The following is a 72,089-nucleotide window of genomic DNA, read 5'->3' as shown; positions in this document are numbered from 1 at the left end:
TCTCTCTCTCTCTCTCTCTCTCCTATTCTCTTTCTTTTTAAGGTAAAATGATTGCACTAAAAACCTTAGTTTCACTCTCTGCAGTCTTAGATAAATGGAAGACCTCCAGGGACAGAACTTAGCCCTGAAAATAATAAGTGACATAATCAGTTATGAGAACTGTACTGGTCAAGGTTCTGCGGAGAAACATTTTCACAAATAGGAGATACACACACACACACACACACACACAGGAAGAGAAAGAAAATGAGAGAGAGAGATTTAAAGAATTGGCTCATGTGATGATTGCAGAGGCTTTGTGCGTCCAAAATCAGAAGGCAGAGAAAATTTGGCTGGCTGGAGACCCAGGAAAAATGATAGGGCCTATCTACAGTCCGCCAGGAAGAACCGATGTTGCAGCGGAAGCCCAAAAGCTGGCTGCTCCCTGCTGGCTGCATTCCCTCAAGGGCAAGAGAGGTCAGCCTTTTGTTCTATTTAGGCCATCAACTGATTGGAGGCCTAAACTCTGCCTTAAGGACAATCTGCTTTACTCAAAGTTCACCATTTAAATGTAAACCTCATCTAAAAACAGCCTCCCCAAGACATGCAGCAAAACAGTCGGCCAAATGTCTGTGCACCGTGGCCCAGACAGATTGGCCCACGAAATTAACAATCACAGCGGCACCTTTTACTTTTGGAAGAATGATAATTTTCATAAGACGTTACCTCTGCCATTATTCACTTTTGGAAAAAGTGAACCTTTAGAAAAGTTTATGGGAGTCATTTGAGAAACACTGTGCCTCTAGAGAAGAAGTCTGACATCATAGTTTTCTTTATTTCCCTGCCATCCTTCCAGCTCCACTAAAAATCTGAAATCTAAAGATATTTAAATACATAAATGTAATTATTATAAAATTAGTAAAGTGACACAGACATTTTTGAACATTTTCCGTGTCTTACTCTTCTATACTAAGACGTCAGTGACAATTTTTTTAATTCAAAATAAAATACAATGAGGAAAACACCTCGAGTAAAAAATATACAGATGAATAACGAGGTGATAGAAAGATATTAAAATGGAACTTTACAGGAAGAGAGGTGCTATTTTGGGTTTTTATTATTCTAAATCACAAGGTGGTATTCGTGGTGCCTCCTCCCTAATTTATATCTTCAGGAGAAACATTTTCTGTTGCAATATTGTGATATTTCACCAGTGGTTTCCAAAGGCTTTTCTTGATACTCTTTTGAGAAAGCAATTCATAATATTCATAGGAAACTTTACTAATGAATAGCAGTGGGCTATGATTTTTTAAAAATGTGAAAAGCCTTTTCAACTTATTCTAGACTAATTCTTTCACTTAATACACATTCAGTGATAGTGGGAAATCTTGTTATTTTCTACTTTTAAATGTAATTTATGTGAAATGTATTTCCTTTTTCACAATTTGAAAGGAAATGTCCTTTTGATGGCAGACTGAGCTGATATGAGATGTTATCCTTTCAATTTTAAACATGTAAGAATTCATACAGTGTAATATTTCATATTGTGTAGGTGACAGCTTTAAATACAAAGCAAACTAAAGGTAATACATAGATGTCAGAATTAAGAACCCTCTAAATGAAAGGCATGAAGGACACAAAAACTCTTAACTTTGGGATTTTCAAACTGGATTTTGACCTTGAGCCTGGGGGGCAGGGATGTTAATGTCCACCCAGCAGTGAAAATGGTATCACACCCAGGCCTATTGGACAACTGTATTTCCTTGGCAAATCTATGAAATGAGTCCTGTCTGTGACATGGAGATTCGAATACCTTGCTCATGAGCTCAGGGAATCATCGTATAAGTTGACCATCTACTTGAGAGAGTTAGTAGAAAGGGAATTATCCATTAAAGTAAAAACTTTATGTTCATAGTGGGTGTCAGGTAAAAATTTTTGTTACCTGTCAGGTTGATCAGTCCTTAGCTGAGAAGTTAACATGCTGCTCTGTAATTACAACAACATGTAGGTTTCCTACAGCCCCCAACAAGTATTATTCCATAAGTACGCCATCCCAACTTGGGTAGCTATGGAGTGTATAGAAGAACAATGCCCTGTAAAGAAAAGTTCACAGTGAAAACTATGCACACACACATACATATGTAGATAAACAGAAGGAACGCAATCACTATGAGAACCATAGATGTCACAAACGGCAGAATGCACACCTCAAGAACTAATAATAGACCAATATAAAGGGTAATTTAAAATGTGTGTCTCAAGTGCTCAAAATGATGGAGAAAAACATGCAATTCACAGAGCAAAAACAATGTTATTAAAAAAGAAGATAAACTTGAAAAAAAAAAAAAACCAACCAGTGTAGTAATTCTTGCATGACAAAATATAACCATTAAAATAAAAATCTTAAGAGGACAAGTTTAATCAGTATATAGGTTATACCAAAAGAGAAAATCAGTCAGTCAGAAGGAAATATAAGCAAACCCTAGAGAATCCATTATAGAGAAATAATACATGAAATATAAATGTGAGACAAATTAAGATCCATGCAGAATAGGATAACAAAGATAATGTGAATCTAACAAGAGTACTGCACTTGGAAGCATCTTAATAAAGCTATTGAAAAACTTTAGCATAAAATTTACTATGTTAGTAAATACATAGTACCACAGGCTGGGTGGCTTAAACAATAAAAAAATTATTTTCTCACAGTTCTAGAAGCCAGAATTCCAAGATCAAGGTCGTGGCAGAGTCGATTTCATTCTGAGGTCTCTCTCCTAGGACAGTGGATGGCCACCTTCTCACTCTGTCTTTACATGACCATTTCTCTATGTGCATGCACCCTGGGCATTTCTTTATGTGTCAAAATTTCCTCTTATAGGGACAGATTAGATTAGGGCCCACATCGATGCATTCAAAATCAATGGATTTTGAAGTTCTCTTCTTTAAAGGCCTTATCTCTAAATACAGTCACGTGCTGAGGTAGGAGGTGTCAAGGCTTCAACATAGGAAGTTTTTTTTGTTTTTTGGTTTTTTTTTTGGAGGTGAGAGAGTTGGATGTAATTTAGACCATAACACTTATCAAAGAACAAAAATGGAATTTTTTAAAAAGAACTGACAATCAAAATTGTTATAGAATAGATGCTGGGGCACCTGGGTGGCTCAGTTAGCTAAGCATCTGACGGATGCTGTTCATCGGATCATGTTCTCCTGGTCATAAGATCAAGCCCTGAATAAGGCTCCACGCTGGGCGTGAAGTCTGCTTAAGAGTCTCTCTCTCCCTCTCCCTCTGCCCCTCCCTCCCTTAACAAAATGCCAGGAGGAAATAGAATAACACCTCTCAAATACTGATGGAGAATAATGTCAATCTTGAAATCCATAGTCAGAGACATTATTTCCAAGGAAAAGAATAGGCCTACTCAGAGATAAAAATAGTTACTACTCACATACTTTTCTTAAAAAACTTACTGGTGGCTGAGTTTTAGAAACAAAGTCACTAAATTTTGAGGAAAGAATTGCATACAAATATTAATGTTTAACAAATGATTTCAAACATTTTGGTATGTCTAAGTAGCTATTTATTATAAAAACATATGATGGTCCGATGTAGGCAAATTATTTTGGAGGTTGTTAAAACAAGGTGGGAAAATTGTAGAGTGTATAAAATGAATGGTGGGCATTCTTTTCCTTCATTTAATACACTCTCAGATATTTTCATTTTTTTCTTCTATTGTTAAGAAGCAAGATAGAGGTAGTGAACACATTAGATTTTAGGTAAAACAAAAGGCTTTAAAAATTATATCCATGTAAAAGAGTGCATAATTTCCAAACTAGCAGAAAATGAAAAGAAGTTACAAAAACTTAATAAATTGTGTAAATGTAAGTAAGGAAGAAGACAAACAAACAAAAGAAAGAAGGTAATAAAGCTTGAAGTAAGACCTTAGCGGGAAAAGAGAAAACACCACTGTGTATAAATATCATAAATATGAAGTTGAATGAATAAAAATGTATCCAATAGTTATATAAGTTTCAAAATTCTCATAGAAGTACACTATATTTTGTTTCTTGTTATGTGTGAGTATATATAAAAATAATATATAGTGTATATAATATATATTATGTAAATTACATATTAACATGTATATTAGAAATAAACAAGTAGGAGAAATAATTCATAAACATTAAATTCGAGAGAAAAGAGAATTAAAAAAGAAAGACCTTATGGAGGAATTAAAGAGGTCCCTAATTCTATCCATTGTTTTGTATGGTTATTTTTTAAATCTATAGTATTAAGAAATAAAATAAAATGAAAGGCTGAGTTAAAGTATTTCTAAACTTTTAATTCCTATAATAGTTTGATGCTTTCATATTTCAAATGAATCAGATGTTAAACTCTGATTTTATCGTTGACTGATGAACACCTGTTCCTTGTGTGCAGTCACTGGTCTATAATGCTTTATTTATTTTTTTTATTTTTTTTAATTTTTTTTCAACGTTTATTTATTTTTGGGACAGAGAGAGACAGAGCATGAACGGGGGAGGGGCAGAGAGAGAGGGAGACACAGAATCAGAAACAGGCTCCAGGCTCTGAGCCATCAGCCCAGAGCCTGACGCGGGCCTCGAACTCACGGACCGCGAGAAGTCGGACGCTTAACCGACTGCGCCACCCAGGCGCCCCTGGTCTATAATGCTTTATATGTATTAATGGATTTAATTCTCATAACCCCTAGAACAGGAGGTTGCTATTGCTAAAGCCCTTATAGACTCGTGAGTTTAAATAACTTGGGTAAGGTGATATGTGACAAAACTCAAGTTCCAGTTCTGTCAATCTGGCACACCAGAGCCAATGTCCTTACCTATGGCTCTGTTGTATATTTTAAATATTTTAAAATTGTACTCCAATATTTATGGGAATCAATTTTCACCTCAAAGTAATCGTATCTGGATATTTAAAATGCTTTCTGGGGATGCCTGGGTGGCTCAGTCAGCTAAGAGTCCTACTTTCTTTTGCTCAGGTCATGATCTCCCGGTTGATGAGTTCGAGCCCCGTGTCAGGCTCTGTACTCACAGCTCAGAGCCTGGAGTCTGCTTTGGATTCTGTGTCTCCTCTTCTTTCTCTGCTCCTCCCCTGCTCATTCTCTGTCTCTGTCTCTGTCTCTCTCTCTCTGTCTCTCAAAAATAAATAAACATTACAAAATTAAAAAATAAAATATTTTTTCTGTAATTTCCCCAGTTTTAAGAGCATAGATATAAATGTGTCTTTTCTTTATTACCTAAGAGAAACAACAGCGTTGAATGTAGTGACAAAAGAGAATGAAAAGAGAAAGATGTGAGATTAAACTTTATTAAATCTAAAACAGATTTCAGGCAAAAAGGCTGTCTACTGAATGAGGTGACTATTCAAACCAGGAACAGTAGGACAAAAATGAGCATTTTAAAATAATAGTTTACTGACCAATAATTGCAATAGTTTCTTAACTCCTCAAAGCTTAAGAACCAAAGGTATCAGGTCTTTAATATATTTTGAAAATGCAGAAAGTGTAAAAGACTGACAAAGTACATCGTTAGTAATTAAGATTTACTTTCTTATTTATTGTTTTTATTAATTGTTTTTATTATCATTTTGTTTAAAGTCTATTCAGTAACCAACATGTCCATCCATAGATGAATGGATAAATAATCTGTAGTACATCCAAACAATGAAGTATTATTCAGTGCTAAAAAGAAATGGGACATAAAAAAAGTCTATTCTGTTCACACCTACAATTCCTTTAAGTCAGTTTCTGCTTTACATCACTATTTTTTTTGATAGCATTAATTATCTTTCCCTATCTTTACATTTTCAAACAAATGTTTATGTGTTCCATAAGCAAGGCTATCGTTAAGCTTGCAGATCAAGATTTCAGACAAAAGTAAAATGACTTAATGCAAAATATTTCGATATGGCAAGGCTAAGAGCATCTTTATTTTGCACATGATACACAGGTCAGGCAAATTATGGATTGCTTCTTCTTTTTTTTTTCATTTTCCATTTTCTCAGTGAAAATCTCTTTTATAGTTAAAATGACAATAACGACACAATTACTACTTCAAAACTTTATATTTTAACAAGTGCCACTTTTGAAATGGATGTCTAATAGAACCACTCACACTTGATTTTCATTGCCGTTTTTGAACCATGACATTGCATTATTTAAGTCTTATTGTTTGCTTTCTCAAACTCATTGTTTGCTACTTGGGTAACACTCTCTCAGTGTCAATAATTTTTTTTTTAAACAACATAACTTGTAAATTCAGTTCTGCCCATTAAATTAGATGGGGAGTTGTTAGCATCATTTTGAAGAAAAGATGCATCAGCTTTTTCCTACCATTTTAATTAGGGGATTATATAACATGACTACAAAATCAAGCTGGTGGAATCCATATAAACTCATACACACAGTGTTTATGTACCTGTGTAAGCTGTTCTAATAGCAGCTTTAACTGAGAGGGCCAAAGTTAGATGTGAGGGAAGAAAAAGTCTGAAAAACTCAGTCACACTTGGTAAATAAGAATCCAAGAATCCACACTTGGTAAATACACATCACAGATGTGTAGAAGGAAATGCTGAGAGTTTCACCCCAACCACTATCCAGATACTTGAATGAAAATGCAATGGCCGAGTCCAATGTAACAATAGGTACATCCAAACACATAGAACCTTAAAAATTACTGTATTATGTATTTATTTTTTATGCTTAGTGATAATAAAGACAGGAGTTTTAGTCCAGTTTGTTCACTGTTATGAGTTCCTAGAAGAAGATCTGTCATGTAGTAGGCATGCAAATCCATTTCTTGAATGATAGATTGATGAATTAATATTATGATATAAATATTGGATGAAGTTATACACTATGGTAATTGAAGTATGTGATTCTTGGGAAACAGCTGATAATCAGGAAATCTGATTTTGTTCTTTGTTCTGTCATTACTTGGTTGTGTTAATTAGCCTTGGAGAGGTCACTTAGTATTTGTATCAGTGACACACATTATCAGTTTAAAAAACAATCACAATAAAAAAGAACTTTGGACTAGACTATTTCCAATTTCACACTCTATTATCCATGAGTATTCTATGATTTTCTCATGCAAACAATTAGAGGTAGATATGTCCTAAATGTTAAACACCCGAGATATAAAGAAATATTTGGAATGTATAACAAATTGTAAAAATTGGAAGAATAATTATTGATGTAATGAATTTGTAACTTAATTTTTTTTAATATGCAGGTTGTAGGTTTATGATTAAATTGTAGAATATAATTCTAGGAGTAAAAAGAGAAATGTGCTTCACTGACACTTCCCCACTGTAGAAATACAATAAGGGTAGCAATAAAAACACAAAGTCCAATAATGGGTCACATTATGTTAAGTGCAATGAGGAATTAATCCTTGTGGGACCATGGAAAGGCCAGATCAGGAAGTAGGCCATCGGAGCAAACTTTATTTTTACTCTTGTTAGTTTGCCAAATGCATCTGTAGTTGGAATGGATATTTACTTTCAGAGAATGAAGAATGACCTAAATAGAATTTTTCTTTTTCTTTTTCTGTAAGTTCTTTTATTTATTTTGTGAGAGAGGCACAGAGCTTGATGCGAGACTTGATCTCACAAACCATGAGACCATGACCTGAGTTGAAATCAAGAGTCAGATGTTTAACCTACTAAGCACCCTTCACAGTCACACCTCACAGAATTTTTCTGATGAGGATAAGATGCTGATCCAACAATAAGGCTGTCAATAGTCAATTTCTAGTAGTGATGAAAATGTTACCTTCTGTATATGCATGGAAAGTAGAAGAGGAATGGTTGTACATTAATTTATATTTTACTACCAAGTTAAAAAAAGTCCACCTTTTTAATTCAGAAAGGCCTTAAAGACTGAGAGGAGGATTATATTAGTCATATGGCTAAATTCTCACAATGAGAAAAAATTGGGGGTTTTGATTTAATATCAATATTCATGTACAGCTGAAGGAAACCAATATGATAAAAATGAACATGTATAAAGAAGTATGTAGCGTGTATTAAAATGTATTCACATAAGTGATATGTAGTATAAAGTTAATCTAAAAGACTTAAAAATTTTTTTTAATGTTTATTAAGTTTTGAGAGACTGAGATAGAGCGTGAGCAGGAGAAGGAAACACAGAAATTGAAGCAGGGTCCAGGCTCTGAGATGTCAGCACAGAGCCTGACATGGGACTAGAACTCACAAACCATGAGATCATGACCTGACATGAAGCTTGAAGCTTAAGTGACTGAGCCACCCAGGCGCCCCTAAAAGATGTTCCTAAAGAACAGTTTTCTCATCCGTGTATCAAGTGGTTGACAGTATACGTCTGCCTTTTTCCTCTATATCAGGATAAACCTGGAGGAAGCTTTAGCCACAAGTACGCCATTAAGTTAGGAGGATGCTGAGTGCTTAAATCAAAATGATAGAAAGATGCAGGAAACCAGGAAAATGAATAGAAGTGCAGACATTATAGAACGGTTCTGAGTGAAAAGCCAGAGGGATTTCAGTGCAAACTGTTCACAAATGGTTGTGGGAATACTGGAGCCCAAGCATGAGTTGAACAAGCACCCTTATTGATGCCTGTTTCAGATGGGACATTGTAAATGTGCACAGACAGTTCACTACAGCTGGATTTGGGCCAACGGGAGGTAACATGAGTCACATACCCAAAAACTGCTATGTTACTCAAATGCAGAGTATTATATTTGTTCAATAGGACATGTCCCAGCTCATATTAAATAAACTATAATCTTAGTACATTCAGTGTTCAAAGAGCATTTATGAAACACCAATGTACCATGTTTATAGAAGATGATATTTTTAAATGGTTTTTCTAGGTGTTCTTTCATTGGCCTCATACGACTTTCAGTAGATACACTCATTAGTTCAACAGATATATATCGAGGGTATGGTCTGGCATTCTTCTTCCATGGGAAAGCACTAATGAATGACACAGATGAGGATACAGCTTGCGTGGAGCTTAAATTTCAGTAGAGAAGATGAGTGGTTTATATAGTGCCAGAACTGGTGAAAGTTGGGCTCCTACCATTAATATAAGTTGATTAATATTCACAGACTGATCAATCCTCAAGAAATTTATATTTTCTACATGAAAGATAATGTATCAAATGTTAACAATTGTTCATGTTACTTATAAATAAACTTGATTTATTACTTTTATATGTATTTATAATACTAGACATATATATGATCTACTACTCAGTTTGAGTTTTATGCAAATAAAGATAAAGACTTGGCTGAAACACATATTAGCCCACTAACACTTGTGCGATTGCTTGAATGCTGTTTGAACAATGCTCGAGAATTAGTTGAGTTGGTAGTAAATTAAGGCTAAGGAAATTCTCAGTTTTTATTCTTTGAATAAATCCTCTTATAAACACTTTATAATAGATCAAATGTGCTTTTTATGTTATTCAGGATGTTCTATTTACATATTAAGTTTTAGCAATACATTTTTAGCTTAAAACAGCTTGCATGCATTTTAAAATTGAAAATACCACTCATATATTTCTTATTATTTAAGATTATGCATCAAACATTAGAGAAGGCAGGGTCAGAAAATGCACATGCAGGTTATAGTTGGCATGGCTTCTGATAAAATATGTTTATCTGTTCAGAACGTTGATTCATGTATCATAAGGTAAATTAATAATAGAATATGAAACATCAACATATTTATTTTAATATGTTCATTAATATTTGCATTAATAATTTAAGTAACTGTTAATAGCCATGAAGAAAGATATGCTTATGTTAGTTCATATGCAGTCTATCATGACAAACAAAATATGTTTAGAAGATTGCTGCACATAATCTGATTTTTTTCTGAGGCTTTCATATTTCTTTCCTCTGGTGGAATAGTTTTAGTTATTAATTTCCATAATGAATTGTCCTGCATCCATGTTTGAACCATTAAGAGATGATTAAGGGATGTGACTGTATCGTAGCTATAAACCTATGTTTCTCTGTTCTGGGCTGCTGGGCTGAGACTTGGATCCTGTAAATGACATTCCTCTGTTAATAGTGAGTTCCTAGTAGGTACTGCATTGGGAACACAGGAGGGAAATCAAAAGGTAGGAGTAGGCAGAAGAATGTACCCCTTTATGCATGCATGAAGTTTCTTTTAGCTTTGCCTTAGCAATGCCTTCCTTAGCAGCAACAGAGTGGCAGTTGGTTTCATTATCCAATTTTTCTAGTGTTTCCAAGATTAGTCTAATTATACCAGTAACAGCCAGCCAGAACCTGCTCCTGAGAAATCTGAGTCCTAAACCATGGACTTCTCCCACAATTTTAGGTTATTAAACCCCAGACTCTTCCCATTGTTCACCCTCTTCTAGCGATAGCAGATACTTTGTTAACTTAATGTCTTTCTGACAGTTCAGTTTTCCCTATTTCTTTGCATCCATGCAAAACTTGTGTAACCAATTTCCTATATTTAAAAGCTTGTGTGGTTTCTGTTTTCTTCATGGAAACTTGAATGATATAAAGATGTTTTTTTAATGAGTTTTCTAGAGAAATTTTCTCTTCAAGCACTAAGTATGAGAAAACTGAAGAGTTTTCTAATATTAAGTGTTAACACAAAAAAGGCTGACTTCTGGTCTAGACAAGATGGTGGAGATTTGTTTCCCTGCTCCTCTCTACTAAGTGCAACCGTAAGTCCAAAGGAAACTCTGAAATAAAGAAAGAAAAGACGAACCAGTAGGTACTCCAGGACTAGAGAGAAAGTATATTGGCAGGGAATCTTACCCACTCAACAGAAGACCCAGGTTGATGTTTCCTTAAACCCAACGAAACAACAGAAGTGGCCAAGGTAGGGTTCATTATACCACATATCAAACATATTCAGAGGTGCCTGGCCAAGAAGATGCTCTTCATTCCCACAGAATGGGAAATATCTTTTGCCATCGAGAGCCCCTTGGAAGACTTTCTACTCCCTCAGACATGACTAGTGTGCTTTAGTGGGTGCCTTAGTAGCAGCAGATAAACAAGCAGAGCAAATGAAACAAAACAAAGTTCTAAAAATTAAATTGTCATTTGAGCTGTCATTAAGCAAAGACTTGTGTGCTAAACATAAGCAGAATGACAGACTGCTACAATAATTTATTTATTTATTTATTTATTTATTTATTTATTTATTCTTAATTTTTTTTTTACCATTTATTTATTTTTGAGAGACAAAGAGAGACACAGAGCATAAGCAGGGGAGGGGCAGAGAGAGAAGGAGACACAGAATCTGAAGCAGGCTCCAGACCCTGAGATATCAGCACAGAGTCCAGTGTGGGGCTCGAACCCACAAACCATGAGGTCATGACCTGAGCCAAAGTCAGTTGCTTAACCGACTGAGCTACCCAGACTGTCCAAAAAATTATTTAAACAGGGCTCAAAGTGTGCTAACAGACAAAATTTTAAATGCACATTTGAAAATCACCTATCATGTCAAGAACAAGGAAACTCACGATTAGGTTGAGAAAATACAATGAATTAATGCAAATACTGAAATGAATCAGACATTGGAATTCTCTGACAAGATTTTAAAACAGCTGATAGAAAATTTCTTTTTATTAAGTGTATTTTTAAAAATCTATTTATTTATTTTGAAAGAGAGAGAGAAAGAGAGAGAGCAGGGGAGGGATGGAGAGAGAATTATAAGCAATCAAGCCAGAGGCTGATGCAGGGCTTGAACTCACGAACTGCGAGATCATGACCTGAGCTGATATCAAGAGTTGGACGCTTAACTGACTGAGCCACCCAGGAATCCTGTTATAAAAAATCTTAAACAATAAACTATAAAATCTTGAAGCAAATGAAAACAGAAAATTTGAGCAAAGAAATAAAAGTATAAAAATAAGCAAACAAATTTTAAAACAAACAACATAGCAGAAAGAACAAAACTTGCTATATAAGCTTAGTAGTAGAAAGGATTTGACAGGAGATATAATCAATGAACTTGAAGACAGAGCAATAGAGTTTTTCCAATCTGAACAATAGAGGGAAAATATAGACAGGAAAAAAAAAAGAACAAATCCTCACAAACCTGTGGGATATTAACAAAGTACCCAATATTTGTATCATCAGAATTCCTGCCCCCACCCCTCAAAAAAAAAAAAAGAAAAGAAAAGGAGAATGGAATGGAAAAAGTATTTTTCAAAGTGGCTGAAAACTTCCAAAATTTGACAATAGACATATACATATAGATTCATGAAGCTGAGTGAATCCTAACTAGGATAAATCTGAAGAAAACCATACTAAGACATATCCTAATTAAACCTTCAAAAGCTAAAGAGACAGAAAAGAACTTTGGAAGCAAATTTGGAAACAAATGCGTTAGCCATAGGGAAACACCAAGTTGAATAACAGTGTCTTTTCCATTTGAAATCATGGAGGCAAGAAGGAAACGGCATAACATTTTACAAGTGTTGAAAAAAAGTGTACCATCGACCCCAAATTCTATATCCAGCAAAAGAACCCATATTCGTCACAAAAGAGGAAAAAATAAAAACAAACTCTATTTAGTTATATAATTATTAGATACTATATAATATATATTGTAATAATTATATATTATGTATATATCAATAGCAGACCTACTTTTAAAGTCTGACTAAAAGAAGTTTATCAGACAAGAAATAAATGATAAAACAGTCTTGGAACATCAAGAAGGAAGTATGAACAGTAATATGGGCACATTGAATAGGCTATATTACTCATAAGTTTAAAAATTGTATTTGAGGGGCGCCTGGGTGGCGCAGTCGGTTAAGCGTCCGACTTCAGCCAGGTCACGATCTCGCGGTCCGTGAGTTCGAGCCCCGCGTCAGGCTCTGGGCTGATGGCTCGGAGCCTGGAGCCTGTTTCCGATTCTGTGTCTCCCTCTCTCTCTGCCCCTCCCCCGTTCATGCTCTGTCTCTCTCTGTCCCAAAAATAAATAAAAACGTTGAAAAAAAAATTTTTTTTAAAAATTGTATTTGATAATTATAACAATTATAACATCAATTTATATTTAAAACTTGGGAATGTGAAGGGACCTAAGCAAAGTGATAAATGTTCATACCAATAGATTTTAGTAAGTCACATAGGTATATCGTAATGCTCAGAAAATGTCTACAGATTTTACAAAAAGATATACTCAAACACATTGAAATAAATAAAGATTGAATCCTAAACAATGTCCAAGTAAATGATAAGAAGGCAAAGAAGAGAAACAATGAAGTACGTAAACTGGAAAACAAGTAATTAAAGGCAGATTTAATTGACGTATCAATAATTATCCTAAAATTAAATACTACAATAATTAAAAGGCAGAAATTGGCAAGGTATATTCCCTCCCTCCATGCACGCGCACACACACACACACACACACACACACACAGACAATACCAACTATACCTTGTCAATAAGAAACTTCAAACTCATTGGAACATTGGCATAGGCATATTGAAAGTGAAAGAATGGAATAAGATATATCATTTAAACATTAGTAAGAAAGCAAGAGTGACTATTATTAATATCAGAGGAAGTAGACCTCAAAGGAAAAAATGATTAGTAGAGACAAAAAGAACATAACATGCTGATAAAAATGGACAATCAATAGGGATCTTAATGTGTAACTATCCTATTGCATGCACAAAACAGAGCCTCAAAATAAATCAAGAAAAAGCTGATGGAGATGAAAGGAGTAGACAACCCAAAAATTATAATTCAGAATTTTGACACCCCACTCTCAGCAATGGATAGTAGTAAGAAGTAATAGACAGGAAATTAGCAAGGATACAAAAAAGCTAAACAATTCCTTACGTGTGTGGGCATTAAATTATAATAGGCAGCAGGTATGTCAAAAACAAGTAGAAATGAAAGTGAAATAATCTATAGGATACTTTTAAGATATGTGAAGCTTTTTTTTCTGAAAGAATGTAAAATTAATACTACAAAACTCAGTCAATGTAGATTTTTTTGGAGAATTTTTCTTAATAACGTTTGAGGTCGAGGCACCTGGGTAGCTCAGTTGGTTGAGTCTGACTTTGGCTCAGGTCATGAACTCATGGTTCGTGGTTTGACCTCTGCTTCAGGCTCTGTGTTCTCAGCTCAGAGCCTAAAGCCTGTTTCAGATTCTGTGTCTCCCTCTCTCTCTGACTCTCCCTCACTCACACTCTATCTCTATCTTTCTCTCTGTCTCAAAAATAAATAGTAACATTAAACATTTTAAAGAAAGTAATGTTTGAGGTGAGTAAAATTGGCTTTTGCAAGTGAGTTACACGTGTGTGTGTGTGTGTGTGTGTGTGTGTGTGCCCAGATGTAGGACAGAGAATGACATTCTAGAAACTGGGAATGATGTGTAGATTCATATAGGTCATGAGTGAAAAGTATAAGAAGAATATTTTGAGAGACTAGGACATTCTTCCTAGCTCATTCTCAATTTCTTGACCTGCTATTCAAAATGAGAGTTTACCCATAATTCTGCATCAAGTAAGTACTCAATATAAGTATGCTATTGATTTTGGAAAACTATCTTAAGTAGATTTGTAATCTGCTCGCCAAAAATTCAAGTATGTCATATAAGTAACATATTGATTTTCATCTATAAGTAATTTAGCCACTCTTCTTTCTATAAAAAGTCTTACAGGATGATGTGTTCACCAAACACTTGTATTAAAAGTAATAAATTTCCTACAACATTTTTACATTATTGAATGATTGAATTGTAGACAGTTTATTTTTTGATGTCAACATTGAACTCATCATTGTGTCATGTTCATGTCATTTTCATTCCATCCATTTAAATAGATAAATGCCTTTAGTCTTCTATGTTAGTTGCTGGATAATAAGATGTCTTGAATAGAAATACTGCCAACAAATTTGTTTGCAATGGCAATAATTAAATAAAGTAATGATGTTGCCTTTGCTTATTTCTCATTGATAATAGGATTCATTTCTTCCAACAATACAAAATCATGGAGGCTGGAAGGAAAATGGAGGAGAGACAGGAGGAAAGGGAAGAGGAAGAAAGAGAAAATTTAATAACATTATATTTACGAAGCCTCTTTTCTTCCCAATTTTAAAGTTTATTTCCTCTGATTCTTTCAAAAAGTTGCATCTCCTCAAGTAAAAAAAGAGGACGGAGAAAGAGACAGATTCATGTCTCAAAAACATTTGTAGTTGGAGTCTAAGTGCTTTCTGACAGATGCCTTCTTTTTAAATAAGAAATGAGCCTATGGTTTATAATAGGGGATAGAATTGGGAAGGAGAGGCAAAGGCAGTGGTCAGAGGTTTAGGAGAATAGAAAATGTGTGAATTCACTGTAGTGGAAAGCACCAGAGTGCGCTCGTTTAAAAGAGAACAAGATAGATGAAACAGTATTGAGTTCCCAAATGAAGCAGATACCCTAAGTTATTTTGAGGCTTAAAAGTGCTGCTGAATGACTTATTCAAGCAGCAGTCACATCCACCATGGCAAAATGCGGGCTTCTTCCCAGGTTAGGGTTTAGCAAGAGTAGCAAAATGAAAAGAGAGTAAATGAAAGGAGTATAGGATAACAACAAAATATGTGACTGAAAGTATCATTTCAATAAAAAATGCATACTTTATTACAGTTCTCTTTAAAATCATTTTAACCATCCTGATCTGAAAAGCGTGTCCTTTCAATTCTATACAATCTAATCACACTTTCTTTCCATTAAAAACAGTACATGGAAAGCACATAGATTTCTTGGGCTACTGTATGTGGTTTCTAATCTTTCTCAACATTGACATTATAGAGCATCATTCTTGTTAGGATACATGTTTTCAACTGTCAGATTTTGGCAATGAAGTTCCTACTTCTTCCTCTTCAAATGTATGCTTGTCATTTAAAATCTAGAAAATAATGTTGAATCTTAAAGTAGCAGGCAAGCTCTCCTTACCAGCTCCTCTCGAAATTCTGAACAGCCTTTTGTTTTTGAAAAGACACTCTTATTATGGAACTAGTTAGGATTTAACCCGAAACCTTTCCCAGAAGATCATAGGAATACAGTAGTCAGAAATAAACACATTTATTCTAAACATGAGAGACATTTTCCCTAAGGTTCTTTTGACAACTGTCTTTGAATGCATGATCTGCTCTTGATAATAATCCCAATCAAGTAAATTTACAAAATGTGTCACACAGATTTTTATCACTTCCCTGAACTGTGAGTCACAGTTATAATTGCTAAGATCTAAGAGAGAAAGAAAGAAAGAAAGAAAGAAAGAAAGAAAGAAAGAAAGAAAAAAATTTTGATGACTGATTGTGTTTTGTGTTTTCTGAGCTGTTGCTAATATTCTTTAAATACAGATATAAAGACTCCTTTGCCTACTTGTGTCAAAGAAGAACAAAGTGAAAATTTACATAAATAAAATTGAAGTATTCTCTTCAGTTTGATTTCTTTTTAGGAAATGGAATTAAAAAAAAAATCAAGTCCAGAGCAACAATCTCATAATAGTAAACCAATTCTTAGAATTAACTTAGATGTTGACTTTTGTTTTATTTTTTTACTCAGAAATTGCTTGAAATAGCTTCTATTATTCACCAACATCACATAAAATAGATATTTGAGAGGGATATTTTCAACGTAGCTTTTAAAAGACTATCAAAAATAATTTAGACATTTGTGGAATGATGGGTTACTACCAATCAGACAAATATTTACTTGAAGCAAATTTCATAGCCCATTGGACTATGTGGATGTGATAAACCACTTTCCATGTAGTAATCAATTTTGTCACAGGTCTGTAGATCTCTCAGCCCATTAGATTGTCATGTCCTAGAAGATATAATATAACCTTCACATGAACTAATTTGACCAAGAGGATTTATCTCCTGTAATTTATAACAAAGTCACGACAAACAGATTTATTTGTGCTTGCATATTTGTGGGGTCAGACAAGGACACAAGTGTTTTCCCATCCTTTGTAATACTAACTCATTTGATTGTCTGGCATTCCAGAATATTTTTTGAACAAAGAAAGAAACTGATCTGTCACTGCTACATGACTTAATGTTATTCTCAATCCTAAAATACGAGAGAACATTTTTCCACCAATAGAGAACAAGAATTGTGTTATAGCTGTGTTATAGTTTATTCAGAAGTCTCTGTCATTCCACTCTGTTCTGTCAGTGATGAGCCATTATTCAGAAGTGATATGCACATGGACTGGCTTTGATATCTTTCATGTTCCTAGTTGACAAGATACTGATCAAAGTTTTCACATTAAGAATGTGAGTTAAAAACAAGACAAAACAAAACAACACAAAACAAAAAAAAAAAACAAAAAACTCCAACAATGTGAGTTTAGTGATACCTGGCTAGCTCAGTTCGTGGAACATGTAGCTCTTAATCTTGGGGTTGTGAATTTGAGCCCCAACCTGTGGTGCAGGGTGTACTTAAAATAAAAACAGTAACAACAACAACAACAACAACAACAATAACAACAACAACAAAAGGAATGTGAGTTTACATCAGCTGCATTAGAATATTGAACCTTTGTTCACAGGCTTTTGGTTGGGTCTTCAAAAGATTTTGCCCAGTTAGGGTAATTTAATATCTGGAATTTGGATGCCAATCTCATCTGTCAAGGTCGTTATCCCCACCCTTCCATTCAATTGCGGATACCAACCAAGTGCTAGTGAATCTCGGAAGAAATTCTCCTTTTGCTGTTTAAAATCACTTGCCGGTGACTCATCGCAAAACTGCTCTTTGAGGATCCTGTCTTTCATTCTTTGTATATGATTGGTTCAGCATCATGTTGAGTGAGAGCATTTTAAATGCTGGCAGGCACGCTGCATGCTTGGACGCTGAGACTTTGCCTGCTACTGAAGTACAATGATCAGAGCTAATGCTGGTGAAACTGACTAAAAAGTCATGGCCTCATATTTTAGCTTTTGGTTACATAGTAACGCTGACTTCCAGAACTCTGTTTGGTCTGGGATTGATGCTACATCTGTCAAAATATTTTGTCTCTCATATTCCCACGGTCCCAATAAACTCTGGTAGAGAAGAGTATCTCAGTGCTTTATAGTTGCTCAGAAACAGACCTCAGAGGAGCTGGAGGGCCGACTGAGCCAAGACTCAAACACATCAATGCTCATATCCAGAGAGAGATCTATGAGCAGAGAAACAAAGAGGGAGAACACAAACACAAGTTGAATTTTACCCTTTTTAAAATAAAGGTGTAAGGGCATCTGCGTGGTTCAGTCAGTTGAGCATCCAACTGTTGATTTAGGCTCAGGTCACGATCCCAGGGTCGTGGGACTATTGATTTAGGCTCAGGTCACGATCAGAGGGTCGTGGGATTGAGCCTCATGTCCAGCTCTGTGCTGCGCGCGGAGCCTGCTTGAGATTCTCTCTCTCCCTCACTCTCTTCCCTCCCTCCCTCACCCTCACCCTCTCTCTTTCTCTCTCTAACATAAAATAAAAAAAATAATAAAGTAAAATAAAGGTGTAAGAATCATCTTTAAAAAACTAAGGTATATAGATGCATACTTAAATATGAGGAGGTAGTCAATCAAGACATTTTTAAAGATTCATCTCTACTGATAGTTCCGGAGAGACGTTTTTTCCTTTTGAATCATGAAAGGAAGAAGTTTCTATAACCAAAATTGTGTCCTTTTAATTAAAAGCTTCCTCTCGCTCCTTCCCAAAGTGGCCTGGGATTTAGTGTGTGTCTGTGTGTGAGAATCAAGTTGGCAAATTTGCATCTTAAATGATGAACTATGGTACAGCAATATTTGTGAGAAAATGTTAGACGCATATAAAGAGGCTTTTAATGAAAATACTGAGTATTTAAACAAATACTGGGACATTTGGATTTTATAATTTATATAGCAGTACTATCAAATTCTATGATGGTTAGTCTTAAATGTCAACTTGGGTAGGCTATAATACCCAGTTGTTTAATCAAACGCTAATCTAGATTTAGATTTAGATGTCAAGGTATTTTGTAGGCGTGATGAATATCTATAATCATTTGACTTTAAGTGAGGAATCTTACCTTCTGTAATGTGGATGGGTCTAATGCAATCAGTTGGTTATCTTCAGACTGTAACAGAAATACCTCTGCAAAGTTTCCAGCCTACAGGCATGCCTACATATTTTAGCCTTTCTGGTCCCTACAAGCAAGTGAACCGATTCTCTAATATCTGTCTGTGCACCCCCCCACCACCCATTTCACATACGGTCGTTATTATTATTATTTTTTTTCCTGTGAAGATCCCTGACTAATAAAAAGAAAATAAGGTTTTTATGATTCAGGGGCTGGGTATGTACAATAACATTAAACCATTACATGAATAATACAGATAGAAGAGTCTCAACAAACAGTACATGACATTGTCATTGACCAGTGGACAGAGGTAGGGGGTCCTGGGTGGCTCAGTCGGTTAAGGGTCTGACTCCTGATTTCACCTCAGGTCATGATCTCATGGTTCGTGAGCTAACGCCCTGCAGTCGGGCTCTGCACTGATTGCATGGAGCCCGCTTGGGATTCTCTCTTTCTCCCTCTCTCTTTGCCCCTCCTCCACTCATGCTCCTTCAAAATAAGTAAATACACATTAAGAAAAAAAGAACTGGGTAGAGGTAAAAACAAATATTTTACAGATTTTCCTGCCTCTGAAGGGACTATCTTTGAAGAGATTGCTGCTGGCTCTAACTGCCAGAGTTGAGGTTGGGAGTTAAGGGAAGGTGGGTTGGGATAATATGGCTAGTAGAAAGTGGATCAGTCACCAATAAAATTGTGGTCAACACTAAAAAAGAAAAACCTATTGACACATATAACAACATGGATGGATCTCAAAGCATTATTCTGAGTGAAAGAAACAGACACAAAAAGAGAACATAGTATAATTCTATTTGGGAAGCTTTGCATAGACACAGTTCATTTATAGTAATAGAAATGAGAACAGGGGTTGTTTCTGAGATGATGGAAATAGATCAGGTAGGAGCACCGAGGGAACCTTCTACCTGTGATAGAAATACGGGTTATGTAAACGCATATGTTTGTTAGTGTGGATCAAACTGAACACTTAGGATCTGTGCATTTCACCATATGTAAATTAAAACTCATTTTTTTAAATGAGAAAAAAGTAAGTCTCGCCATTATAGGGTTTGGGAAATATGCAGCTATTAGAAGCATGTTTTTGAAGTCCGTTTGCTAACACAGGAAAATGATCATGATATAATGTTATATATGAAAAATCTACACAGGTAAATATAACATGACCCTTCTTTTACGGAGAAAGTGTTGTATATATGCATACAAATATTGGAAATAAAGGCAGAAGAACGTCATCAGTGATGATCTATGGATAGCGGGATTTTAGGCACAGTTAGATCATGATGCCAGCAAGGAGTGTACATGACACATTCAAGACCATTTCTAGTTCGTGAGTCTTTCCCTTCCACTGGCTGTGTGCTCTGGGAGGGGGGAGAATGGCTTCACTTAAGATCAATCGTGGCATCTCCATCTAGTAGCATTGTATCTGCTCAACACAGGTGAAAAATGGATTATAATTGGGGATTTTTACTCCGTGCCCTTGCCCTTCCTGTAACTGCACTTGACATCTCTGTTGTGAGAGCACCCGACATGTGGCACCTGGTCATGAGGGCCTTCAGGGATGGTAGAAACAAAATGGAAGTCCAATATAGACATGCTTTATACCATACCCTCTTTCATAGGAAAAAAAGAAGCTTTTACTTGGTGCAGTAAATCTATAATTTACTTTCTTTCAGCATTCTCCTGTAGGGATTTTAATAAGGCTTATTTGACGTAGTGCCAAACAATATAAATAATTATTCGAACACATCTACATCATCCTTCACGCTCTTCTTGACCCTTTAAACCTCCCAAACACAGACTCAATCTTCCCTTGCTTCTCTACATCAGTGACCACCACTCTGGTGCCAACCCCCAGGGCTCTCTTGCAGACAACTATAAGATCCTTCACAGCCAAAGAGATCTATGAAGGCCACATATCAGACACATACACATCATACTATTTCTTCCTCACCGATCCTCACTGGCCCTGTAGGTCTTAAAACTGTCCTATGCTGTTCCTACGGGCCCTTTTCCCTCTCCACCACTCTCCCCCACCCTTCCATCTTTACTCTATTGCCCTTGGCCTCAGAAGCTGAGTTCTCAGGGCCTTTCTATTCTCCCCTTTCCTTTCTGTCTAGAACGTTCTACCCTCTGAACTTCCCAGGATGCCTCCTAATTACCTTTTAGATTTCAGCTTAAATGTCACTTCCTCAGTATTAACACATTGTCCTTTTGCAGTCATCCTCAGAGCACATATTACTGTATGTTTATTTGTTCATTGCCATCTGAACCTGCCTCTCACTAGAATGCAAGCTCTGTGGGTCCACAGGCCTCGTTGTGTTGGTATTTTTTTTTCCATCACTACATCTAAAAACCTAGAATAGTACTGCCGACATCAATAGATATCAGTATAAACTTAATAAATAATTAAACGGATGCTAACGAATGCAATCACAGACATACACACATACTGTTAATGGGATAGACTCAAGTGCACTGGTCACTCTTCAAATTCCTTCTGTATCCTTTTCCGGCCTGTTCTGTGTCCAGGAGGCTGACTCCCCTGGTTTACACTACATAGCCCCTCCAGGTGGCTGCCATTTGTACCAGCAGGAAATAGAGGAATGGGAGGGGAGAACGTGGAGGGAGTTTTTCCAAAGCAGTCCTTTCCCTGCTTTGCTTTCCATGAGGGCAGCTTCTCACTAGGCCCAAACAACACCACTTCCTCTCTCTCTTCTCTTTGGGCCGAGGAAGGGGAAGGGCTTCCCTCTATTGCTAGCGTCTGGACATCTCACCATTCCTTGTCAGGTCCTTTATCCCTGCCCATAGCTCAGGAAACTGTCCCTTCATCAGTCTCTTCATTTGCACACTTTGGGATGAAATGTTTCTTGTTGAAATCTTGTCTTATACATCAGGCAGCTTTCGTTTTGTGTTCTTATAATTTGGCTATCTTTTGTGTATGCACAATTTTTTTTCTTTCTCCCTTATTTACTTTTTTAATTTCTTACTCTGTATTTTTACATTTTCCCCAGGTACTGACATAACAACTAAAAGAGACTTGTATGTGCATCGTGGTGTGTATGTGTGTGTGTGTGTGTGTGTGTGTGTTTGCATGTGTGTGTTTGCATGTATATGTGTGACTGCCATTAAAACTCTGGGCATGGATCTTGGGAACCAGCATGGACAATACTTTGCTTATTGATTTTACTCTAAGTTTGAGAAGAAGTTAGTAGTTGAAAAATATAAGTAACCAATAATGACTAAAAACTGGGCATAATCAATTAAAAGCAGATTTCAGTACATCTGATTTTGCGTTTTACCAATCTCAGCAAGAAATACATACCTTACATCTAATCGCAAATACTCAGAGTGTGAGTTGATAATATGGGAGCACCCCAAATGCAGAAAGAATACAGTTGGAATGCCATCTGAAAAATAAATGACAGTATTTTCCTGGGGGTGGCGCAGAATAGAGCTGAATTTTTCTAAATCATAGAAAGAAAGACAGGAGGCAGTGTATTTATACATTTCAGTGAAACCCAAATGGCTCATGTAGTCTGAAAACCCCTGTTGGAACCAAGTGAAATACTCCCCAGACCATTTCAATCCGCTCATAATCATGGCATTTCTATCTGCAGTGGGAGGGAGATGTGGCTGTCTCAGCACATTTTGCACATTTATTCCATCAGTGAAGATGCTCAAAGTCAATTCTCACTAATGTCCCATAGTCCACTATCCATCCCTTCGTTTGAATGTTAGCTAAACTTCAGAAATGTTAAATAGAAATGACATTAATTTATTTTTTTTAATTTTTTTTCAACGTTTTTTATTTACTTTTGGGACAGAGAGACAGAGCATGAACGGGGGAGGGGCAGAGAGAGAGGGAGACACAGAATCGGAAACAGGCTCCAGGCTCTGAGCCATCAGCCCAGAGCCTGACGCGGGGCTCGAACTCCCGGACCGCGAGGTCGTGACCTGGCTGAAGTCGGAGGCTCAACCGACTGCGCCACCCAGGCGCCCCGAAATGACATTAATTTAAAAGAATAATTTAATACTCATCTCAGTTGGGCAGCAGGTTACTTATATTGATGCAATAAAAAGGATTCCATGTCACTAAACTAAGAGAAGTAAATGTAAGAAAGGCAAGTGAGTTAGATAATATTTTGAAAATACCTCAGATACTTTTGCCGTGCTACTTTCAGATGCTTTCACTGCAAATGTCACTTGGTTATTCATTTGTTTCCCAAATGCTCTAAACTGCCCTAAGAGCAATGATTTGTAACCTCACTGGGGTTACAGTCTCCTCTGAAGAAGTGATGAAAACTATAGCCCTCTCTTAAGCTAAATGTATGTTTAAGGAAAATTGCATGTAATTATATGTCCTCGGATGTTCACATGTTCCGAATTCTTGCTTTAGAGAGGTTTTCTATAAACATAGCATGCAACTACAAATTCTATACATTGATAATATTAAAGTTTTAAATACTTGCCTTTTGCGAAGTCAAGGCTGCGTTTTGACTTTAACTGCCGATCACACGATAGGGTCAGATAAATTTTCTACATATTGTCTTTAATTGTATCTGTCCAGAGACAATATGTGGGTAATCACTTAAAAGTTCATGCAAATTTAAATGAAATAACAATTCAAACAAATAATCGCTGTCATTTGACAAAGGTTACTTAAGGCTCCGTTTATTTTATGGTGTCCTGTCCGAGCTCAGGGGAGGTACATCATTGACCTAGGTATTGGTATACTGACATTGAAATTAAGTTTTAAGATATTTTAAATGCCACCAAGCATAAGACCGGTGACCGAATTATTTTACAACTCTATAATATTAAGGAAAAAGTCTCTGACAGGAAACGTGCTCTAGATCTGTAAAATATACTGCCAAGAATGTCTTGAAATGCCACTCAATGTCCCAAACATGTTGTTAACAAAGATCAACCATAGTTGAATATAAAGAAGTGTAACAAGAAAATAATATGTAATTATTTAAAAACAAAAACTGATCTATATGCTATACAATGTTATCAAAGGTAGAATTATCAAAGACAGAGTAAATAATGACTGGTGGATTCAATAACAGGCAGTAAAGTTTGGTCAGTAAAATATGTTGTTACTATTATAAAATGCAATGTAAATAAAGTTATAACTTAGTTAATTCTAAGCAATACTATAACATGAGTGAATAGAAACAATTTATTGAATATCGGCTACCTGCCAGATACATTTTTATATTATGTCCAGTTATCACAAAATTCCACAAGATTGCATCCCCAGATTTTCAGAGGGCAAATTTAAGAAGTGAGTATAGGGGCGCCTGGGTGGCGCAGTTGGTTAAGCGTCCGACTTCAGCCAGGTCACGATCTCACGGTCCGCGAGTTCGAGCCCCGCATCGGGCTCTGGGCTGATGATGGCTCGGAGCCTGGATCCTGTTTCAGATTCTGTGTCTCCCTCTCTCTCTGCCCCTCCCCCGTTCATGCTCTGTCTCTCTCTGTCCCAAAAATAAAATAAACGTTGAAAAAAAATTTTTTTTAAAAAATAAGTGAGTATAAATCTCAAGGCTGTGTAGATAAGTCCAAAAAAAGATTTAAATCCATGTTTTTCTGGCACAGCCCTTTGACCGAGATCAATATTTAATAATTATCCAGATTATGGAATGACTGGATCTAAATAAATAAACTACTTGCTTTTAGTTATTCTTCTTACTTTTTTATATTATTAGAAAAAAAGGATTTTCAAAATTATGTAGATTAAAAACAAAAACTCTTTGTTTTTGCTTGGAAAAATTACTTATCTTCAAAAACCATCATATTTTACAAATATTTACTGACGGTCGATCCGTAGTGAAAATTTTAAAGCATTATTTGTCAAAGCCGTCTTGTTAGAAAGCCAGAAAATCCTTATTTTCTCATCCACAGGATAAAAGAAATTTGAATAAACCTATTTTTATACATTGAATTTTAATATCCTACTTTTTGTCACCCGGCTAATTTTGTAGCATTCTTGTAGAAATAGCCTCAGATAGAAGCATGCTTAATCCTTTAAGAACTGAACGATCTCATCGTGACAGCCACTCTAACGTAAAAGGGGGTCTTCTTTTGATTTCCCTGCATGGCTTAGCTAATCAGTATTTAACAGGGCAATCAATACTCTGCAAAATTCTTGAAAGAGGGAAAAATGGTCTCTAGCCATGTGAGTTACGATTGCAGAGAAAATACTCCCGTGATGGAAAACAAAGTTAAGAAATTTAAGACGATATAGTTTCTTTGACATAAAATGAAATACAAGACATGTTAATTGTACAGACTTTTAATCCTGGGTTTTATGGTGAATTTAGAAAAAAACCCATAAAAGCAGAAAAAGATATTTTCCCATTTCCTTTCCTTTTCTTATGTTAAGTAGAAAGAGGGAAAAAATGTGCATAGTTCTTGGTGAAAAAAAAGAAGAAAAGGGAATGAAAGAGATACAGAAAGGGCAAAGAGCATAAAATATTGGTACCAATATGTATATCTATATAATAAATATATTAAATAAAAAAATATTTATTTTTAACAAGGAGCCATTGGAAATCAAAAAGCAAGCAATGCTACCACAATAAATGGAAGTGAAGTTTACCAACAAGATTTAAATGTGAGCTTTATTGTACACTGAAAGGAAATGTGCACTGTGAGAAGCGGATATTTTATAACTATGCCTAATTGTCTCAAAAAGACTATCTTTTCATAAATTCAGACAATCTTATTTTTAAAAATTATCTCCTTGATGGAAAAGCCTTCGTCTGACTGGGCCAGCAAATTTGCTTTATCTCTTTTCATTTTCAGTCCTGCTGTGTGTGATACATCGGCAGCTGTATTAGTCAGTGAAATATGGTAACTGTGTAAAATTGTAAAAATCTATAGAAAATCCGTGCTTCACTAAACAATCACTAAAATGCCATCAAATCTCCTGGACAGTTGGCAAATGCTTTATAGTGCACTCATGTTGAGAGTCTTAGCAAGAAAAAAAAAAGAAAAAGATCATATCCTACCCAATACAAATAAGTAAAGATTTGGACACATCATAAAAATATTCTTGAAAAAAAAAACAACAAGGTAATGTATTCAAACACAATTATGAACCCACCACATTTCTCCCTTGCTGGTACTAACACAACTCTAATTTTGTAGCAACCATTTTATGTGCCAGAATATTTTTCTTTGAATGACTAGAAAGCTATTCTCACAAAAAGGAATATTGTTTATATTAGAGCACTATTCTTTCATGTTTTAATAAATATTTAATTTCTTTATTTTTTGAAAACTGCAGCTATCTTCAAGGATTCAGAACTAATCTGGAAGGACTTTATTTGTTTTACAGGTGAAATTAGATTTAACCCGCAGACCATTGCTCGTTCATTTTTGGCAATGGAAGAGTACAAAGTTCTTAGGTCTTCATAAGAGAGTTGGAGGTGCCAGGGTGACTCGGTTCAGCATCTGGCTCTTGATATCGGCTAACGTGGCCTAGGTCGTGATCTCGAGATGGTGGGATTGAACTCCGCGTCCAGCGCCTCTCCCCCGCACTTGACCCCAAGTTGAGGGTGGAGCTTGTCTGGGATTCTCTCTCTGCCCTCCCCCTCAAAATAAATAAGTAAACTTAAAAAAAAATGAGAGAGTTGATTGCTCACATTCTTTGGTGTTTATTTTTGTTTCCACTAAAATGTCAACACTGTAGTAAAGTAAGACTCTCTATGAAGGCCAGTGATTTTTTTTTTAATTTTATGAAATTTACAGACAATGTGTACTTTTCAATTTATCCTATACACTTAGATGCAGTGATGCTGAACAATAGCACATTTTTCTTAGATGGTACTCAACAAACATGCTTACTTGGTCTTACAGTATTGGGGGCAAGTGCTATAAATGATATATACTGAATAAGTAAAATCAGAAGGCAGCAGGTTAATTCTGCTTAGCTCTGTAGAAAAGGAAAAATAATTTTCCATCTGCCATTCTGAGTCTCCTGCTAGAACACCTGTACGAAAAGACAGAGTAACAGGAGAAAAATCAACAGTGGCTTATTAACATGTATACCTCAGGCATACATGGGAGATACCCATGGAAAAATGAGTAAAAACTCTCCAAGGTGACTTAGAATTCAGGCTTGTAGTCCATCTTCAGCTAAAAATAAAACAAACAAAAAAAAAGGGTCAGGGAGGCTAATTATAGGGAGGTGACCCAAAAAAGCCCACTAAACGATAGATTGGTTATGCAGATCTGAGTCAGTGCCTTGTCAAGTGATAAGGGTCTTAAGTTGTCTCTAGTGATTACTTTTTGCTCTTCCTGGTAAAGTGGGGAGGAGGGACACCTTTGTAAGTTTACGCATAACCTTTCGACAAAAGGCAGAGAGCCTTTCTTTATTAGCTTCTTCTCAAATGTTTTCAGCTGAAAATAATCCCTATGCCGATATCTAATGGTGACATGTTCTGTCATTCTTTGGTTGTAATTACTAAACATTGGTATGAAATGAGTAATAGTGCTATTCATTAAGCTGAAAGTTTCTGGAATAAATGTTAAAACTCTGGCCACCAACTATAATTTTGTTCCAAATTCCGGTTGGGTGAGGGGGTTCTCGCACCAAGCAATCCTCTGTGACATTAGCTGGGTATCCTACAATTCAACCCAATTCTGACACTATGTTCTTGGAGATAGCATCAGATCCCACAGAGTAAGAGCTCAGTCCTACGAGAGAGCCCTCCCCCGTCAGATACAAGTCCAGGTTGCCATCTGTGCTTCTGATCAACTGGCTGTAGGCTATAGATCAGAGGTTCCAATGACATCCTCCTTAGGTTTGATTGATTTGCTAAAACAGCTCATAAAACTCAGAGAGATATTTTACTTACTAGATCACTGGTTTATTATAAAAGGATATAAGAACAGCCAAATGGAAGAGACGTGTTAAACAACAAAAATTCAACTGAGTGATTTAAAAGATCAAATTAGCTTTATTGAACAGTTCACGAATCGGGCAGCATCCCGTCTAGCAAACAGAAAGGAGCTCTGACATGCTATAGAAAAGAAAATACTTTTAAATGCAGAGACTGGCATGAAGAAAGGAAATTCTTAGCAAAGAATGCATTATTTTAGGCAAGATTTTCCTCCTCAGAACTATCAGCAACTTTCCTAGCCATGACCAGGAAATTTCATGTTGTCTGGTTAAAGGTGACATTCTTGGGGGATTTGAAGCTGCACTTAGGTTAGGTAGTAAGTCTTGATTTGTTCATGTGGGCCTTAAGATAAGTGACTCCATTTGGAGATATATATATATATATATATATATATATATATATATTTTTTTTTTTTTTTAAACAGATGCAGACAGCAATACATGGGGCAAAGGTATGGAGTATCCATGCCTTTTCCTAGTGCATCACTCTCCCAGAATCTCCAGGTCTGCACAGACTTGTCTTTTTGGACTTTTATGGAGACTTCATTATATAGACATGGTTGATTAAGTCATTGGCCATTAGTGACTGAACTCAATCTGTGGCCCCGTTCTTCTCCCCTTAGTCCTTAGGAGGTGGGACTAAAAGTTCCTACCCTCTCATCCCATGGTTGGTTCTCCTGGCAACCAGCCCTTGATCCTTCCCCGCTTTCCAAAAGCCATCTTAACATAACAGAAGGTACTTTTGTTACTCTCATAATGTAGGAAATTCTAAGGGTTTTAAAACCTTTTTGCCAGAACAGTGGATAAAGACCAAATATATTTCTTGTTAAAAATCATAATTTCACAATTTTGAATGCCCTAAATAGAAATAGATGCTTTTACTCAATGTTTCACTCAGGAGTCAACCAGAGAAAGAGAATGAGGAAGAGATGCATATCATATCAAGAGAATAATTACAAGGAATTGGCTTACCCTATTATAGACTCTTGCTGGACGCGATGAAATCTATTAGAGCAGGATGTCAGGAAAGGCAGGCTGGAACAAGGTGATGCTATTTCCCACAGGTAGACTATCTTCTTCATCAGATAGGTCTCAGTCCTGATCTTAAAGCTTTTCAAAAGAATGAACTAGGCCTATTCAGATTGTCTAGGATGATTTCCCTTACTTAAACTCGACTGATTATGGACTTCAATACCATCTTCAAAATTCATTAACAGTACTGACACCTGTATAAGTGAAATACTGGAGACTGAAGCCCAGCCAAGTTTGCACATCAAACTGGCATCATAATGAGAAGGAGGTGTGGGGGAATAGTTTTCTGATGGTGTTTCAGTGTTAATGAATTTCCACAATGTTTTTGTTAGTACTTGTTTTCTTATTACTGGATACAGTCTATATGTTGAAAGACTTTAACAATCTCTTTACTGTGTCTCAGGTACCTCTCTTGTGTGTAATGATTCCCCACTATGCCAGACAGGGTTGTCAAAAGACAGCCCAAGTATATATCTTATCCCACACATTCTTCTTGCAAAGTAATGTTGATACTCTTCCAAGGGGAGGCAGAATCTACATTTCTTCTCCTTGAACCTGGCCAGACCATTGTAATTGCCTCAGCCAGAAGGAAGTGGCAAGAGTGATGCTGCCTGACTGCTGAGTCCAGGTCAAGAGAGGTGATAAGGCCTCCATTTGGTTCTCTTTTCTTTTTGGAACACATGCCCTATGAATTCAGGCGTCATGTTGAAAGGAAGTCTAGACCACAGGGAGATATCACATGTAAGTGTTCCATCAGACCAACATCATCAGGCAAACATGTTGGTGAGTGAACTGTCTGATGAGCTCAGCACCTAATCTTCAAATCTTACATCTGAGGCCAGAAACATCTGGAGATACAGGAAAGCCATCCCTACCATTCTAAGCCTGAATTTCTCATTCAGAGACTCCCTGCACAAAATAAATACTTGTTATCTTATGTCAGTAACTTTTGAAGTAATTTATAATCTAACTCTAGTAATTAGAATTGCTACCCTGCAACCTCCACAACTCTATTAAGACTCTCAAACCCCATCCCCACAGGATAAGAAAAGGCCACTTGAATATTAGAGAAGCTTCCTGGAATATCCCAATACAGCCACATGGATTAGTTTTGTGATTATTGACTTTCTTGAAACACGGAAACATTACCTCTGCAATTCAACAAAATAGCAAGCCTTTTTCAATGAATATAGAGATTGTTTACTCTTTGTTGTCATTTTGCTTACAAAGATATAAATGTTTGTTTCAATCTTCTAGCTGAATATATTCAAGCATCCTAAGTGTGTCTTCTTATTGTTTCTACTGCATAACTTAATTGGTAAGCCCAATAGCACCAGCAACTGAGGAAGGAAACTACTGTCTATGAAGTCATAGGATGAAAAAATAACGTAGCTGACTGCTTTTTTAATTAACTCTGCCATTATCCTGCTTTGTTTCCTTCTCTGGATTAACAAATATACCAGAGAATAAAGCTACACTTCTCCAGTCAGAGAAAAAACAGGTTAATGTTGTCAGTGTCATCTTACGTTATGTTGGCCAGAGATTCAGGTTGGGTTTTCCTGTAACTTTTCCAGATTCAGTTTCCTTCAGCACTATGAAAGTCTCATACCTCATTAAATGTGGTGAGGTTAGTAAAATGGTTGGCACAAAGCCTAGTATAAACTAATTTTTTTGAGAGGTGGGGGGAGGGGGACAGATGGAGAAGAGAGAGAATCTTAAGTAGGCTTCACTTCCAGTGCAGTCTGACGAGGGGCTCAATCTCATGACTATTAGATCATGACAGGAACCAAAATCAAGAGTCAGACGCTTACCTAAACTAAACCCAGGCACCCCTAACTATGTTTTTAATAAAAGAATAAAAGGTAGGTATAATTCCAGTGAAAATTAAAAAATGAAATTATTCATATTGGCACAATTATGGACATTGTATTGATGCAAAGCATATTATATGTGTGCCGATCTTGAATAAAAGAAAACATAGTATGGTTGGAATATTTTGAAGCAATGCAATGGCTAAGATTCAGAACCTAGAGTTTTATTCAATGAATAATGTAGATACTTTGGCCTTGTTTTCAGGGAAGGTGTTAGGTCCATGATAATCCAATAGTAAGCTCTTTCTTTTGAGTAAAAATACATTATTAATTTTCCATTGCTGTTATAACAAATGAGCTCAAATCTATTAACAGAAAACAACAACAACAACAACAACAACAACACACATTTATTACCTTCCAGTTCTGTAAGTCTGTAGGTCATAAGTCTTGCTACAACATGGCCCAACTGGGTCGTGTGTTTAGAACCTGCAGAGTGAATATTACAGTGTCAATACGGCTGCTTTACTTCCTGCAGGTTCTGGTAGTGAATCTACTTTCAAGCACATCCTGGTAGATGACTAGATGCAGTTCCTTGTTGTAGGACTGAAGTTCCTGTTTCCTTTATTTCTGTCATCCAAGGGCCAGCCTTTCCTCCTCAGAGGCTTCCTGCATTTGTTTTGTCTTAGTCAGTTGGGCTACTCTAACAAAATACCATACGCTGAAGAGCTTAAACAATGAGCAGTTATTTCTCACAGTTCTGGAGGCTAGAGTTCCAAGGTGAAGATGTTGGGACGTTCAGTGTCTGGTGAGGGCCTGCTTTCTCATCCAGACATATAAATATTCTCACTGTGCCCTCACATGGAAGAAAGAAGACAGGAGAGCTCTCTGGGGCCACCTTTATAAAGGCCCTAATCCCATTCATGAAGGATCCATCCTGATGACCTAAGTCCTGCCCAAGTCCACAGCTCCTACTACATCATGTGCCAGGTGAAGAATTCACCAAAGAATTTGAGTGGACACCTTCAGTCCATAACACTTCTCATGCTCTTCATGTGGATGTCTCCTACATTGGTTGTTGGATCCTTCTGATTCTTGGAATATCTCTAACTTCCCCTTTGCTGCAGCTCTCCTGACTCTAATTGGAGAAAGTTCTGAGTTTAAAGACTCATGTGATTAGATTGAGCTTATCCTTAAAACCCAGAGCAACCTCCCTATTTTAAGGCTCTTAACCATAATTTTACCTGTCAAGTCTCTTGCCATTTGGTGTCACGTTCACAAGCTCCAGAGACTGAGGCATGAACAGCCTTGAGGAGCGGGGTTTAAGAGCAAGGCAACATGTTTGATTTGGTGTATGTCCAACACCTATGAACAGTGCATACATTAAGCATGATTTGATCAAGAGTATCTTTTAATCATTAAAAATATATTTTTAATCTTTCTTTAATATTTTAAATTGTAAGTTATATTTATAATTTTAATTGTCTATAATCATGAAATGTCATTTACCATCACCACAATTGCCGGAGTCCAGATCCAGCAGGTCCAAGGGTTCCCAAAGGATGAACGGCGTCGGCGAAAAAGTGAAAATAAAACAAAACTAAAATAAAAATGAAAATAAAAAACTAAAATAAAAAACTAAAATAAAAATGGACACAGGCAACAGCAGTGGGTTGAACGGGCCGATTTATTGCAGTAAATGTGGCATTATATATGCTAGTGGTTTCCTTGTAGCATACGTCATCTATGTTTTTCTAACATTACCTAATTTTGAAAATGTTCCTATGTATAAACAACCTTTAAGAAATAACATGGCAATTTTCCCCTAACTTTCCCGCATACCCTTTGATTATAGATGAATTTCTTACATTATTCCATTGTGCATCGGTGTTTATCTATAATCTACAAAGCATTTGCTTTGCTGTTCTCGTGAAAGGCCCTCCATTTCTCAACACCTCAAGTGGAACAGTTACAGGGACATGACCTCCTAACCACATGAGGCCAGAAGAACAATGTGTTTGCCTCAGTTCGAGGTGCCAGAAAGGGGCTGAAAAGGCCTTAGAAACCCATGCCTCCTACATTCTGAGAGACACCATGCACCTAGGAACCAATGAACCATTCTGTAGCTTAACCGACTAGGTTCAGTCATCATCTGGAATGCCTCTGGGGGGCCAGGTGGGCTTTGGGGTTGAAGTCACCTCTGCCCAGAGATACACTCCTTAGTTGCTGGAGTGGGGCTTTCGGATCCATATGTCTCTCCTTCGTTGGCCGCCTTTGCTGGCAAATGCATGAGGCTAACCCTTCCTGCAAGTAGAGGAGTCTCAATAGGGGATGGCAAGGGCTAAACCTAAGGCCGCACAATTTCTTGTGGAACCTTATTTTCTTTCTTACTGGTTCTTTTCCCAGAGGGCCTGTCGAGGGCAATTCCCCAACACACAATACCCCAGGTACTTTTAAGGCCAAATTACCTAAAAGTGGGAGGACAAGAAGCTTCACTGTCGGTGGGCCGCCTTGCAGTCACCAATCCGTCCACGGCCCGGGCTTTGCCACTCAGGCTGGGTAGCTCGGCTTCCAGCATACAATTTGCAGACATTTCTCATACTTCATTTTGTTTAATGCTCTTTGTTCTTTTTTTAAATTTTTAAAAAAGTTTTAAGTTTATTTATTTTGAGAAAGAGAGAGAACGCATGAACAGGGGAAGATTAGAGAATGGGAGAGAGAGAGAGAATCCCAAGTGGGATCCACATGGCCAGCAGAGAGCCTGACGTGGATCTCAGACTCACAAATCCCTGAGTTCATGACCTGAGCCAAACTCAAGAGTCGGACGTTTAACCAACTGGGCCACCCAGGTGCCCTGGTGGTTTGTTCTTGATGTTAATTCCCTGTCCCCTGTAGCCTCCTGTTTCTGCCTCAGTGGGAAAAGAGGAGCAGTAGTTTTCCTCCATCTACACCTTATCCAGAGCAGCTCTGCATTTAGCTTTTTCAGAAATGAAGCTTTTGCATAATATTAAAAACAAATTTGGAAAATCAATGTTCTCTAATTCAGTGCTTCTTGAACTAGCTGTGGTGAAGAGTCAATTTTTCCAAACTTAATCTTCAGTAAAATACAATGAAAAATGAATTACTATAACAACTGAAAGAAAACAGAGGATTGCAAAGTACAAATCCAAATGTTAAATTGTTAGATTTATTAGTCTAGTAGACTAAATGCTTAGTCTCAATTTTTGTACTTATCTCTTATTGGTAGAGATCATTTTATATATTATCAGTCTTCCACAGAGCATACTTTGAATGGGTGAGATGATAACCTACAAACTGGCAATTGAGGGAATTAGAAATATAGAATTTTTAGCTAATAGATTCCCATCTATCTCTTTGAAGAGCTTAAAATTTTTGACTCATTCCAAACTATCAAAGCACAGAAAGTGATATTTACTATCCCAAATTATAAATATTTTGCTATGTTTATAGCAGTGTTGTCCTACTTGGATGAATTATAAAGGGGGCAATCTTTTGGAAACAAATAAAATCAGCCATTCAAACACAATTCTTTATTGAGAAACATGCCCCTGAAGCCCGTGCAGAAAGAATTGAACCACATCATGTATCTTGGAACGCCAGCACAGCATTGTGTTGACAATAAACTTGAAGGAGAATGAGGTCATTTTTTAGCCAGCTTTCAGAAATTGCCTCTTTGAAATTCTTAGTTTCTTAACTGCAATAAATATCCATGTTTCTAATCTCTAGACTTGAAGAAAAAAAGCTCTATGGCACACAGGTGATTTCTGTGTCAAGCATGGAGGAAAAGAGTCTTGTGTGGAGGAAAACCTAGCCATTAAAATAATTTCAATGTCAGCTGATTTTTCCATGGAGTTCATTCACTGTATTGAAAACAACTATGCCAATGTGAACTTTAATTAACTTAAAGGCTTTTCTAGATGGAAAGAGGATGGAATGTTGATATGTACAGGAAAACTCTGTATGTGTTTTGTATAGAGGATAACTGTAGCAGGTGGGTATGAGGAAATATATTTTCCCTTCTACATAGAAAATTCCCATATATTTATTTTATCATCTGCTTTTATACTTAATTAGCAATCATGGCAAATGAAAATGATATATAACATAGATGTTTTATGACACATATAGATGTAGAATATACTTTTATGTAATGTTAGTATAGATAGATAGACAGATAGACATAGACAAAGGCATAGAAATAGACATAGACTAGACATACAAACACACACACACATACCTATGTAGAATATATTTACATACAATTGTGTGCTCTACAAAAGTTTAATTCTTCATGTGATAAGGGTTTTAAAAATGTTGGATGACCGGTCAGCTCCAGAGGAAAGTAAGGAAAAATTTCAGGTGAGGAAATTTGTGGTTGCCTTTAGTATTTCCAAGCCTTAGGTATCGAATGAAATGATGCCAATGGAGACACTTAAATCCTTTGTCTCTCAAGACGCCAACTTCCCTGGTTGCACCAGAAACAATGGAGAAGTATTTTTCACCAGCCCAAGACATTGAAATATTTTCCCAAGTCATTGAAATATTTCCTGAGACTATGGACAAGTACAAGTGTAGAAAACACCTGGGAATAGAAGAAGGTAGTAAGTGGGAAGCATGGATATCATTCTTAAAGTCATTCTGAAAATAACAAAGTTTAGCGGCTCCTGGATGGATCAGTTGGGTGAGCGTCCAGCTCTTGATTTCAGCTTAGGTCATGATCCCAAAGTTGAATTGAGCCCCAATTCTGGCTCCACGCTGAATGTGAAGCATGCTTGAGATTCTCTCTCTCTCTCTCTCTCTCTCTCTCTCTCTCTCTCTCCCTCTGTCCCTCTCCCTCTCTCTCTCTCTCTCTCTCTCTCAAATAAACAGGTTTTAAATAAAAATTTAAAAAAAAACCAAAGTTTATTATGGTATAGTCACTTAAAAGGTAGAAATATGATTTGGAAGGGCACCTGGGTGGCTTAATCGGTTAAGCCACCTACTTTGGCTCAGGTCATGATCTCACCATAGGTGAGTTCCAGCCCTGCATCAGGCCCTGTGCTGACAGCTCCAAGCCTGGAGCCTGCTTTGGATTCTGTGTCTCCCTCTTTCTTGTCTCCTCCCCTGCTCGCACTCTGTATCTCTCTCTCTCTCTCTCAAAAATAAACAAACGTTAAAATTAAAAATAAATAAATAAATATGATTTGGAAAAAGAAGTTAATTAGATGTGGCTGTTTAATATTAGTACATAATATATGTCACAACGGGACATTTACAGTAATACAGGAAATGACTATTAAGATAACTGCTCTTAATTGTATTTGTCTTTTAGAAGTGTAATTTGCCTGAATTGTTATCTCTGATGGAGGCTGTACCAGATGTCAACCAGGTATGGGATTGCCAGGGGTTAATTTCTGCTTCCATGGAAACTACCCCATGTCCCTTGGTTTTAAGTGACTTCCTGCAAGCTGACACATGGAAACACCTGCTCAGAGAAACGACTTTCTTAGCAATGAAGCCCCATGCTGGGAGGAGAAAGAGCCTTTTGTGTTGAACTTCATTTACATTAAATATACCAGATAATGTTTCTAGTAATTTGAAGGCTACATTCTGAGAATACACTGATCTGTGATAAAAGGAGTGTCCATTTGTGAATATGAAAGTTAAAAGTTTAAGAGCATCTTTTTTTCTCAGGTCAGAGGCTGGGATCCAGGTTATCAAGGATGTTGTTGTAGAGACGTTCATTGATACCAAAATGGGATAATTAAGGATGAGATAATTGAGGCGTAGACCTCAAGGAGCTATCAACCTAGTCGTAAAGCAGAAAATAAAAAAAAAGATAATTCTAAGACAAATGCCAACTCTAGTAAACAATAATAAGTATACATGACATTGGGGCGCCTGGGGGGCTCAGTTGGTTAAGCGTCAGGCTCTTGTGTTCAGCTCAGGTCATGATCTCACAGTTCATGTGGTTGAGCCCTTCATCAGGCTCTGTGCTAACAGTGTGGAACCTGCTTGGGATTCTCCGTCTCCCTCTTTCTGCCCTTCCCCTGCTTGCTCTCTCTCTCTCTCTCTCTCTCTCTCTCTCTCCCAAAATAAATAAACAGTAAAAAAATTTAAAAAGTATTTAGGGGTCCTTTGGTGGCTCAGACCGTTAAGTGTCTGACTTTGTCTCGGGTCATGATCTCACGGTTCATGGGTTCCAGCCCCGTGTTGGCTCTGTGCTGACAACTCAGAGCCTGGAGCCTGCTGCAGATTCTGTGTCTCCCTCTCTCTCTACCCTCCCCTACTCATGATCAGTTTCTGTCTCTCTCAAAAATAAACAAACATTAAAAAAATTAAAAACAAATATTTAGAAAGGGTAAGTTACCCCAGTTAGAGAAGCACAAATCATGAGGAGTTGCCTGAACTAGTTAACACGTGAACTAAATATTAAAGGAAAAGTCAAGTGTGCAGCCTAATGAATGAGACAAGGAGAATGTCATAACGGAGTGGGGGCAAGAGCAGCTTAATAAAATCATAGAGAATGGAAGCCATTGTCTGGAGCGAGTCAGGAAATAGCAGTGATTTGGGGTCTTCGAAGTATAAAATACAAGGGAGGAAGGGATCTAAAGGGGGGAATCCTATGATATGGGTAATATGTACTGTTTGATAGTCTAGATCTTTATAATAGAGTATGTAGACTATATTCTTAAAGGTTAGGAACCAGAGAAAGCTATAAAGCACAGAAATGCATGGTGTGATATGGCTTTTCACATAGGTGACTCTAGGAGCCAAGACATAAGTGGAATGAGGCCAAGAACCGATTGGAGACCCTTCCAATTGACAAGCATTAAGTGATAAAGATCCAACAGAAAACAAAAGAGAGGAACACCATGCCGTTCAATATATACTATATGCAATTTCTATGGGACTCTAAATTCTGCCACTTAATGTGACTTTGGGTATAAAAGGAGGTACATAGTTGGGCTCAGCCTGATATTCAAACTATAAGCTTTTATGTTTCTATTTAATGACAAAATATTTTATATGGTTAAAGAATAGATATTATAAATTGACCAGTGTTCCTTGTTTCTATGTAGTTCCTGCATTATGTGATTTAAATGTTGCATACTTTAACTGTGTTACCTGTATTTCTCACTTTGAAATGAGTGTTAAAATGGTACTAAAACTTGACAGGGTTATATTCTTTTCCACAGAGACTGACCATCCAGGTTAATGCTCTGTTTTAAATTTGATATTATCTAACTATGAAGAGGCTATGTTTTTTCTTTATAACCTTATTCATCATTTAAACAAAGTACTTTGACAGTTTTTGGAGGCATGGAAAAAGCCCAGGACTCTCTTGATTAAATGCTAATGAGTATTTTTTTTTTCTGGAAACTCAGTAGCACACAGATTTGAAACATAATATTGAGCTAAAAGCTTTCACTGAATATTGCCAATATCCACTCTAAAGAAAACGCTGTCCACTCTATTATATAATTGTTGATTTCCTGTTTTGCCATCAGTAAATATAGGTTTTGAGAAGCTAATTCAATCTTAAAATCTCATACAACTAAAAAAGACATATATATATATATACACCTAGTAACAAGAATAGGTTTTTCCAATAACATGTGATGTCAGTGAACCTTGATAAGGATTATTTCTTATACTCTGTTTTAGGGAAGAAAAATTTGGTGTAATTGGGACTCAAAGTTACTTGAAAGAGTTAATAAAACATGGGCATACATTCATAAATATATATATATGTATATATATACATATATATATATATATATATATATATAATGTCATGTAGGATGCTAATTGTTTATGCCTAACTCAAATAAGGAGAAAAAGGCTTTTTTGCCTTGGGAAAGAAAAATCTGTCATATTAAAATTGTGTTTGCTAGGTGTTATGAAACTCAGATCTCCAGTTTTAGGTTGGGAACCATATTATTTCAATAAAGAACACCCCTTTTAAGAATTGATATAAACTTTACTTAGGCGAAAACATTGTGAACATTTTGTTAGAGATCTGGAAGTACTTACAGTGATCAAAGACATACACAGTACTTTCAAGCAATTTGAATCACAGAAGAAGGAGTACTACAATGAAAAGTCAATCTTTCATTATTGAATTTTGCTTCTTCTTTACCCTGCCTCAGCCCAATATGTGTTACCGCGAGAAGGTGGTTGAATTTATTTAAGAACAACGAGAGCATTTGGGAATTCGCAATACTTGTGCCCAAACCAGGAACTGTAACCATGTCTATTCTGTCCAAATATTATAACGAAGGCGTGGAAATTTCTCAGTGAAAGGGGAGCCAAGGAAAACTATTGAAGAACAACGTGTGTGGTGTTACGGAGGGGGATGATTGGGATAAGAACAGGGAAGTGGGAAAAGGAAAACCTGAGAAATTCCGTGTCGTCCCCTTCTCTCCTCTCTGCACTGTTTTATCCAGACTCTACATTGTCCACTAAGTCAGGCACATCATTGTCCAGGATCTTGGTCTCACCAATTTAGGGGATATTTTTACATTTTTGTCTTTTCAGCATCGTCATAGGAGAAAACAAATGTGACCTGATAAACTTTTAATTTAATAAGGGACAACATTAGGGGCACCTGGGTGACTCAGTCGATTAAGCGTCCAACTTCAGCTCAGATCGTGATCTTGGAGTTTGTGAGTTCAAGCCCCGTTAGGGTTAGCCTGCTTCAGATTCTGTCTCCCTAGTTCTCTGCCCCTCCCCCACTTGTGCTCTTTCTCTCTCTCAAAAAATAATAAAAAAAATAAATAATAATGGACATTAATCAGGCAACCTTATTATGTGAAATAGTATTTTGAAAAACATTTTAGACAGTTAAATTAAAAGGCATACAATAATTTTCTGAAGACAAGAGTAAAAACAAGTAATTTCTAAAAGAATTAATAAAGTCCACACAGTCTATAAAATAAGAATGCATACTTCAAATGTTCTTGTAAATAGTTGTAACTTACTCTGCAGCTATAAACACACTTTCTTTGTAATATTTACTTTAATATTCATACACATGTTTAATTCAATTTACTTGCTCCCACAATTGCCCACACCACCAGTGATATCATTCGTGGTTCTGAATAAAGGATGTTTCAGGCTTATAAAATTTCTTAAAACTAAATGAAATTAAAAATAAAATATTTATTCTCTAAGACCATGGATCAAACTTTTGTATTTTAAAATTTTTATATCTATTTCCATCTTTAATTCATTTACCACGTAAATTTACCATGACAAAATAGTTAAAAATGCTATCAATGCATATTCTAAAAAAGCTCATTTTATTTCATAATGCATTTCCCTTTTTACCTGAATGATCTTCCCCTCCTGTTTGAAAGAGTTACAGAAACAGCACCATGTGAAATTGAAACTGGAAAATTTCCAGTAAGTGTGCTTAAACATATAGCCCCAATAAATAACATTATGGGCCACCTGGGTGGCTCAGTCGGGTTGAGGGTCCTACCAGGGCTCAGGTCATGAACTCAAGGTTCACGGGTTTGAGTCCCATGTCGGGTTCTGTGCTGACAGCGCAGAGCCTGGAGCCTGCTTCAGATTCTGTGTCTCCCTCTCTGCGCTTCCACTGCTCATGCTCTATTTCTCTCTCTCTCTCCCTCAAAAATAAACGAACATTAAAAAATTAAAAAGAAATAACTCATTATCAAGAAACGATAATTATGAGGCCCTTTCCTTAAAAATAAAGAACTAGCATTTTTTGGTCATTTACTAGATTTCAGACTAGGAGTTATGTGAGGCTCATAAATTATCCTATTTAATCTTCACAGGAGTTCAGGGCTTAGAAGTGCTAACCCCTGAGCAGTTGAAAATTATGTATAACTTATGACTCCTCCGAACCCTCACCACTAATAGCCTACTGTGGACAGACATTACTGATAACATAAACAATCAATTAATACATATTTTGTATGTTATGTGTATCACGCACTGTATTCTTACAATCAAGTAAACGAGGTGAAAATATTAAGGAAAGCATAAGGAAGAGAAAATGCATTTACACTACTGTACTGTATTTATGTAAAGGAATCCACATCTAAGGGAATCTGTGCAGTTCAAACCTGTGCTGTTTAAGGGTCTGGGTCAGCCTTCTTACCCCACATTTTAAAATGAGAAAACTAGAATGTTAAAAGATTGATGCGCATGAACACTCATGATCTCACAGCCGTTATATACAGTGTAGTAGAAACTACTTGTGCTCACCATATTGGGCTCTCCTCTCTTTCCGGGGATTTTGGGAAACCTTCCAGCTTTCCAGGAAGTTAGACTGGAGCCCTGGGACCAAACTAGCTGGTTGACTGTAAAAGGGAGTTGGTATCACTTTTGGTAGGAGGCATTTAGAAGCAAGTGGAAGTTCACACTGTTTCTTCCACTGCCACTGCCCTCAGGGCAGCCTCAGGTTGAGATTCAGTTACTGTAAAATAGAGGCAGCTTAAATTTCTGAGCCACAACAAGTATAAAATTGCCCTAGAGAGCAGCCAACTAACAGGCATTGGACTTGAGACGAGTGAGAACTAATATTTGTTGGGTTAGATCCAGGGTATGTTTGTAACAATAGTAGTCTATCAAATCCTAAATAATGGATACAATGTGGAAGGTACCAGAAAATACTTTCTTGTTTTGTCCAAAATACAACAGGTATGAATATGTTTTCAATCAATGCCATACAGAGTGAGTCATTTTAGGGGTAGGGTTGATTTTTCTTCCTGGGTGAGACACATTGGCATAAAAACTAGTATTAAGTGGACATTGAATAAGATGGCTTCTGAAGCCTTTTTCAGTCTTAGATACCCATGAATAAAATAACATGCATTCTCTAAAAACAAAATGATTCAGAAAAAAATATATATATATAAGAATGGCAGGGTCACAGGCTTTCTCATTAACGATTTGTTTTGCTTTCATGAACATTTGCGTACATTAGTATTTTGAATACCCCTATGTGAAAAGTAGAATTTGGAGAGGTTTCCAAGTGGTTAAACATCACCAAAATGAAATTTGTTCTCCTTCTTTAGTTCATGGATGTGTACGAACATATGTATCTGCACATGTACAACTTGTGCACATACTCCACTGTTCTAGCCATTGGAATTCATTATAAACGATGTTCCAGAAACATCTTTCTTAATTATCAGAAAGACTCCAAATGTTGCTGTTTCTGGAGAAAGAGTTCCTGGCAATACCAGGACTGATTAAAACAGACATAGAGGTGTAACGCTTTTTCACCCTGGGAATATTGGAACAAAGATTCAACCTATGTTTTGAAACAGCTTTCCATTTTCTTAGTAACACATTCAGAAATAGGCTTTTAACACGTGAAGAAAGTCCTTGGGATTAATCTTCACGGTGGTCTCTTTTTGCTTTTCTCCTCCTGTCTGTTCGTTAACTACCATGAAGAGCCAGGAATCCCACTTTCAACATAGGTAAGCTGGACTAGAAAGGAATAAAAGAAGAAAGAAAAGGTGACCTGAAGGACCATTGAACTCCATTTTTGTTTTTACTACACTGTTCCACCACTGTCCTCAAATAGAATCTGCTTTTTGGCCACATGAACCTACTGGGGACATGTTTCCTAGTCTCCTCAATGAAGGAAGACAAATACTCGCTTTTCCTATAGAAGTTCTGTATTTCAAGAAAATTTAACAGCTGTCATCCGCCAGAATATGATTCCTGTTTCTTAAGTTAGCCATTTTGCAACAGTTTTATCATTTGTATCTAAAGCCCAATTTATCCTCAAATATCCAGGAAAATATACTCATCATGTATAGTCAATACTTTCTTTGAAAATTTGATTTGTAGATTTGAATTACCTTAAAATATTTAGTGTAAATCTTACATAAAACCTGCTAGCAAAGGTAAAAGATGATTTTGATGAGTCAGTGTCAATTAATTAAAAAGGAATGGATTTCATAGCTATATGGAAAATGGCAGACAGTAGTCTGAGAGTGAAATAAAATTAAAAGTAAATTAAAGCTTTGCAGGTACAAAATTTACCCCGGGTCCATTTAAAAGCACTATGTAGAAAAACAGTTGGATCTAAAAAAGAAAGGGATGTTAGAGGCAAAAACTAACAAACGGACAAAAACTCTGTATTATTTTGTGGCAAAATATGCAGTTATGTAGTGACATTTATGAAATATGGTACTTTAAATTCTTATTAATTTTCCAGAGGAAAAATGGATTAGAAGCCAAAGAACAAGAAAAATATGATAATTTACTTAGTGTAAAAGAAGAGATTGAGATATTTAATTGTTACTCATTGAAAAACAAGATGGCCAATTGATTGTAATGAAAATGAATAAACTCAAGTGAAGAATCATGCATTATAATTATCTTCTATCTTGACACTCTTTTCTTCATTTCTGTGATATCTTGCCTATTCAATATGACAACACTGTTGATTCAGCCTTAAAAATAAATGTTGAAGTGTTATTTTGTTGAAAGAGAATAATACAAATATAATACGAAATATAAAATCATAGAAACAAACAAAATCATCTACAAAATCATAGAAACAAACAAAATCATCTTATGTTCCTCGGATATTGAAAGCGGAAGTGTAGGGATTAGCTCAGGAAAGTCCATACAAGGAGATTATCACAAATTCTCCATAGGCCACCAATTTCTTCTTAGGCTTCAATAGACTTCCAATTTTAGTCTTTTTGATGTCCTTCTTTCCAAATCCTTCACTGTTTTACTATTTATAACATTTCTGTAAAGTAGCACAATTTTCAAGGACCAAATCCCATTTTCTAGGGTCTTTTCTTTAGTTAATCTGAAATCACATTCCTGGGAAAAAAATATTCTGAAGCAGCTTTGAGTGATAGGTGTGTAATCACAAGTGCTCTAAGGAATAACTCCTGAAAAGGAGTGATAGAAACAAGGAGAGGGAGAAACTGGATGCAATCCAGAAGTTTCCACGGATCCTATGGATTTGGAATGGCCCATGAATTTTGCCTCAAATTAAGGCAAATTGGTCCGGTCTTTATTTGGACCTTCCTACTGACAAGTTATTGAATGTCAGAAGAGATGATAGACAGATACATCATAGCTAGCTAGCTAGCTAGCTAGACAGATAAAGATGGATGATAGATAGATAGACCCACCAGAGAAGATAATGTTGAATTCAGTTTTATGTAAGTTTTAAGGTCTGTGTCCAGTTTCATTATTTTGCATAAGGACATACAAATTTTTCAGCACCATCTGTTGAGAAAACCATCACCTTTGTGTGAACTGCATTTGTGCCCTTACTAAAAATCAGTTGTCTATATTTCTGTTAATCTATTGCTGGGCTCTATAGTTTATATTTAAGAGGTATCTTTCAAATTTTGGATGGGTTTCTTTATAATAATGTGGTACAGTTATTAGATCATTAAAAAAGAAAATATTTTTGGGTATATATTATAACAGGTAACTGGAGAAACTGAACCATATTAAGATGGCATATATTTGGACTCAGAATTGAACTTGAAACTTGCTGTGCTGTGTGTGTGTGTGTGTATATATATATATATATATATATATACACACACACACACACATATATATGTGTGTATATATACATATATATACATATATATGTGTGTATATATACATATATACACATATATATGTATATATATGTATATGTGTATATATGTATATATACGTATATATTTATATATATGTACATATATATACACGTATATATATATACACTTATATATGTACATATATACATATATATGTACATATATAAGTGTATTGTATTGTATTGTATTGTAGGTTTCTTTGTTTTTAAGTCTTGATTTCCACAACTTTATATATGTACATATATAAGTGTATTGTATTGTATTGTATTGTATTGTATTGTTGGTTTCTTTGTTTTTAAGTCTTGATTTCCACAACTTTAAAATGAGCATAGTAGTTGCTGATTTTATAAGAACATATTAAATTTATAAGAACATATCTAAATTACATAAAGTATTATAGGATTTCTAAGATAGGTCAGATTTTCATTATTAACTTTTATATTTGTAATTATGTGTTTTAAATTTTGTCATAATCAAAAATTGAATCCCTGACTTATTTCACTTCGGATAATATTCTCTAGCTCCCTCCATGTTGTTGCAAATGGAGCTAGAGTATATTATGCTAAATGAAACAAGTCAGTAGAGAAATACAAATACCATATGTGGAATTTACGGGAAAATAAAAGAAATAAAAATAAATAAGTAAAGGGAAGAAAAGAAAGAGAGATAGAGAGAGAGAAAGAGAGAGAGAGAGAGAAAACAAGAAACAGATTCTCTATAGAGAATAAACTGGTGATTACCAGAGGGGAGGTCGGTGGGAGATGGGTTAAATAGGTGATGGGGATTAAGGAGTATACTAGTTGTGATGAGCACTGGGTGTTGTATGGAAATGTTGCATCACTTATTGTACACCTGAAATTAATATCATATTGTATGTTAGCTAACTGGAATTTAAATAAAAACTTAAAAAAATAAATCATTAAGGGCATATTTTGGATCAGTAAGATGACTCCTTTACAACCAAATGCAGCATACGATTTTTTAATCCATTTCTCTATCTATGGCAAACAATTCAAATGATACAAGGTCAACACCGCAAATGAGGATTTTACTGTGGTTTAAATATAGCAAGTGGTAGGGACATGCAGGATGAGAATGTGTAAAGTCTGATAGGCACACTGAATTAAAACAAGATGACAAAAGCAAGACAAACATACCATAATTATCCTTAGTTACCTCCCAAAGGCCATATCTCCAAATACTATCACATTGGGACTTAGGGATTCAACATATGAATTTCAGGGACACAGATGAGTCCATAGCAACTGGCTAAACTAAATGAACTAAATGAATATAATAAATGAACTAAATGAATATAATAAATGAACTAAAACAATATAAGGCTTAGAGGGAATGTTGTAGGAGTAGAAGAAAGGGCGGGCCGGGGGGGGGAGGGGAAGCTGAATTTGCAAAGTTTTGTCAGGAAAACTGAGTAGGATACATGAACTATATAAAGTTTGGGAGAAACTTGATAGAGGAGAGAGGAAGGATGCTTCACGTAGAGGGAATAACAGAAGCAGAGAGATAAGAGAGTCCCTTATGCAGACAATGGGATTAGTGAGTTCCATCTTAATGGAGAAGAGAGAGTTTGAGATCAGAAAAAGATTGAGACTGCGAAAGTTCACTGGATGTAAGTATTAAGGTTTGTGTGTATCATGCTTGTGGAATAGGAAATTAATCCTGTGGGTCACACTTTTGCTTAGTTATTTATAGGGACTGAACTGGACAAGGTAAACAAAGGAGGTAGTTTCCTTGACATAGGGGTAAACTTACTCCAAATTCGTTCACTACTGGCAATAATATTAATGTGTTTGGTTTGCTATTGAGTATATCATCACGGTAACAAAAAGTGAACATAACCATTGTTTTTCTTATAGAATAAAGGCCTGACCCAGATATTGGCATTGCTCTGGCTTATTGAGAATACCCGAACCTGTAAGGGTTAAGAATATAGGATATTGGATGTTATCAATGGCATATATAATAATCTATAGTTACAGTCACTTTGAAGTTATATATCCAGAGCCAGTAAATAGCTGAATTATGGTTTTAAAAATATAGGCAGCATATTAAATGGAAAAAGTTTAAATAGCTCAATTTTGATTTATTTTTGCATTTAGAGAAAAAAATAAGTTAAAGTTTATTACAAAGATATATTATCTCCTAGAATATATTATCTCCTTGGAATATGTCTTTCATATAAAGTATAATTTTATATATTGAAAATTTAAGGGTCTTAGTGATCAGATTCTTGATCAATAAACATTATTATGGCATAGGTCACTCAGAGCTTGCATAATTATCAGAATATTAATAATTCTGATTGGGTCTTGCCATTGTTATTTTCTTGACTTCCATTTCACAGATGATGACCTGACGTCCTTCTGTCCACTTATTGAAGAATGTTGATTATTTTTAGGATTTATCCAATGACATCATTTTTATATGCAAGATGCTGATGGGAAGAGAGGAATTGTATTCAGAGAGGTTTTACCAAAATGACTACCCCTACAGGGGTACTTGTGTATTAAATTTAACTCAATTCATGACAAGTTTAATCCACAAGGAGCGATTTGGGGAAAGATGATAAAGATAAACAGACATTAAAAAAATAATTTTCCTTTCAGGATTTGCAGCACATGCACCCAAAGAGATTTAAGTCAAACAACCATGTAACCACATGTTTCGTGTGTGACTTACTCAGAGAATGTAGCCAAAAATGGGAAAATGTGAAATTGCTAAATCAACAAATGTCTACAATGATGGTAAAATACACGAAAAAGCCCCTTATCTTATGTAACTAAAATAAACATTTGGTCAAAAATCATTAAATCTAGTCATAAAAAATCATAAGTTCTTTTTTTAATTTATTTTAACGTTTATTAATTATTGAGAGACAGAGACAGACAGAACATGAGCATGGGACGGGCAAAGAGAGAGGGAGACACAGAATCCGAAGCAGGCTCCAGGCTCCAAGCTGTCAGCACAGAGCCCGATGCGGGGCTCGAACCCACAAACCGCGAGATCATGACCTGAGCCGAAGTCGGACGCTTAACCGACTGAGCCACCCAGGCGCCCCCAAAAATCATAAAGTCTTTTAATAAATACCTCTTTAAAAGAATTTAGAGCACATAAAATTTCATTTTTACATCAATCTTGTGAAATACGACCAAGTGATTTTCTTTAAGCATAAAGTTCTGCATCATCTTTCTTCCAAAAGAAAGATACATTCAAAAGAAAGAAAATTATACAATTTTAAATTTGTTTTTGCTTTTAGCAGGGGTGAGCGCTTCAAGTTACTTAGAAAATAATTTCAGTGTAATTCTTGATTTTGACAGTTCTTCTCTAGCTCGATCCCTTACTCCTCAGAACACTCATTTTGAAACTTTCCTTTATTGAATCTAAGTCTTTTTGCTTGGTTTCCTTAGGGAGAAAAAGCAACAATTCCTCTTTGTTTGTTTGCACTCATACTTTACCAGTTGAGGTAATGAGTGTACAACCAGTATACATGTGTTTTGAAACCTTCACAATTGATTTTTAATAGGCACACTACCGTTGGGTGCAAAAGTGCCTGGGATGTATTAAGTGATGGCCACGGGTTGCGGGAAACAAGATATGTTACAGAGGACATAATAAACGTTGGTTGTGCAGACCCTGAGCTACGGACCCAGTTATATAATTCTCTGCCATCTTAAATCTCTATGTTACAACACAGACAAGTTATAGAAACATAAAACCTTTTCTAAGTTTGTATGTTTATCAAAGGTATCTTGATTATACATCTGGGTGCAGAGCATAAGCTGTGAATCAGTGCTAAGATTAACTTAAAAGAGTTCAGATACATTTATGTATCTCTGAGAGTAGAAAGACGATGACCATGGCTCATTTCCATGAGTATGGCTTCTTGGAGTCCTAGTACCATTCAGATTAAGCTGCGTCTCTGTGTCTTTGTCTGTGATACCTGAGAGACTGTCGTACATCTTAAAAAGCACAGCATACTAGAAAAATCCTGAGATGTAAAGTCTGGCTGAACAGGATTTTGCAACCTGACTTATTTGCTAGTTTGAATGACTTCAATTAAATTGTATTACATTATGAGCATTCTCAATTTCCATCTCAATGTAATAAAACAATCTATTCCTCATAGGTTTATTGAAGAGATTAAAAGGATAATGTGTGCAAACACCTAGCACAGTGGGACTGCATAGTAGGAGTCAGGGTGCCTGGGTGACTCAGGCCGTTAGGCGTCCGACTTCGGCTCAGGTCATGATCTCACCATTTGTGGGTTTGAGCCCTGTGGTTTGTGGGTTTGAGTCCAGTGTAGAGTCCTGCTTTGGGCTCTGTGCTGACAGCTCAGAGCCTGAAGCCTGCTTTGGATTCTGTATCTCCCTCTCTCTCTGCACCCCCTACCCCCCCCCACCCCCCCCGCTGGTGCTCTGCCTCTCTATCTCTCAAAAATCAATAATTAATTTTTTTTAAAGTAGTAAGAGTTCAAAAGATATAGCTTCATTCTCCTCCAAGTCCCTTATAAAAGTGGTGAAATAAGTTCTCTTGCATTTACACACCTTTTAAAGCAATTGTAATTAAAACGAAGTATCCCAGATGCCTCTTATTGAAAAGAACTTTGTCAAATAAAAATGGTGGACTAAGCTAAGTGACAGCAGTAATGCCATTAAAAATTTATAAGTGATTATTAGTTCCACTTTTATGTATTTTCACCCTATTGTCTTTTTAGAACCTATTTTTCTAATTTAGTATATAATAATTTTTTATGATTAGGTACTTATACCAACACATGCTATTTAAAATCACCTTGGCTGACATTGAAATCTCCACCTCGGTGGCGGTAGACTGCTAATTCAAAGTTCTTTTTCTATACACTCTCACAGAACATCATTAACAATTACCCTTAAAGAAGTGCGTCTTGATGATAATGACGGTGCGCAATAAACTCCCATTTACTTGGGTCTTAAACAACCATAAAACTTAAATCGCCAGAATTTATTTCTATTCTTTATCGGTGGCAACTAGGTCATATCACAGTTGAAATCAAACAGAGAACACCCTCATGCAAGCTCTTCGCGCTGTTCAAGGATCTAATTATCGCTACTTGCTGTCGTTCTATACTATGGAATTCACACCCACAGATTACTCTTTGCCATCTTTAGGTCAGATGTTCCTCTGGTTGGGTCCAAGGGCCATTTACTCTGGCGTAGGAAGATTAACCCTTAAGTAGTTTAGTTGATGGTAACATACTTTAAATCATGTTTTTATCCGTTTCCATTTTCTCTCATTTTTGAACATGCTCATCACTTCGCTAAAAATTAACATTTTAGTATGCTTTCCGTTTCATTGTCTCCAGTTTATGCACGAATAACATGAAAAGTCTCAAGGAGTTGTAATCAATGTAAACCTAATGCTCTAGGCCAGACTAGTTTATTGATCCTAAATAAGGTCACTTTCTTAGCGTGAGTTGTAGGAAAATCCATAGCCAAATTGTATACCTAATATTTTGTGTGTATTTTTAATCATTCTTATTTTTACTCTTGATCTTGCCTGTGTACACACTCATATATATAGAAAGACACACACACACAATACATATGTTTTGTATAATTCTTTAGTGTTAAATATATGTATATATAACATGCATTCAGCTAGATCTTTGAGGTTAGGTAGATATGTGTCTTGAAATTTTAGCATGAACTGACTTCAAGATGCCAGTACCATGGTACAGATACAATACCTGCAATATCTGTTTCCATTGGAGGCATGCATTGGTGTTTATAAATAATATCCTTTGGACTGTAGTAAAAAAAAAAAAGGTGACTCAGCAACAGCGGGGAATTTCACTACAGAATGTTTCATATAATAAAGCTATTCATGTTACAAACATTTTTATGAAGTTCTACATAGTCTTTAATCACAAATACCCATAATCTACCAAGTTTAAGGTAATTTAGAATCTGGATAGTTTGAAACACTGGACAATTTGAAGTCTGAATAAGTGTGTCGTATTCTCAAGATCCATAAGTTATTATACATTTGTTTATTTCAATCAGTAATCCATGAAAAATCTTAACTTGCATCAGTAGGAGAAAAATAGGAATGATAAACCAAGTAACTAGTTTTTTTTTCCTTGCAACAATTCTCTATTTTTAAAAATCTCTTTTTAAAATAATATATTCTTTGATTGAAGAAGGTTTACATGCAACTTATTGTTTTGTAGTTAGGCAAGTTTTTGGATAATTGACATTCACTTCATTTGAAATTATTTTGTTTCTCTGAATTTTAAGTATCAGTGCTTTATTATATGTTATGTGAATTTATAAAACTATAGACATGCTATTTTTTCTATTTAAAATATAATTATCGAATTATATATCATTTGTAAATCATTTGTAAATACAAATTTTGCTTTGCTGTTGAAACTTGGACATGTATTTAAACTATAACTAAAGAAGATGTTGAATTATTAAAAAGTATTAATGTTGGAATTAAATTTAAATACACATATCTAGCTTAAAGAAAATCTATATGATCAATCTAAAAACATGATGTGCATAGATATATTAAATACTATACAATTATACAAACTAAATGTGTGTGTGTGTTTTCTCATATTTTGTTATTGATTAGGAGGTATTCAATAGGTGGCAACAGAAACAAATTTAAATCCAGTTTACTCCACTGCTACCTGTGCAACCTCAGATAAATAGCTTTATCTTTCTACTGTCAGAATTTTAGTTATAACAAAAAGAACTTTAAAAATTCATTTGATGACCTTTCTAGCTCTATCATTTATTTAAAAATGCTATTATATAATTTCTTAGACTAGAGGCTCAAATAATTATCTAACGGAATTTTAAGTATATTGAGCTACTGCAATTCTCAGGTTGGATGTAAAATTCAAATTAAATGGAAAATCCTTCTTGCATTTATTTTTTAAGAACCCCAATTTATCTTATTAATAAAGATGGCAATGAAGTTTGAGCCACTGAATTTATTTATATTGCATTTTAAAGCCAAAGTTGAAGACTTTCTGTAAAGGAATCCGTTAAAACCAGAGAAAAATATGGCAGATAGAGAGGACCATTTATGGGTGTCGGTGGTGTGCTAGATACTACAAGGCCTGCTTAACAACGATCACCTCAATTAATCATGAAATCAGTTTTCTGAAATAGGTATTATTTTTCCTATCATCAAAACCATTTTATAGAGGAGACACCTCGGTTCAAATTTTAGAGAACATGCATTCAGAAAGTTATTAATAAGTTATGGAATCAGGCTGCAAGCCCAGGTCTTTGCAACTCCGGAAAATGCATTTTTGTAAGCTGTTGGCTTATTTTCAGCTAGTGCCTCTGAGAATAAGGCAAACTGGAATTCATCTCCAAACTCCGCCATTCATAAGCTGACTCTTCCAACAGAGGGTGATGATGTCTGATAATTTCAAAGCTAGAGCTTTGTCTGTATTATGATGTTTTGGATAGACTCTGGTAACCTTTTCTATTAATCTCAGCCTTCCCAATTTGATTTCAAATGTTATCCAGAATTGTGACAAAGTTGAAAGAAATAGATGAGTGAAGAAAGCTGAATTTGTGGGTAGAGGCTAAGATAATGATTTAGTGTATCCAATTTATTTATTTTTTCTCATCAAGATACTAGAAGCTTCCAGATGGTAGAAACATCTGACTCTGCCACTCTCTGTACTGATAAAAAGGAAGAGCATTTTCAAACTTAGTTGACTCTCATATGATAAGATATTGATATTTTGGTTTTGCTTTGATATAATTTATTCCAGAAATTCTTTGTCTGTCTGAAAATTTAAATTTTCGAGGGGATTTGCTCTACACAGGTATGGGTATCTGGATTCCATTACCGTTGCTCTTATTTCTAAGAAAGTTGTTTCAATTGTAATGTCAAATCGTTAAGGACTTTGATTGATAATAAGTTACAGTTTTGACAAATCTAACTGCTGATGTAAAGCTTCTTTTTGCTCGGTCTATATTTCACATTAATTTAAGTTCCATAAGTCATTTGGTGGAAGATAACTTATCACACAATACAATTGCTTCTTTCCACTCCAAAAATAGGACTAGATCTGTAATTTTAAATCCCTTTAACTGTAAACTCACAATTACATTACGAGAATAATATTGCACTGCTTGTACTTCAGAAATCTATTTACAGCTTTCTTTTGCACTTTAAAATGTTAGTTATAAGCCACTGAAATCTTAAAGTCCTGACACGAACATATGAAAATTAGACATTCCATGAGAAAAAATTTTATGTTCCATTTTTCAAGTCAAGGTAATGGGGATGGGTCTGTCAAGGTCGTTTTTTCCATGTAGAGTGTATATTATACAGTGCTTTATTTCCTCTATTCTAAATTCTACACATTTGGCAACATGAGATTAAAAATCAATGAGTAAATGATGACATAAAAAAGCAGAGGAACTCAGGGGCGCCTGGGTGGCTCAGTTGGTTAAGCGTTGGACTTTGGCTTGGGTCACAATCTCACAGTTTGTGTGTTCGAGCCCCGTGTTTGTTGGGCTCTGTGCTGACAGCCCAGAGTTTGGAGCCTGCTTCAGATTCTGTGTCTCCCTCTCTCTTTGTTCCTCCCCCCACTCATGCTCTGTCTCTCTCTGTCTCTCAAAAATAAATCAACTTTAAACAAATTTTACAAAATGTATAGAAAATCAGAGTTTACATAAGCTCTTAGCGTGATGTACAGTGCACTTTTCATCCGAAGAAATGGCTTGAGGTTTTAACCTATAAATCTTTGGACATAATCCTGGGGTGATTCACTTTTGATAAAGTAATATTTATGCTCATGTAAGAGACTTAAAATTATTAATATTTTCTATTCTTTCTGTATGTTCTTTTTAATCACATGATTGAGAATTAATTGGTTAACAATTCATCTCTTTCTTTTTTGTTTAAGTATAGCTGTGCCAACTAGTTATATCCAACCAAACTTTATTCAGGAGTTTCCAAACAAAATATACCCTATCAGTTATTTAATAGACGAGACATTGTTACTCATTGATTCATACAATGGCTTATTATTTTGGAAGTGGAGGAACCACAGCATCTATTATGAATGACTACTTTCAATAAACAATTTCAATCTTAAAGTAATCCATTAAACTGAATCATTTAAAAATACCTTAAAATGTACATTACATTCCTAATCTGCACAGTAGTGCTGTGTATTACCTAAATAATTCATTTCCTTAACCCCCCTGGAAAGTAGTCAGAAGGATTTTTTATATAAGTTTTTTTTTTTCGGGTTCTGAAATAGTCTTTGATTTAGTCTGAGAAACCTCCATATTTAGAGGGTTTAGGCAATGGAATGCTAGTAACTGAAGAATTGATGCCATTTATTTTGAGACAAAATAAAAATGAAAAGTTTTTAGGCCAAAGATGAGTTGTTTTGTTATACATCTAACAGCGCTGTTAGAAGTAAATGTGTTTTTTAAGTAAAGAAGTAAATATATTTAATAATTCCTCCTACCCAAATCCTTCATTTGAATGAAATGGAGCATCCATTCTATTTTAGAAACATGAACCCTGGCACGTATTTTTTAACTCTGCAGTTTTCACTGAATTGATTACTACAATTTTGTAGAAACTCTGAAGAATATAAGAGTGAAGTGGAACATTTGGCCTCAATGCATAAGAATGTAGGACATAATTGGGGACTTCCGTTACGTTTCCTGTTAATGATGACAAAGGCATAATGTGAAAAATCCTGTAAGGTAAGATGCACAGAATAAGACTGAAAGGCAGGTAGGTGAATATTTTTTTGTGGTTCTATTACTTACACTTTGAGAACATGAGCAGATATTCCATATTATTTTCTGTGAATAGAGTTGAAAGCCATAGATAGCACAAGATTGTCTTTTACACTTTACAAACCTTCTTTGTTAAAAAAATATATATTATGCATATTTTAGAATTTACAATTATATTCTACACTGTGTATTTGCATTCAAATTTATTATTACTTTCCTGATCCAATATTTACTTTAGTAAGTTAACTGGATTTTTAGAGTGCCAATTTCATTAGACTCAAGATTAGGGTTAAAAATTCAATTTTGACATGTATTTGCCTCTGACATTCATTTTCAAATAAGATTAGAAATATGTGTATAAACAGTAAATTTTCTCTGACATTGATCAACAGTTATGTGATATATTTCAACAGAATGTGGGTTTTAGACATGCACTTCCATCATACATTAAAAAGAAATTTGCAAACTTACAAAATAAGATGCATTGTTATCCTGATGAGATATATATATATATATATATACACATATATATATATATAGTTAAATGTATATTTAGTTTAAAAAAAAGCTGCATTACCAAAGATCTTGATGACACAGAAAATAATATTGTTTGAAGATACATGTCCTTGACAAGTCTGGGAAAAAAAAATAATGGTTCTATGATTACTTTTTGATGATTCAGACATTGACAAAGCACTTCTAATTTTTTTCAGCTCAGTTTGCCTCTATTTACCTATTCTTCTTACGTTTTGGATCGATAGTATCTTCAATATCACAAGAGAAAATTAAAACATTATACAGAGTGAAATCTAACATATTAAAAACATTATGTACAATTTTCAAAATGTGTTGAGGAAAAAATAAAGTGACTTGTAAAGAATAACATTATATATATATATAATACATATAATTATTTATAGATTTAAATTACAAATTTTGTGTTTTCTTATAATTATAATAAACAGTTTAAATGCATTTGAATCAACATTAATTATATAATTTACCTAGCACTATTTTGCCTTGTGTTACTTATCATCTAACATTATGAAAGCAAAACTCATTACCAGTTATTAGGTCATTTAACTAAGGCATTATAGCATTCTATGCCAAATATTATTTGATTTTTTAATACAGTTGTGTTTTAGACAGTAGGCCTTTAAATTACTATCTATACAAAAATTTACTCTTCGTATTAATCCCTCAAATTAACACTGATTCCCTAGTTAATTAAGAAATTGGTTATGTTATGAATTATTAATCAGTTATGTATTTTTAATTTTTTTCTAATGTTTGCTTATTTTGGAGAGACAGAGAGAGAGAGAGAGAGAGAGAGAGTGCACAAACAGGGCAGGGGCAGAGACAGAGGGAGACACAGAATCTGAAGCAGCCTCCAGGCTCCAAGCTATCAGCACAGAGCCCAACGTGGGGCTTGAACCCATGAACCACGAGATCATGACCTGAGCTGAAATCGGACACTTAACCGACTGAGCCAACCAGGAGCCTAAAATCAGTCATGTATTAAATGAGTTAAGGTTATTATTGCTAATTGTGTAAATTTTGTCATTTTGTAATCTCTCTGCCTCATTTTTCTCATCTGTAAAGTGAGAAACATGATTGGACCTACCTCTGTTTGCTCTTATAAGCATTCAATTTGGTGATCTAATTCAACTGTGTGTTGCAGGTTCTGATGGGCAGTAAACACCTTTTTTTTTTTTTCCTCCAGTGATACAGGCACACACCCACACACATTTTTTTAAGATATAAAATACACCAGGATTTTTTCCTGAACCTCTGTTTGGTATGAATTTATATTGAGCCATAATTTTACAACCTTACTTTGACTATAAATTAATAAGGATTTATGAGGTTTGGGGAGCACCTGAGGATTTATCTTTAAAATCCCCTTGTAGAACATATTTATAAATTCATTTTGCATAGATGGTAACCCAGACAAGAGATTTCTCTCAGCCAATGATTTAGGACAAATGGGGGGAAATCAGTAGGTATTCTGATGTTGATGTTATGATATTTTTGTCCCTACACAATTATTTCCCTGTAACAGTGCTTTTCTAAGTACACAAACTGAATTTAAACAGAGTTTGCAATTCTTTTATTGTAGTTAAAACGGAGTTAGTAGAATCCCTTCTCTCTTTTTTTAATATTTATTTATTTTTGAGAGAGAGAGAGAGAGAGAGAGATGGAGAGGGAGCAGGGGAGGGGCAGAGAGAGAGACAGAGTCCCAAGCAGTCTCAGTGCTGTCAGCACAAAGCCCGAAGCAGGGCTCGAACTCACAAACGGTGAGATCATGACCTAATGTGAAATCAAGAGTCCCACGTTTAACCAACTGAGCTACCCAGGCACCCATCCTTCTTTCTTCTTCTTCTTTCTTCTTTCTTCCTTCCTCCTTCTTCCTTCCTCCTTCTTCTCCTTCTCCTTCTCTTTCTTCTTCTTCTTCTTCTTCTCCTCCTCCTCCTCCTCCTCCTTCCTCTCCTTCTCCTTTCTCTCTTTCTCCTCCTCTTCTTCTTCTTCTTCTTCTTCTTCTTCCTTTTTACATTTATTTATTTATTTTGAGGGAGAGACTGAGAGCCAGTGGGTTAGGGCAGAGAGACAGAGAAAGAATCCTAAGCAGACTCTTCACTGTCAGCGCAGAGCCCAATGCGGGGCTTGATCTCACGAACCATGACATCTTGACCTGAGCTGATCTCGAGTCGGAGGCTTCACTGACTGAGCCACCCAGGTGCCCCAGTAATGCCTCTTATGAAGGCAATTCTGAAGAAATACTTACAATTATAAAATGCACGTCTGCCATTCTTCTTGATTTTTTAACTTACTAACAGACGCCTGTGTTAAACCGATCTGTTGACGTAGCACAACTTAGTGTATCCTGAGGTTTAGTGGAGAACACATGGCAATATTAAGAAGAGGGACAGTCAGAAAGGTGGTGACATGTCCAAGATGTGAAATAAATTGTTGACTTAGGAAGTAAAACCAGGTGAGCTAAATTTTCAGCAGTCAGCTGCCCCAAGTGTCAATTAATTTTTCCTCTAAGAAACCACTGTCATTTTAGTCATTTGTCACTCATTTATCAAACATTTAAGGGAAGTGCAATGGTGAACAACATATGCACAACACCTCCTCTGGAATTTAAAAAGAACCGGAGAACAAAGAAAATGAACGAGGGTGACTCTCAAGAAAACTAGAAGATGGCAAGGAGCATGTAACAAGGACACCTAATTGAGACTATGGGTCCAGGAGAAAGGCTCCCACTTTTTCTAAACCTCAGTTTCCTAATCTGAAATTAGACAGGTGATTCTTTGAGATAATTATTTATGAAACCATTAGTAATCTTGGTAGTTATTATGATATGAAAAAAAATCATGAGATCATTTAATTGTTTCTGAGATTTAGAAACATACATGTACGATTTAGATATTCTTAATATGCTTTCAGCTTCTAATCTTTTTTTTTCCATTATCGTAATTTATTCAAGTGAGTCTTGCTTCATATCAAGGTTTATTGATTTAAACTTTATTCAACGTATTTCTTCATGTTTAAATACTAGACTTACCCCAACTTCAACTACTCCTGCCTCTTCTCTTCCATACATTTTTTAGTTTTTAGGAAAGTGTTTCTCAACTGGGGTGACTTTGCCTCCCAGAGGATATTTGGCAATATCTGGAGATATTTTTGATTGTCACCACTTAGGGTCAGAGGGATGATATTAATATCCAGTGGGTAGAGAAGGTAGTGATGCTGCTATATATCCTATAACGCATGGTATATCATCCTAAAGCAAAAAAAAAATCTGCCTCAAATGTCAAAAGTGCCAAGGTTGAGAAAACCTGCTGTGGAAAAAAAAATATTTTCCTCCTTCATTCATCTGCTATGTTTTCACACTCTTTGTTTTTAAATTAGTTTAATGTTTATTTTTTAGAGAGAGAGAGAGATAGAGCACAAGCAGGGGAGGGCAGAGAAAGAGGGACACACAGAATCTGAAGCAGGCTCCAGGATCTGAGCCATCAGCACAGAGCCCGACGCGGGGCTCGAACCCACAAACTGTGAGATCATGACCTGAGCGGAAGTCAGCTGCTTAACCAACTGACCCACCCAGGTGCCCCTATGTTTTCACACTCTTAAACAAGCCACACGACGTAAGGATATTTGTTTTTAATATGTTAATTACTAAATTTATTAATTGATTTCTTTACCCAGGCCAGCCAGTTGTGTGACACTGACAAATTTACTTCTTTATCGACACATTTATTCCTGCATCAACAAATATTCCCTGAGGAGTTACTACGTGTGGGGCATTCTGCTCTTATTGCAAAGATGAATAACACCTCAGCCACTTCCATCACAATAGAGAAAATGTATTTAAATGCTGAGGGATGTGTAATGTTTAGACTGTTTGTGGCTGAAATGTATTTCAAAGCCTAGGTTGATGGTATGAAGGATATTTCAGTGTAAATACATAGACATAAGTAACTAGGGGATAAATTATCTTGACAGTTCCATCTAATTTTATTTATTATCTTAAAAACTTATTCAAAAAAGTCTATCCATTTCTTATTACCAATAAGTCAGATAACCTGTCATACTACAAGAAACTTAAGAAGGTCAATTAAGCTTTAGAAACTATGCCATGAGCACAACGGCTAATTCCTTGCTACTTTTCTCTTAATTGAATTTGAACTACCAGTTTTCTTTAGTTCTCCTTAGCTCAGAAAACTTACTTAATGTGCCAAGACTAATATAATACCATAGCTGTCATCAAATTAAATACAATTTAATTTCTATTAAAATATAAGGAAGGAACTGTGCCCAAAAGTATTCATCAAAATATATGCGGCTGTATTGACAGTGCAGCTCCACAGAGGCTGTGAAACAATCCGCTTTTCAATGTTTTTTCCGTGCATTTTTCCTTACACAGTGTGACTTTTTGATGCTCATTTGGATTTTTTTGTTCTCCAAGGGTTTTTTTTTTTTATTTTTTTAATTTCCTGATCTCAGTGTTTACCAAAGGCTCACAGGTACCTACAATGTACTATCTGATACTATCTCATACGTGTTGTTGTCTGAATGCATGGGCAAATGGAGTCAGGTGCCAAGTCTAGAGAAGAGTGGTCAAAACGTACTTTCTGGTCTACTTTCTACGGAGTACTCTTTTTTTTTTTTCTCTTAAAATATGGACAGTTTCTAACTAATTCTCAACGATATCCAGGTCCAAATTACTACAATCAGTTCTGCCAGGAATCAATTCCAACACAGGTAATATATTATCTAAATTTTATATTCCTGGCGTATGCAACGCATAGTCCTACTAGAGCAGGAATACACATACAGAGAAAAAAACATAAAGGATGGAATTAAAAAAATGATACCTGCAAAAGCTTTCATCACCTTTTGCTTCCCCCTACATTTTTTTTATCCAAATGATTGTGTAAAGTCATTTAGCATAGAGCATGGAAACAGGAAATTATATGAGAGAACAAATAACAAATGGTCAAGAACTTCTTTTGAAATTATTTTCAAATCATCAAATTTAAGTATTAAGGAAAATGCCGCTACCAATATTTAGTAGTGAAAATATTTAATTTTAATAGGGAAAAGGGAAAAATGTGAAGATTTAATCTCTTCATAAAAAATATGAAGAGAGATATTTTACCCTTAGTGGGAAGGCCACAGGGTCCAGTTAGTACAACTTGGCATTGGATTATAGACATCTCCAGCTGAACTTGGGAGAAACAGGCTGAAAAAATGAAATTGGTGGAGTAGGTTTTCAGAAGGAAGAAAGTGACGCACCTTAAAATGCCAAGCCAATGACATTTTGGGAAATTTTCTCCAGATAAGAAGGGGAAATGAGAAGCCCACAAAGAAGAAAATCTAAGGAGTAAATAGAATATTCTGGAAAGCGTTTTAATGATTGAGTCAGAGGGCAGATTATCAGATGGCATGGAAAGGAAAGAGAGCAGACCTGACTGTTTATTTGACAGCACAGGAGCTAGGCAATTGAAGTAAGATGGGAGATAATTTAGAGAAGGATCTGACGTTCAGACACATTCCTATTCAGTCACTGCCACAGCAAAATGGTGTTAGAGTTTTTCTGAAGCCCATGGAGATGTGAGAAAGTGACTCTTTTGTTGTAATAAATAACAAGCAATTCTCAAATAGGTAACAGTATTTTCTTTCTTTGGGTATCCTTTAGATCCAAAGAATAGGTAAGGTCATTTTGGACACATGTTATACTTGCTTTTTATGGTGAAGATTGCCCAACCAGAATTTTCTTTGCATATGCACACTGCCTCAGGCTAGTAGCCTAGAGAGAGGTCCCCTATGGACTCATTTTCAGAAAATAGTATCTGCTATTGTCTAATAAAAAATAACTTCCAGGAGCACCTGGGGGCTTAGTCGGTTAAGAATCTGACTCCTGATTTCAGCTCAGGTCGTGATCTCATGCTGGTCATGAGATCGAGCCCCATGTTGGGCTCTGCACTGACAGCACAGAACTTGCTTGGGATTCTCTGTCTCTCCCTCTCTCTCTGCCTCTCCCTTGCTCATGTGCTCTGTTTCTGTCACTCAAAAATAAATAAATAAACTTGAAAACAATTTCCATTATGCCATTGTTGAGAGACAATTTCCTAGAAATTGTTGGTAGAGAGTGGGGATGGAAGAAAGGAAGTGAGAATAGGTGAAAAGGTGGGAAAAGAAAAAGATAGAATTTACAAAGGACTCAGTCCCAGTATTAGGAGAAGAGACTCAGGTATTGGATAAATTAGAGGCAATAAGAAAGCACTACAGTGATTAATTATGGGGGAAGAAAAGAATAGCGTATAAAGAAAGACAAGTTTGTTTAAGATACTCATGATCTAGTTCAAAATTTTAATTAAGGCTCAGCTTATGTTTCAGATTATTCCATATGTAGGTTTCAGATTATTCTATATGTTTTATGTGCCAAAGTGAAATTTAGTGACCAACTTTATATGAACTTTCGACTTACTAGACGGATCATGCCAGTTATCTCTATATTGTACTTCATTATTATATTTCCTTCATAAGTGCAGGTATTAAATAATCCTACACAATTTTACAAACAGGAAATTTAAAAAATCTCTTTAGGTATGCAAAAGAATGTTATTTTATGATCAGTTCTGAAATAAGATGTCCTTTTAGGTATATGTATTCATAGAGTTGACCAGTGTTGTCAGTCCTATTATAGGAAACTAATTAAAGGTTATCAGTGTGGATGCTACCACCTTAAAGAATGTTTGGAATGTATGAAGCCATGTTTGTTGTCACCAGGACAGAAAGTCTTTATCAGAAGACAAAGGTGGTGATTAGAGATGCCAAAGGACCAACAGTGGATGGTAAGTTTCACATTACTGAGATTGTCCTACTTGAAATGCCTTTATTTCTCCCGCTGAATCATGATGGATTTGCGACAGATAACTTTTAAGATGATGCAAATAATTAGAAAGAGGCAGAAATCATTAACTCACTGATCTAATCTCTTGCCACAATTCCTTTTTCCCTAAGCACATTCTACGTGAGGCAGGCATGTGTGACATAGACCCTACTAAGGAGACAAGGTTGGAAATGGCTGTGTGAGGCTGCTGGGAATGTTTCACTTTCTTTACAAAAGGAAACAAACAGGGAAGGCATCAGTTGTTGACTCTTTTGCCCCTTTTTCCATCTTTGTAATTTGAATGTGGATGCCTGGCATCCGTCTTAGAAAAATCAGATCATGAGCATGAGGGGGGAAATGGAAGATGAAAATAGAACAGATGATGTCTAAGAGCATTGCTAAACTCCTTCTTGGCCCTGGACTTCTTAGCTCCAAACTTCTTAACATACATTTATTTATTTATTTATTTATTTATTTATTTATTTATTTTTGTTTGATTTTGAGGGAAAGAGAGACAGAGAGACAGGGAGACAGAATGTGAGTGAGTGAGGGGCAGAGAGGGAAGGAGACACAGAATTCAAAGCAGGCTCCAGGCTGTCAGCACAGGACCCCATACAGGGCTCGAACTTGTGAACTGCGAGATCGTGACCTAAGCTGAAGTCAGACGCTGAGCCACCCAGGCGCCCCATCTAGCACCAAACTTCTATTTTAAGAAGAGAAAAAGAAATATCTATATATTTAAATCACTTTATCCACGCTTTTTTATATGTCAGTATTCTCTCCATGTGTAAGTGTGTTCAGTTTAGATTAATCTTTGCTTATAATTTGTTTAAAAATTGACAATTTTCTGGCAATAGTAAGGCATTTCTTTAAAACAACCTTACATTGTGAGCCTTTGAATTTTTGTTTTGAAAAAGTTTTACATTAATTACGATTTGAACAACCATAGTCCTATTAGTTACTGAAATCCACTTCTAGAATATCAGAATTAGAAACATGAGTGGAAAAAATAAATTTCTAAAACAGATGAAATCTATTAATAAACCACACCGATAATTTTACTGACAAACAAGAAAAGATACGAGAGAAAATATAAGGTCTATGGTTTACTAATAATTTAAATTAAGTATGATCATTGATTTGAATATAGCATTTAAGCCACTTCAATTTACCAGTACAACTCTAGAAAGACCATGTTAAGAAATATCTTTCTGGTATAGGGAAATGTTTCATAGGAAAAATTTTGAAGTAACCAAAGAATGGGTCATCACACTTTTTGTGTGTGTTATATTCTTGCATTAAAAATTTAGGGGTTTTCTGTAAAATTTTAACTCTTAACTATTTCATATGCAAATCATTCTGTATCTAAGCTGCGGGGGTACCTGGGTGGCTAAGTCTGTTAAGCCTCTGACTTGGGCCCAGGTCATGATCTCTTGGTTCCTGAGTTTGAGCCCTGCATGGGGCTGTCTACTATCAGCATAGGGCCTGCTTTGGATCCTCTGTACCCCACCTCTCCCCTCCCTGCTTCTCAAAATTAAATAAACAAAAAAAGTAAATAAATAAAATTCATGAAGGGACTCTTCTCATGGAATCATTTCTTTGTGTTTTGCAACTCAAAATTCTAAAAACACAATTGAGGCCTTGATCCCTTATGGCGATTCTGTCATTTCTATTGAATTTTTATGTAGGATTTTCATAATACTTAGGAAACTCGGCTTGACAGACATGAAACTATCAGGTTCACTGAAAAATTACGATATTTCTCATAGGTTTCTCAGGGTTTCCAATGGACACATCCAGCTTATCATCATTGTCAGTGTGAATCAAAGAATGGACTGATGATTAAAGATGATGATAGAAATCAAATATTCAAAATCAAGTTTCCTATGTCTTAAAATTTAGATATTTGAATTTTGAAGTCTTAAAACAGAAGTTTCAAAAATTGTGGAATATAATTCTATAGATCAGTCACTCATAATTATTTAAAAATCCCTCTGCTTAAAAAGTTACCCTGAACAAAATTTTAAAAATTCAATCACAATGCATATAAAACTGACTCTATTATCAAGATGTTTATATTTATATTTATATATATATATTCATATATATATATAAATTCATATACTTCTTAAAGTATGTTTACTTTTAATAGATATTAAGAAAACAAATGTAACCATACTTTGATACCTCAAAGAAAAGCGACAAATTCGTCAAATCACTTCTTAGATAAGTCTGTTGGGTTCCTTCACCTCTCTGGATACCAACTACCTCTCTCTAGCTGTATAAACGTGTGTATGGCGATCTAAAGGCCTTTCTGTCACAGCCCGTCTCTGGAGAGTACTGCTTAAGAAATGCAGGAATCCAGGAATGCTATTCTTTCATTCTCCGGTCCAAGATCCTTATTTTCTCAGTGTGACCCTTCTCTCTATAGTGTTAAGAATAAAATCTTCTGTTTAGTTTATTAAAGTTCTGCGTTGTGAAGAATGATTTACCAAAAATGCCAGTAAAATAACTGCAATTAATATATACTATTGTATATAATATATTGCTAAACTGTATTTCAATCAACTTATTTTTTTGTTTATTGTCCAATTCACCTACTGGAATAGAAGCTTCATGGAGCAGGCATCTCTGTTATCATGATTCCTCCATAGTATCTAGCTCAGACTCAGTGGTATTCATTCATGTTTCCTAAAGAGTAGTAAACTTTAGACGTTCAGAAAAGAGGCAGACCATTATAGGTGATTATGATTGGATGGGAAAGAGGGGAGGGAAGGTCCATTAGGCTGGATGGTGAAGGAGGGATAGGAGTTGTATGAATCAAGTACTTACGTGCTAAACATGTTGCTAGTTAATAGTCTACACACAGAATTGTTACACATACAGCTAGAAGTCTGATATCAGAGTAATGCACAAGAGTCTGTGGATGCTTATCTCATCTGATGATGGATGGAGGAATTGGGAAATTCGGTACAGGTTTGGGACACAGACTGATTTTGGAAGAGGAAAGTAGCTGGTGCAGGTGGTACAGGGAGATCCTGACTGAGGGCACAGAATAGAATATTCTGGAAAGCCCAAACATAAGTTTGAACAAATCTCTCTTTCCCATATGTGGTCAGTGTCATGGTCCAATTTACTTTTATACAATAACTTACTTGATAGATAGATAGATAGATAGATAGATAGTAGATAGACAGATAGATGACAGATTATAACTATACACTTGAACTCATTACATCTTTTTTGTTTTCATAACATATTCTATTGAAGGAAATATTAATTCCTTTGAATTGTATTCCAACATTCTCACATAAGCTCAGTTTGCTGGACGATATATCAAAGAAGAGATACTACGAGTTTAAGGCTACAATAGTCATTATTCTCCTGTAGTCATTATTTTAATAGGTTAATTTATTGGCCCCATTTTCTCAAACTTAGTGGCTAGTTTATCAGATAAAAGCAATAGTCATGCCAAATTAAAGTAATAGAATATTGGTCATGTTACATAGACAATTTTCCATTATCACACAGAATGAAGTCTCAATACTACAGTCCAATTAATCAGATACGCATACGTAGAACATCATCATTACTGAAACAATTTCTTGAGAAAAATTTTCTCTAAGTATTTCAATACGCTTTTTTTTGTTAGACCAGAGCAAGATTATTTCTTGTACTCTGAGATGTCATAGTCATCCCAAACCCCCTCAAGATAGATAAAAGTCACTTATGAGAACTGTTGATGATCTACCTACATTTTTAAATCCTTTTAAAAAAATTGCTGGAGAACAGACAATATAATACATGACAATAGTTTTTAAATCTTGCATTAGCACAATAGGACGTGATTATTTCAGAATGGTTACATTGGAAGGTTTTGTTTTACTTTTATTCCTTTGCTCTTTTCTATGTCAGGAACTCTGATTTCATGCATTGACTTTGTTCTAGGTTGCTCAAAACAAACCGTTGCTTCTATCTATCTATCAATCTATCTATCATCTATCATCTATCTATCTACATAGATATCTATCTCTATAGATATCTATCTATAGATCTATCTATCTATCTATCAATCTATCTATGAATCTATCTATCATCTATCTATCTACATAGATATCTATCTCTATAGATATCTATCTATAGATATCTATATCTATACACACACACACACATACACACACACACACCCAAGAAATTTTAATGAGAAAAACAACATCAAGCCAGGATAATTCTGAAAAATTATTTCACCATAAAACTTTTCAGAAAATACCCTATCAAAGAAGAAAGTGAACAGATTTTTCTCATAGCGTCTATAATCACAAAAAAAGTAAAATACTGTCTTTCATCTTTATGAATCCAAGAAATGAATAATGAGAACAGAACACCTTTCTTTATGTATTTTCTGTATACTATAACTGGATTTTTTTCTTTAGAATTCAATGGTGATAATGACTTTGAATATAGAATATCAGCCTCTCATTTGATGTATATCAGGCACATCAAAGATGTATTAAAAGTGTTATTTGCATCCAAAGTAGGTTATGTAGTCGCGCCTGGGTGGCTCAGTCGATTAAGCCCCGGACTTAACTCAATTCATGATCTCATGTTTCATGAGTTCGATCCCTGCATTGGGCGTTCTGCTGACATCTAGAAGCCTGGAGCCTGCTTTGGATTCTGTATCTCTCTCGCTCTCTGCCCCTCCCCACTTGCCCTCTCTCTCTTTCTATCTTGCATGCAAAAAAAAAAAAAAGATTAAACAGAAAAAAATAAAAAAAAAACAAAGTAGGTTATTTATATTATAACCTCAAATTAAATAAAATTATTTTTAATATTAGCATATAGGTTAGCTGACCTGTATTTGACATGGAATAAGTATAATTTATCAAAATAAAAGATATCATCAAGGTAAGCAGAGAGAATTGAAGGTCAATAGAAAAGTCTTTACAAAAGTAATGATAACCCCTTGCAACATTTTAAAGCCAGGCACTATAAAAGAAATATGATGTGAGTCTTAAATGTCACATATGTCATTTAAAATTTTCCAGTAAAATATAAAAAAAGGAAATTAATTTTAATAATAAATACATGCAAATGTAATGATTTTCATATGTAATTAATATAAAAATGTTAATGAAATACTCTATATTCCTTTTTTATACTACGTCTTTGAAATCTTGTGTGTATTTTATACTTACAGTGCCTCTAAATTGGACTAGCCACATTTCAAATGCTTATAAGCCACACATGGGTAGTGGAGACCAGTTTGGACCCTGGAGTTTTAATGTATTTCAATATGCAAATCCAATTTTCAAAATTTTTCATTTTCAAAAATTACCCTTACAAACAATTTAATTTTACAGTTTCCTACACCTTTTCTACTTTGTCTAAACAAAACTATACAAAACTTTTCCAGTAGTAATGCCACTGGGCTTTGTTGAACCAGCTCTAGGAAATGATCTGGTTTTCATCAAATAATCAATTTTAAAGAATCAGTCCACTTTGGAGTATTAGAAGCAGAAGCTATAACAGCCTATATATATAATATATATTATATGTATATAATGTATTATATACATTACATTGTCTAAAATTTTATGGACAATGGCCCTGCAAATATCATTCAACTTGGTCTGTAATATAATTACACATGTAATATATATAATATAATAATACAATATAAGTTATATTATAGAATAAAATAATTATATAATAATTATAAGTATATAAACATATATATCATAAATACAAATATACAACTATAATTATAAACAAGGACACTGTTTTGTATGAACAACAAATAAGATGTAATGCATTCAATATATTGAACACTGTAAAATAATTAATTCTATTCTAAAATGAATAGTTCTAAATAAATAAATTCTAAAATTATTTATGGTAACAAAATATTTCAAAGTATTTTATAAAATAGATTTATAGGGTATAATATTTCATTCTATACTATATAGATTTAATTTATTCATTTTTATGAATTCCTTTGTTATACTTGCTTTCTACCATTCACATTTGTGACAGTTGCTTAGCTTGTATTATTACAATTTTTTAATTTCTACAAAAGTAAAAATCTGCTAAATGGACTGTAAAGTTTTTTTTCTTTAAGGTGCAGAATCCAGAAGAGCTAAAATATTCAACACTGTGTAAATACTAATTGCAATATAAGGTCTAAAATCTAGAGAACATTACAATAACATCTAGACCGTAATCCACTATTGATGCTTAAAATCACCGAGAAATTAAGTTTTGACTGGCAAAATATATTCTTCAATTTCTCAGTTTTATTCTGTGCCTTGTAAGAAACCCAAACTTTATTTTTAAGAATATAATGCAGCCATGCCAAAGTCTCCATTTATAACAATGTCAGAACAAAGGGAGACCAACCGGGAAAAGATTGATTGGCAGAGAAAGCTGACTGATTGGAAGGAGCTGGATCAGTGGAAAATTTTTCAAGAAGACCAGACCAAGGTGCTACCTGCAATCAATGAATATGTAACATGATTAGGACACAGTCACAGATAGCACATAATTTAAGTTACACAGATAAACCATACAGTGATTATGCTATACCAGTAGACTGGAAAGTTTGCAATTTATGCAGATTGGGTATATAAAAGAGGTTGCCAGTTTTTAGCCCAGGTGAAATGGCATATTGTCAGGGATGCTGGAATGCCTCGAAATACAATGATTTGGTTAATGCAGTAACAGCATGTCCTGTGTGTTCTAAAAATGTCTAAAGCAACGACCAAAGGAGTCTGGGGCCATCTAGCAGAATTCCCAAATGGTGAGTTCCCACATTGATTATTTTGCCCCTCGCTCCATATTTGGTTGTAAATATGCCTTAGTTTGTGTGGGCACTGCATCTGACCCAATCCAAGCTTTCCCCTTCACTGTGCCAACCAGGCTGCCATCATTAGGATAACAGAGAAGCTGAGTAACTTGCATGGATATTCTCAACAAGTAAGCAGTGATTGGGGGTCACATACCAAAGATCATGATGTGTAAGATTGGACAAAAGAATACGACATTGAATGGAAATTCTGTTTCTTGTATAACCAGTAAGATGCAGAGTTGGTAAAAAGAAAAAATAAATATGAAAACAGCAAATGAAATTACTAACAGGTAAAATCACCTTGGTCAGGTGACCTAAAGAACACTTCCAGTCTTTGATACATTTGAATGTTCACCAGTAGTGCCTGTTGCTCTATATGCCTGACCAGGGGCCCTTGCCAAGGTACCCAATACCGTAAATGGGTGAAAGGCCTAGGAAACAGCCATTGACTTGATTCTCACTGTGGATCAACATTCTCGCTGCTGGGAACACCAAGCCGCATCATGCCTGGGACAGGAGTTATGTACTGCTCAAAGAAATGTCCCTTTAGGATGGGTGAGTCACTTTGCACCTTGGGTGAGGAGGAACTACTAAACCTCCATAGGGATCCCATTATCCTGCTGCAAGCTGGACCTGTGGAAATGCATTATACCTGGAACAGAGCATCCACCATTGGAAGAGGGGAGAAGATGGGGGCCCTGCTCTGAAATATCTTGCCCCACCTACATCTCCTCATGACTGAATGTACTGCCTCTCCTGACAAATGTGTATGATACACACAATGAGGTCAAGTTCCTAAAGTTTCCAGCCTCCCTCTCCTCAAGGCCAGGCAGGCACATTCTGTTTCCCACTAATACAATCATTCAACTGCCATCTTTTTTTCCTTCCATTATCATGGAGGATATTACAGCACATATAGAAGCATTTACTATATTCACCCAGTAAACCTTGAATATAGCCAACAAAGTTTGTCTTCACTGAACACAGAAATGTTTCTACTGAGGAAAGCTGTCCTTCAAAATAAGATGACATTGGACATTATTGCTGCCTCACAAGAAGGCACCTGTGCTGTTATCCAAACAGAATGTTGTGTTCATTCTTGATGAGTCTGCTAATATACCATCTTTATTAAATCATATGAGGAAACAAATAAATGACCTGAATGATTCAACCCCCAACCTAGATGGGTTCAGATCATGGGGCTCTTTGTGGAAAAATTTGTCAACTGATTTTGGGAATCATTGTATTTACGTTTTCTCTGGCATATGTCTGTATTATTGTTGTGGCATATTCTTCCAAAGCAACCAACCGCCATCAAAGGAGCTACCTCCATGCTAGCGAAACCCCTTTCTACTGCTCTGGACACATTACAGAAGAGGAAAGCCTATGAAATTGTAAGAGCTGGTCACAAGATCCAGGAGTACTGGCAGAGGTCATCAAGAGGATGTGACCTCTAGTTGACTCAGGATCTAAGGCCAGCAATTGGAGTCTCCCCCTGGCCCCCATCCACCACTCCCCCATCCTTGGAAGGTACAACCCATGATTTTCCACCCCAGCAACAGCCTCATGGGTGCAGTCTTGAGATAGTGATGTGTTGTTGAGACCATCTGGACAGTATACATGACTAAACCTCATCATAAACTAATATTTGGCAGGGGGTGTGGAGATCTTCTGGTCTTGTGGCTACCTGAGATAGGCTTTGCATGTAAGTTCTCTTGCTCATTAAACCGCTGCCTGCCAATCTGGAATGGCCTGCCTCTTTCTTTGGTCTTTCAAACTTAATAAAGGGAAACCTCACTAGAATGGAATTAAGTGGTTTAGCAAGGGGAGCTCATGCCCTGTCACTCACCATTAACTGCACAGCGATGAACCTTGCACATGGGTCCTACTTTACTATCCCAGCGGAAGGAAGTAAGGCTTCCTCTTCCTCTGTAACAACTTAACCAATGAGAGGCTATCACAACTCAGCCAATGAAAAGCTACTACACTTCCAGCTCTCAGTTTACACCAATGGACATTTTGTTTATAACAGTCTTCCCAAATTCCCACTTTCCTCTATAAAAGAGCATATCTCGCCTTAGTGCTCTAGATTTACTAATCGTTTTGCCATTGCTTGCTTGTCCCAGATTGCAAGCCTTCCTTCTTCTCAGATAAATCTGTTGCTGGTAAAGTAACTGGAAGTTTTATTTTGAAGGTTATCCGGTCTGTCCTTGCTCTAGGCTTACAGGGGCCAGTTTCAGATTTCCCCTGGGAAGCTCTTGACTAACAAATTAACAACTTCAAAGCAGTTAGTGGAGGAAAAGAGCAAAAATCATAAAAAGTTCATAAAGAGTTTCTATAACCTGAGCTAAAATAGTATGGACATGGGAGAGAAGTTTTATTGATGACATTAAAAAATACCAGGCAAGAGGCATAAGAAACTAACTTTGTCATTGAACTTTCCAAAGTTTCAGTGAAAATAGAAGTCAGTCTGCTTTTGATTCCTGACCTGAGCTGAAACTAAGAGCTGGCCGCTGACTGACTGAGTCACCCAGGCACCCCTCAAAAATCAATCTTGGAGATTAACCAAGGTGGGGACTGAAAATAAACTGCCCTTGAAAAGTGAAATGCCGATACCTTAAAGCAGATGAAATTTTATCAAATTATCAAAGCAGTTAGTAGAAAAAGAACACCACACAGAGAAGTTTTTCTTTGACGTGGCAGGAGTGATAGGTCTTACAGAGTCTGGTTTTCCTTATAATTTAATGTTTCTGCATGAACCAAATCTAATTGAATTTCATGTAGGATCCTTCAGTTTCTGCCTTTCAAATTCAAAAATTTAGTTTAACATGCAGATTAAAGCCACTTACCATGATTTGTAAGTAATGATGTGAAAAAAATAAACATTTTTAAATAGTGTTTTGGAAATGCGAAAATCGTAGTGTACAGGGAGAAATGTAATATCAGAAATTGTAGCTTCCCTTCAAGGGAATCAGACTTCATCAAATGGAAATTGAGAGGAAGTTTCTTTTTCATACACATAATGTGCTGCAAATCCCTTCCCTTTTGCAGATAAGAGAAATTATAGGATACAGAATATTTATGGCCACAGGAGTAGAAGAAATTACATATTTGGTAATAAATTAGACTGAGCAAAGGTCTAAAGTGTTCAAGGTTGCCCCGCAGTCTCTTTGATCTTAAATGACATTTCCCACCATTCAGTGTTAGTAGATACAAGGAGTCCCTTGAGGTAAAATTGCTGTATTATCCACGTAAACTGGAACTGTTCACCTTTGTGAAAGAAAAGTGAAGTATACCAAATATTTATGTGAAATCATAAAGCTTATTTAAAATAGAAAAGTTAATCATTCAAAATTACACTAGCTGTCGGATAAATATGAAAATACAGTGAAGTCAGTGCCGTTTCTCACCTAAGTAAAGCTTAGTTTTTCCTCTCTAAGAAATACAACAATAAATGAGAAGTCTGAGTTGTTTTTTTTTTTTTTTACTGAGATAATTCTTTGACTCCTTTGTGCAGGAGTATATAGCAAGCCAGAATAATGGTAAAAGTGTTTCTAAATCTATTCATAATACAGAAA

Source organism: Prionailurus viverrinus, chromosome C2, assembly GCF_022837055.1.
Source record: "Prionailurus viverrinus isolate Anna chromosome C2, UM_Priviv_1.0, whole genome shotgun sequence".
Classification (NCBI taxonomy): Eukaryota; Metazoa; Chordata; class Mammalia; order Carnivora; family Felidae; genus Prionailurus; species Prionailurus viverrinus.
This window is presented reverse-complemented; position numbering follows the sequence as displayed.